Genomic DNA, 72,089 nt, shown 5'->3' on the forward strand with positions numbered 1-72,089 from the left:
AATTCAAATAATTATGTTCAGTTATGCACTCAATACTTGGTCGGGAATCCTTTTGCAGAAATGACTGCTTCAATGCGGCGTGGCATGGAGGCAACCAGCCTGTGGCACTGCTGAGGTGTTATGGAGGCCCAGGATGCTTCGATAGCGGCCTTAAGCTCATCCAGAGTGTTGGGTCTTGCGTCTCTCAACTTTCTCTTCCCAATATCCCACAGATTCTCTATGGGGTTCAGGTCAGGAGAGTTGGCAGGCCAATTGAGCACAGTAATACCATGGTCAGTAAACCATTTACCAGTGGTTTTGGCACTGTGAGCAGGTGCCAGGTCGTGCTGAAAAATGAAATCTTCATCTCCATAAAGCTTTTCAGCAGATGGAAGCATGAAGTGCTCCAAAATCTCCTGCTAGCTAGCTGCATTGACCATGCCCTTGATAAAACACAGAGGACCAACACCAGCAGCTGCATGGCACCCCAGACCATCACTGACTGTGGGTACTTGACACTGGACCTCAGGCATTTTGGCATTTCCCTCTCCCCAGTCTTCCTCCAGACTCTGGCACCTTGATTTCCGAATGACATGCAAAATTTGCTTTCATCCGAAAAAAGTACTTTGGACCACTGAGCAACAGTCCAGTGCTGCTTCTCTGTAGCCCAGGTCAGGCGCTTCTGCCGCTGTTTCTGGTTCAAAAGTGGCTTGACCTGGGGAATGCGGCACCTGTAGCCCATTTCCTGCACATGCCTGTTCACGGTGGCTCTGGATGTTTCTACTCCAGACTCAGTCCACTGCTTCCGCAGGTCCTCCAAGGTCTGGAATCGGTCCTTCTCCACAATCTTCTTCAGGGTCCGGTCACCTCTTCTCGTTGTGCAGCGTTTTCTGCCACACTTTTTCCTTCCCACAGACTTCCCACTGAGGTGCCTTGATACAGCACTCTGGGAACAGCCTATTCGTTCAGAAATTTCTTTCTGTGTCTTACCCTCTTGCTTGAGGGTGTCAATGATGGCCTTCTGGACAGCAGTCAGGTCGGCAGTCTTACCCATGATTGCGGTTTTGAGTAATGAACCAGGCTGGGAGTTTTTAAAAGCCTCAGGAATCTTTTGCAGGTGTTTAGAGTTAATTAGTTGATTCAGATGATTAGGTTAATAGCTTGTTTAGAGAATCTTTTCATGATATGCTAATTTTTTGAGATAGGAATTTTGGGTTTTCATGAGCTGTATGCCAAAATCATCAATATTAAAACAAGAAAAGGCTTGAACTACTTCAGTTGTGTGTAATGAATCTAAAATATATGAAAGTCTAATGTTTATCAGTACATTACAGAAAATAATGAACTTTATCACAATATGCTAATTTTTTGAGAAGGACCTGTATATGCAAGTTATTGTCAAAAAAGTGTTTGGGGACAATGCAAACATTGTTTTTAAAAATGGAATTTATTTTCGAGAGCACTGATTTTTGTGTGTGAAACAATAAAAATGAAATATTCCTTTCAATTTCATACCTGGGGGGTGTCTATAGTATGGCTGTAAAGTGGCACATTTTTCCCGTGTTTAGAACAGTACCACAGCAAAATCCCATTCCTAAAGGAAAAATTGTCATTTAAAACTGATCGCAACTGTAATGAATTGTCGGGTCTCGGCAATATAGATATATGGAAATTAAGGGGAACCCTGCACCATTTTTTTTTTAAATGGTGTAGGGGTCCCCCCCAAAATCCATACCAGACCCTTATCCGAGCACGCAGCCTGGCAGGCCACAGGTATGTGAGAGCACCCCCCCTCCTGAACCGTATCATGCCTCATGCCCTCACCATGGGGAGGGTGCTTTGGGGTAGCCCCCCAAAGCACCTTGTCCACATGTTGATAGGGACAAGGGCCTCATCTCCACAACCCCTGCCCGGTGGTTGTGGGGGTCTGCAGGCAGGGGGCTTATCGGAATCTGAAACCCCCCTTTAACAAGGGGACCCCCAGATTCCAGCCTCCCCTCTGTGTGAAATGGTAACGGGTACAAATGTACCTCTACCATTTCACAAAAAAGTGTCAAAATGTTAAAAACGAGGCACAGCTTGGGGACAAGTCCTTTATTAAAAAATAAAAAATAAAAATGTCATATGATGTCAATTCATCTTCTTCTACGCGCCGCGACGGACCAAAAAGGGAAAAAAAATCTGCCTCGAATCCACCTCCATGGGAGGCTCCCACCGTGTGATGCTTCATCATCTTTTACAGTTCTTATATAACTAAGGGTGGGCCACCCGGTGATGTACCTGGGTGACCCCTCCCCCTCTGATGCCCGGGGACTTTCCCACGGCTTCCCCGTGGTGTCAGAGGAGGTAGGGTCACCGTTTAGAGAACAAACAGCATCATGAAGGTCAAGGGACACATCATACAGGTCAGGGATAAAGTTGTGAAAAAAATATTTTATAGTTTGTGAAGAATACCTAAATTTATACTTAGTTATTATTGTTTAGTTAGTTATTATTTCAAATTTTTTGATTTCCATTCTTTCAAATTTTTGGATATTCTTTTATATTTTCGAATTTCCAAATGTAAGAAATTACGAATTCCGATCATAATGAATGACCCGAAAAACGAAAAAAGATAAAGAAATAAAAGCGAACACATTTTTCGACAGTGCACATGTCTACTACTAATTGGCCTGGGCAGGTAGGGAATAAAAGCGCCCAGTATTAAAGTGGATAAAGGAAGCGCTGACATGAATGTAGAATGGCGACCCTGCTACAAGGGGTGAAATCTTATCTTTGCCGTGACAACTAATATTACTGAGAGGCTCTTATTTTACCTACCTATTGTTGCAGGGTAGGTATTAGGATATTACCTTAATTATGCCTTATGTTAGCTCTAGTGATGGCATCACTGGGTCTCTGTACTAAGCAATGCAGGCAGCTCATGATTGGAGGGAGGGACTGGCGGGATGTTGTACTTAGCTTTCTAAACACATCACACCACCCTAAGTAGTCCTTTCAAGAGCCCACAGTCTTGATGCAAGCAATGGGCATGGGCGTCCGCAGAACTTTTTTCAGGGGGGGGCATCATTTTAGGATCACCCATGCACCTTCCCTTTTCAACAATGTCATTATCACATGCATATCACATCATGGTCAGAGACTGCAGATGTAGTACAGTTCCTAAGATAAGTAATGGATAATGACCAACGGGCCCTTTTACCAGACCCAGCGAAACTACAGCAGTGATCCCTCCGCTTGGACAATCAATCACTTTGGGTCCCCTGGGGGCAACTCTGGTCAGTAGTGTAGCATGTCTGTACCTTGGTCTCTCTGGCTTCCGCCCGGCACACTCCTCATTCTTTGTCCTGTAGCACTCTCTCCCTCAGATTTTTTCCAGGCTTCAGTCTCTCAATCTGTCTCTTGATCGAGCTGTAACCTCCTCCCTATGGAAAATGGGGCTGCCAACCTTTGAGACTACATGTCCGATGATGCTCTCCTCTCCTGGTCTCCTTTGATTGGCCCAATTTTTTTTTTTTTTTATGGTCAATAGGGAAGGAACGGAGCGGGCAGGAAGCCCCGATAGCGATGCAACTGTGCTAAATTTAAGATCTGATCCCCAATTCCAGGGGGGGGGCACTTGACCCCCCTTGCCCCTACCTGCGGACGCCCATGGCAGTGGGCTGGCTCTTGGGAGGAGTTATATAAATATTTAAAAAATTCCTTGATGGGTGGGTGGCAGTTTGGAAGAGTGGGTGTTCCTAGACAGACTCTCATTTGAAGCACCTAAGATAATACCCACGTGGAATGCTGAGCCCATGTGGAATGCTGAGTGGTTGAAAGAACTGAAATCCATCAGATGAATTGTGGTTGGGCTAGATGACACTTGACCTCCTCCAGCCAAGAAATGAAGAAGACTCTGTCTGACCCTCTGTAGCTTCTAATGCATATTGTGAGAAGCTCACAGTGTGTGGTGAAATGCAGGACTAGGGATGAGCCCAGTGTTTGATTTGAACCCATGTTCGAATCAAACATCGTCCGTTCGTCTGTTCGGCGAAAACAGAACTTTGTGGGCCGTTCGCATCAAATTCGTGTGTTACGAACGGGCCACAATGCACTGCGACAGACGCAGTGCATTGCTGGCTGATGATTGGCCAAGCATGCACTGTGACCCCGAGGAGAGCCATAATTGGCCACAGTTTGGATGCCTGTGGCCAATTATAGCTCAGGGGGTATAGTACACGCCCCACACTATATAAGGCTGCCAGCTCAGCGGCCATGTGTAGTGTGTTGCGGCGTTCATAGAGAGAAGGATAGGCAGGGCAGTGTCAGCTGTGCTTTACTTCTTTAGATAGCTCTGTTACAGTGAGTGTAGTGTTCAGGGAGAGAGCAGGATAGGCAGGGACAGTGTCAGCTTTGCTTTGCTTCCTAACCTAGCGCTGTTACAGTGGGTGTAGTGTGCCTCCTGCACAGCATACACCTGAATCTACCCCCCCCCCCCCTCATTGCTGGTGTTGTGTAGTTCATTTGTGCAACACAGGCATCTGCCTAATATTCATTCAGTGTAGTGTGCCTCCTGCACAGCATACACCTGAATCTACCCCCCCCCCCCTCATTGCTGGTGTTGTGTAGTTCATTTGTGCAACACAGGCATCTGCCTAGCATTAACATAACATATTTTGGATGCAGGGTTCCCCTTAATATCCATACAAGAACGAAAGGGGCTGGTAATGGGCTGGGGTAGGGGGGTGATGGGGTAGACATGCCATTATTCTCAAAGATTTTCCTCCATATTGCCAGGACAAGACATAACTTAATAATTACTTAATTAACCACTTCCCGACCGGCGCACGATGATGTATGTCGACAGAATGGCACGGGCAGGCATAAGGGCGTACATGTACGTCCCTGCCTTCCCGCGGGTCGGGGGCCTGATCGGGCCCCCGCCCGGTGCCTGCGGCGGTCGGTATTCGTTCGGGAGCGATCCCGGACGAGGGGGCGGCCATTCATTCATGGCCACCCCCTCGCGATCGCTCCCGACGAATAGGAATCGTTCGTGACATCACTTCCTCTCCTGTAATGTAAACACAGGAGAGGAAGTGATGTAATCTCTCCTCCGTGTCGGTATTGTTCGTTCCGACACCGAGGAGAGAGGATCGGTGAGTTGCACCAACACGTCACTACACAGTAGAACATGCCAGGCACACTCACACCCCCCCGATCACCCCCCCCCCCCCAATTACCCCTGCCCCCCAGTCACAGTGACACCAATGTCATTTTTTTTTTTTTTTGCATTGGTGTCATTTGTGACTGTAATAACTGTTAGGGCAGTTAGGGTTAGCCCCCTTTAGTTCTAATGTACCCCCCTAACCCCCCCAATAAAGGTTTAACCCCGTGATCACCCCCCGTCGCCAGTGTCACTAAGGCTGGGTTCACATTGCAGCGGTTTATGAGAACGAATGTGATTCGCACCGCACTGCAGTGCAAATCACATCCGATCTCTGTGCGATTCGAGTTCAGCCATACAGATAGTATGGCTGAATTCGCATCGCACCCGCCGCAAATTCGCACGGGACCCTTTTTTTGGCCCGCAGCAGAATCGCATCGCATGGGTGTTCACACCATGCGATCCGAGTTTGCAGATCGCACTGCGATATGCGAACTGATCTGGGGTGTCATTAACATTTCACTGACACTCCCAGCAGTTCGCATAGGGCAGTGTAAACTGCCGCCGGGAGGCATGCGATGCGGGAACCCGCCGCGGATTCGTGGCGTTCCTGCATCGCTCCAGTGTGAACCCAGCCTAATAAGCGATCATTTTTCTGATCGCTGTATAAGTGTCACAGGTGACGCTAGTTAGGCAGGTAGGTATTTAGGTTCGCCGCAGCTTTTTATAGCGCCAGGGACCCCCATATACTACCGTATAAAGCCCCCTGATTGCCCCCTAGTTAACCCTTTCACCAGTGATCACCATATAACTGTTACAGGTGACGCTGGTTGGTTAGTTATTTTTTTATAGTTTCAGGGCACCCGCCATTTATTACCTAGTCTCACTAGTGTACCCCTAAATTTAGGGGTGTCTACTTTCCAAAATGGGGTCATTTGGGGGGGTTTGTGCCATCTTGGCATTTTATGGCCTTCAAAACTGTAACGCCCTTAGAAAGCCTGAAGGAGGTGATTGGATTTCGGGGCCCCGTACGCGGCTAGGCTCCCAAAAAGTCCCACATATGTGGTATCCCCGTACTCAGGAGAAGCAGCAGAATTTATTTTGGGATGTCATTTCACATATGCCCATGGCATGCGTGAGCAATATATCATTTAGTGACAACTTTGTGAAAAAAAAAAAAAAAAAGTTTGTAATTTTCCCGCAACTTGTGGCAAAATATAAAATATTCCATGGACTCAACATGCCTCTCAGCAAATAGCTTGGGGTGTCTACTTTCTAAAATGGGGTCATTTGTGGGGGTTTTGTGCCATCTTGGCATTTTATGGCCTTCAAAACTGTAATAGGTAGTGAGAAGTGAACTCAAAAATTTACGCCCTTAGAAAGCCTGAAGGCGGTGCTTGGTTTTCGGGGCCCCGTACGTGGGTAGGCTCCCAAAAAGTCCCACATATGTGGTATCCCCGTACTCAGGAGAAGCAGCAGAATTTAGTTTGGGGTGTCATTTCACATATGCCCATAGCATGTGTGAGCAATATATCATTTAGTGACAACTTTGTGTAAAAAAAAAAAAAAAATTTTTTTTTGTCATTATTCAATCGCTTGAGACAAAAAAATAAAATATTCAATGGGCTCAACATGCCACTTATCAATTTCCTTAGGGGGTCTACTTTCCAAAATGGGGTCATTTGGGGGGGTTTTGTACTGCCCTGCCATTTTAGCACCTCAAGAAATGAGATAGGCAGTCGTAAATGAAAAGCTGCGTAAATTCCAGAAAACGTACCTTAGTTTGTAGATGTGACAACTTTTGCGCAAACCAATAAATATACAGTTATTTACTTTTTTTTTACCAAAGACATGTGGCTGAATACATTTTGGCCTAAATGTATGACTAAAATTGAGTTTATTGGATTTTTCTAATAACAAAAATTAGAAAATATCATTTTTTTTCAAAATTTGCGGTCTTTTTACGTTTATATCGCAAAAAATAAAAATCGCAGAGGCAATCAAATACCATCAAAAGAAAGCTCTATTTGTGGGAAGAAAAGGACGCAAATTTTGTTTGGGTACAACATTGCATGACCGCGCAATTACCAGTTAAAGCAGCGCAGTGCCAAATTGTAAAAAGACCTCTGGTCATTGACCAGCAAAATGGTCCGGTCTGAAAGTGGTTAATGCTTTAATAGCCGCAAGCAGTTTTAAATGGCTTTTTTTCCTTTACAAATGTCATTTTGTGCAGGGACTGTTCTAAACATGGGAAACACATGCCACTTCACAGGCATACTTTAGACACCCCCCAAGTACGAAATTTAAAGTAATATTTCACTTTTTTTTCACTTTATGCATCATTAAAATGACTGCTCCAGAAAAAACTTCAATTTTTAAAACTTTTTTTTTGCATTGATACATGTCCTCTGGGGCAGGTCCCAGGTCCCCGGTCCCCAAACCCCTTTTTAGGACAATAACTTGCATATTGGCCGTTATAATTAACACTTTCGTTTTCGAACGTTCGAGTGCATTGTAATTAATAGGGTTCTAATGTTCGTGCAAACTTACGGTCAGTTCGCAGGTTCTGGTGCGAACCGAACCGGGGGGTGTTCGGCTCATCCCTATGCAGGACCCTATAAAGCTGTGCAAGACTAAAGACAAGGCTGGAGTACAGCTTGAAATCTGCAGATTGGACGCTCTGAGATCCTCCCATTCTAGAAGAACAACAAGTCCCAGCATATCCTGCAGCAATATTTTATTCAATAGTAGATTTGTTATGGCTGTAGTATGATGGAGAAGGAGAAAAGGCAGACAGCGATATCAGGTGTTCTCTGATGTCCATCAGTGCAGATCAGAAGATAATCTTCTTCTCACAGACATACGAGAAGTTCGGGGAACAGTGACCATCATTCCACTCATTACTCGATGGCCTTAACACAGCACAGTCTTCCCCTCCTCCGTAACCATGACCCATCCAATTATCAGGCTGACCCTCCTCCCAGAACCTGAAGGACAGAAGAGACAATAGTGATTAGGCAGAAAGTGAACAGAACTGGGACTTAAGAAATGCTTTAAAATTAGATTTTCAAATTGTGAGCCCAACAACTGTGATGGACTGCAAGAGAGCTGACCACATGCTACAATTTAATCGTACAATCCACTGAAGGTTAGATCTGTTGTGGCCAACCGCATGTGAGGAGTTATATTCCTCATCTCTAATTGGCCCTAATTGGCCATGTAAGGAATAGGGATGAGCCAATGGTTTGGCCTGGACCTAGGCTGTTAGAGTGTTTCGAAGAATGCCCAAACTTTTGGTGGGAGGTGAGCATCATCTATAGAAGTGGTATTTCTACCACTTCTATATATACCAGCTTCCTGCTGTCAGTGATTCCTAAAGAAGCAGGAAGTACTGACACCTGCTGTGTCCCTAGCAACCACCTCTGGCACATTACTTACATGGGCGGGAATTCCTGGGTACGTAAGAAAAGGAACTAGGATAGCAGCAACATCACTGCCCAAATATGGTCACTGGCCATATTTGGACAAAGGTGTCACTTCTTTCCCGACACCTAACTTATATAGCTGATGACAGCATGGAGAGCTGTTATTTGGTGAGCAGTACCATCAGGAATGGCCATATGCACTGGGTCAAGTTTTTAATTACGGTAATTTGGCAGTTGTTGGCCATCATGATTGATTATGGATTTACAATGACGGAATCTTTTTTTTTTTTTTGTATTTTGTTTTTTTGGAGGGGGTTTGTAAAAAAAAAAGACTTATTGGATGTCTTTAATTCTACTGTATGTACCCATTCACATGGATGGAGGCAGTATGGGTAGGCCCCGATATTTTTAACGGTGGCCTCTAGACTCTGATAAGCCCCACTAACCCATAGATCATGCATACATTAAGGCTTTCTGTATGAAAGAGTGTTGTAAAGCGCTAGGTTAATTTAAGTCTCAACAATGCACTTCTGCACAAGGATTCATGGATTAGCCACCTTTTCAGATCATTTTTCCAGATCTTAAATTTAGGAATGTGCGAGAAGGATTCTTAAATTTGAGGTTTCAGTGTCTTACTTTGGAGTGACCTCATAAGGAGTTCCATCCACCCATTTCCAGGTCCCATCCAAATCCGTTAGACCGAGCCACACAAATCTCTTGTTTGCAATCCCACGCAGAAAATTCTTAAGAAAGACAAAAGATAGAAGTTGTGTGAAGATTAATTAATATGCATACACACTTTTCTGCCAATTTGGTCACATGACAGTTAATCTACCAGTATATTTTTTTGGATCGGATAGGAATCTGAGGTACCAGGAGGAAACCAACCCAAAGAAACTCTGCTGCCCCTTTGTCATTGACTTATTTCGGCTACAGCTTTAATACCTGTGTAGCGGCAATAAACCTTGGCAAGGCGGCCTTAACTTTTGGGCTTACCGGTTACCTCCGCTTGGCTGGTTCTTCTACGTCTAGGGGTTCCCAGAGTTAGTACCCAACACTTTGGACGCTGACACCATGAAAGTCCTTTAGAAAAGGTTTTTATTTGCAGGGGTAACATCCAACAACACAGTCTCGTATGGGAACAGAGGGCAAGGGTGAAGAAACTCAGGCACCTTGAACCGCTAATATCAGAAAGTCTCTAGTACCACCCAGAGAGTAGCCACTCGCAGCTGGGCACTTCAAGGCTGAACAAATCTCTAGCCAGAGATTATGGCAGTCAGCACTTTGATCCAGAACTTGTAAAATCTTTGACCTTGAGTGACTGGTAACAGAAGTGAACAGGAACCTTTTTCCTCAGTACCTGAAACGTTCTCTGTTTCCTTGGCAGTACTGGAAAAAGCGTGAATTCATCAGTGTCCTTCACAACTCAGCAACCAAGCACTTCTCAGGATGCCAGCTTGTTGGGCCTCCTCCGAAGAGTCCTCCCCCGGTCACTTACATGAGCTGCGGTGCCCCTCCAAGCCGAGAGCACGCCCAGACGCCTTGAATCCTCCCTCAGTTACTGCGTCTCGGACCAGCCGGTTCCTAGACTCGGGAACAGATGGATCCCTACCCCAGACCAGGCGGGTCCACTGGGGCTAGCCAACCGAAGCATGTTGCGGAGTGACAAATGCTCCTGTGACCGGAACCCCTCGTGGGGCTACCCCAGTCCAGAATCAAGAACAGACCGCTAAGGCCTCACGAATGAACCTAGAACACGTGACTTCCACACCTTAAATACCCTTCCCCAAACTCCTCAGCGGGGCCCGGCGCACCCACTGATTGGCTCCGGGAAAGCTGATACCTAAAACGTCCAACCAAGCCTGGTTCTGAGCCTGTCATGTGCACCTAACTGTATACATGACCAGGAAGAACTCTAACACAGCCCAGCCAAACTGATGTCAAAGTTAAACCTACACATTTAACCCTCAGAACCCCTCTACTGTTCTGAGGCAAAAACTGAAAAAATTAGTACATGACAGACACTTTGTCCAAAGTGTCATCGCTACACCTGCATCTGAGAGTTCCTGTGCTCCAGCATCCACAACATCTCTATGGTATCCAGACTGTCATCTGACCATCCACAGTGTCCATACCTACCACAGGCACCTGCGCCACTCCTCATCCTGCTACACCCTGTCATTAACTCCAGGTTTTGGACAGGAGATGTAAGGGAAGCCCTCTCATCATTATAGCCTCTACCATGTACATTACAATGGCTGAATTGCACAGAGTTACATTGTAGGTCTAAAGGGCTAATTAGACAAATGTGACTTCCTAATAGGAATATGCATAAGATCTTTATGATATTTGGTGTCTAACAAATTGTAATTTCATGCTGATAAATTATATGTTGGTTGTCGGATTGTGAAATCTTGTCACATGTAAATATACATTTATTTAAGATACAGTAGTTGCCATTGAGGTTGCAAGAAAATATGTCTGCCCCCACAGCTCTGAGCTCTTACCATAGAGGCTATGAAAGAGTATGAAGAGTTATTTATGAGGGTCAACGACTCTGAAACATCAGATTGGACTTACTCTCCAAAAAATCAGATTCTGCAAAGAACCAAAGACCAGGTGGACTTTACTTAAAGTGGATGTAAACCCTCTCCTATACCCAGTGAAGTGAACAGGCTCAGATGATACACAGAGATGAAACAAATCCTCCTACGTAAGTTCTACATGTTTATCTGCTGTCTTTCCAGTTCTATATTCTTTAGAAAGTGCAGATTGTGTTACAAATCTTTCTTCCTGTTTCAGCAGAGGGAGGGGAATCTGGGCATACACTGTGTGTGAGCTGATTGGAGGAAAGGCACCCCCCCCCCCTCCACATAGGCAGAGGAACAATGAAACTTGCAAATCTGCAGTCTGAATAGACAATCGCTAATATATCTCGAAGCTCCCTCCATGACACAAATTTCAAGCTGCTTTTATCGCGTGTGTCGGAGAACTTGTCAGAAGTTCTCATGCTGATAACAGAGGAACAGAGCAGCAAAAAGACATGGCACTGAGGGCTTTGGAGAGAGATAAGTAAACACTACAGATATATGTGCCCAGGTCAGATTTCATGAATGGGGTTTACAACCATTTTAACCACTTTAGGACCGTTCCATTTACATATACTGTGGCAGGGCGGCCCCTAAGCGCCAAATCACGTACCTGTACGTGATTCCTAGGATGGACTCTGGGGGCGCACGCGTGTGCCGCTGGAGCCACGATCCCACTCTAATTGGACACAGCAGGAGCCACCTGCGATCGTTGAGGGGAGGCAGAGTGGCGGTCTGCCTATGTAAACAAGGCAGACCACCATTCTGTCAGAGAGGAAGAGAGAGATCTTGTGTTCCTGCTAATCAGGGACACAGATGCCTTTGTTCATCCAGTCAGTCCACCCCCCCCCCCCCACACAGTTAGAAATCACTCCCTAGGAGCACACTTAACCCTTTGATCGCCCCAATGTTAACCCCTTCCCTACCAGTGTCATTTATACAGTGACAGTGCATTTTTTAAGAGTTGGTGTCACTGGTCCCAAAAAAGTATCAGATTTGTCCACCACAATGGCGCAGTTCTGCTAAAAATTGCTGACCGCTGCCATTAATAGTAAAAACAAAACAAAATAAATAAAAAGTCCATAAATATATCCCATAGTTTGTGGATGCTGTAACTTTGCAAACCAATCAATATACTCTTTTTGATATTTTTCTTTACCAAAAATATGTAGCAGAATACAAATTCTCCTAAATTGATGAAGAAATTCGATTTTTTACTTTTTTTATTGGATGTGTTTTATAAGAGAAAGTAAAAAAATATATTTTATTTTTTTTTCAAAATTGTCGATCTTTTTTTTGTTTATAGTACAAAGTTTTTATTTATAGTTTGTGGATGCTGTAACTTTGGTGCAAACCAATCGATATATGCGTTTTGATATTTTTTTTTGTTTATAGTACAAAAAATAAAAACCACAGAGGTGATCAAATACCACCAAAAGAAAGCTCTATTTGTGGGGAAAAAAAGGATATCAATTTTAACTGTGTCGGATATCCATGCAATGGTCAGTTAAATCAACGCAGTGCCGTATCGCAAAAATGGCCTGGTCAGGAAGTTTAAAACCTTCCAGAGCTGAAGTGGTTAAGTATTTTTCCACTTTTAAACCTTTTATTTTACTGTTGTTTATGTCTATTTTTTTTAACATATTTTCTGTAAATATTTTAATAAATTATAAATATATATTTTACATTATTACCATTTAAATGTTGTACATTTTTCTGCACCTCTTTTCATTAAAGCAATGTTTAAAAATCAACTAAGGAGAAAAAAAGCCCTCGCTCATCAAAACAATCCCCATATTTCTATGCAAAATAATCAAAGCAAAATAAATAAAGTGATAAATAAACAATCAGGTAATAAAGGAAGCAGATAATACCTGAAAATGCACTCACAAAACTGTAAAAAAAATGTTTAAAAATCATGAAGCTGGACCACTGAATGCTCTAATTAGAAAGGAAATAACGTTGTCTCTGTGAAGAATCTATAGCAGTGTAAACTCTGTTAGGCCGCGTACACACGGGCGGACTGTTCGCTCAACTTTGTCCGCTGAACAGTGTTTCAGCGGACAGTCCGCCCGTGTGTGGGCTTTCAGCGGACAGTTTCAGCGGACAGTTTGACGGACAAAGTCTTTCGGAAATTCCGAAAAACTGTCCGCTGAAACTTTGTTTGAGCGAACAGTCCGCCCGTGTGTAGGCCACTTTCGAAATGAGCAAACTGTTCCCGCTCGGAGGAAAGTCTGCTCATTACGAGCGCGTCTCCAGGTAGGCGGGGCCCGCGACGGAGACGTCGCGGGCTCCGCCGCCTGGAATGGACTTAAAGGGAACCCCAACGCCGAAAAAAATCGGCGTGGGGGTCCCCCCAAAGTCCACAACAGACCCTTGTCCGAGCACGCTACCCGGCCGGCCAGGAAAGGGGGGCGAGCGAGCGCGCCCCCCCCTTCTGAGCCGTACCAGGCCGCGTGCCCTCAACATGGGGGGTGCCTTGGGGAAGGGGGGGGCGCGCGGCCCCCCCACCCCAAAGCACCTTGTCCCCATGTTGATGAGGACAAGGGCCTCTTCCCGACAACCCTGGCCGTTGGTTGTCGGGGTCTGCGGGCGGGGGGCTTATCGGAATCCGGGAGCCCCCTTTAATAAGGGGGCCCCCGGATACCGGCCCCCCACCCTATGTGAATGAGTATGGGGTACAATGTACCCCTACCCATTCACCTGTAAAATAAAAGTACCCAAAAAAAAACACAACACACGAGAAAAAATATTTTATTGCACAGCTCCGGGGGTCTTCCGTCTTCGGGGGTCTTCTCGCCGGACTCCTCCGCTATCTTCGTGTAGCTCTTTTGCTAGCGGAGGAGTCCGGCTTTCTTCCTCCCCGCCGCCGGCCTCTTCTCCCGACTTCGGGGGTCTTGTCCCCCTCTTCGGTTCTTCTGCCGGGCCACCGCGCCTTCTTGTAGCTCTTTTGCAGGCGGTGGCCCGGTCTTCTGTCGCCGCTGTCGCCGTCGCCGCCTTCCGTTCTTCTTCTTGTTCTTCTTGTTCTTCTTGTTCTTCTCCAGGAGATGTTGACACGATGCTCTCTCCGGCCACAATGCCAGAGCCGCCCTGCGCTGCCACTTATATAGTGACAATGGGGCGGTGTCACATGGTATATGTCACATGGGTTGGTCACATGGGTTGATGTCACATGGGGACTATGACATCGTAAGGGGGCGGGGTCACCATGTGACCAACCCATGTGACATATACCATGTGACACCGCCCCATTGTCACTATATAAGTGGCAGCGCAGGGCGGCTCTGGCATTGTGGCCGGAGAGAGCGTCGTGTCAACATCTCCTGGAGAAGAACAAGAAGAACAAGAAGAAGAAGAAGAACGGAAGGCGGCGACGGCGACAGCGGCGACAGAAGACCGGGCCACCGCCTGCAAAAGAGCTACAAGAAGGCGCGGTGGCCCGGCAGAAGAACCGAAGAGGGGGACAAGACCCCCGAAGTCGGGAGAAGAGGCCGGCGGCGGGGAGGAAGAAAGCCGGACTCCTCCGCTAGCAAAAGAGCTACACGAAGATAGCGGAGGAGTCCGGCGAGAAGACCCCCGAAGACGGAAGACCCCCGGAGCTGTGCAATAAAATATTTTTTCTCGTGTGTTGTGTTTTTTTTTGGGTACTTTTATTTTACAGGTGAATGGGTAGGGGTACATTGTACCCCATACTCATTCACATAGGGTGGGGGGCCGGTATCCGGGGGCCCCCTTATTAAAGGGGGCTCCCGGATTCCGATAAGCCCAACGCCCGCAGACCCCGACAACCAACGGCCAGGGTTGTCGGGAAGAGGCCCTTGTCCTCATCAACATGGGGACAAGGTGCTTTGGGGTGGGGGGCCGCGCGGCCCCCCCTTCCCCAAGGCACCCCCCATGTTGAGGGCACGCGGCCTGGTACGGCTCAGGAGGGGGGGGCGCGCTCGCTCGCCCCCCTTTCCTGGCCGGCCGGGTAGCGTGCTCGGACAAGGGTCTGTTGTGGACTTTGGGGGAACCCCCACGCCGATTTTTTTTCGGCGTTGGGTGTCCCTTTAAGTCCATTCCAGGCGGCGGTGCCCGCGACGTCTCCTTCGCGGGCCCCGCCTACCTGTACACGCGCTCGAAATGGGCGGACTTGCCTCCGCCTTACGTGGGCGAGTCCGTTCATTTCAAAAGTTGAGCGAACTGTTTGGCAAACAGTTCGCTGAAACAGTCCGCTCAAAAAGTGCCGTGTGTGGGCAAGTCCGCTCATGCAAATTTTGAGCGGACTGTTGCGGCAACTGTTTGACGAACAAAGTTTCAGCGAACAGTCCCCGCGTGTGTACGCGGCCTTACATTCCTGTCTGGATGAGGCAGCAAGTGATAAATACTTCTTTTCTTTTAGATGTCAGAGTTGCGCCAACAGATTATTTAAAAGGTGCAGGTTTCTGTTAAAGCACATAGCGGTGTGTGAGCAAAGGTTTAATTATTCAGTTAACCTGCCCCAGTCATAATCACCGTCAGTCTGCCAGTGCTTAACCACTTCCCGACCAGCGCACGACGATGTACGTCGACAGAATGGCACGGGCAGGCATATTGGCGTACAGGTACGTCCAATATTCAATGCCGCCCTGCCATCGGGAGCGCGCCACCAGCGTCGTGCTCCCGCGCTGGTCGGGACCCCCGTGAGTCCGGTCGTGGGACCCGCGGACTCGATCGCCGCGGGCATCCCTGCGATCGTCTCACGGAGCGGCCGAATGGAGGAAATGCTGTGTAAACAACATTTCTCCATTCTGCCTAGCAAATAGTGACGCTGATCTCTGCTCTATGTGATTGGAGCAGAGATCAGTGTTCACTAAATGAAAGCCCAACCCCCGCACAGTTAGTAACACACCCCTAGGAACACTTAACCCCTACACTGCCACCCACTGGTTAACCCCTTCACTGCCAGTGTCATTTACACAGGAATCACTGCATTTGTATAGCAGTGATTACTGTATAAATGACAATGGTCCCAAAAATGTGTCAAAAATGTCCGATGGGTCCCCCACAATGTCGCAGTCACAATAAAAATCGCTGATCGCCGCCATTACTAGTAAAAAAAAAAAAATAATAAAAAATTATTAATAAAAATGCTATAAAACTATCCCTATTTTGTAAACGCTATAACTTTTGCGCAAAGCAGTCAATAATCGCTTATTGCGATTTTTTTTTACCAAAAATATGTAGAAGAATACGTATCGGCCTAAACTGAGGGAAAAAATTTTTTTTTATATATTTTTGGGGGATATTTATTATAACAAAAAGTGAAAAATAATGTGTTTTTTTCAAAATTGTCGCTCTATTTTTGTTTATAGCGCAAAAAATAAAAACCGCAGGGGTGATCAAATACCACCAAAAGAAAGCTCTATTTGTGGGAAAAAAAGGACGTCAATTTTGTTTGGGAGCCACGTCGCACGGCCGCGCAATTGTCATTTAAAGCGACGCAGTGCCGAATCGCAAAAAGTGGTCTGGTCTTTGACCAGCAAAATGGTCCGGTCTGCAAGTGGTTAAATTGTTGTCTTGCAAACTGGAAAATCTCTTGACAGGGTGAGGCTGTGAGCATAATAATCAAATACTGCTGGCAGTGATGTGATCTGACAGTGGAACTATCACAGTTGGACGTGTCTATCTGTTCAGCATTCATACCATCTCTCCCTCGCTATTAATGACTATCAGGTGGGCCTCCCTCTCCTCACAGTCTTTCTTGGAGACGTTCCATGGTCGTGAGTTTGAAGAGAAGTAGTAACAGCTGATTCCATACCGCATCCATCCCTTACTGCATAATGGATCAGAAGAGTCTGAGGGAGCAAGAAAGAGGATTATGATGAGGGTCATGCTAGATTGTCATGGTTATTATCGGACCATTCAGCCAAGATGGTAAAATCATAATAAAAGGAAATCACAGATAAAAGACATCACATCCCCGAGTCATACCCCGGAGTCTTATATGTCTCAGAAATTCCATCAATGAGATCTCCCTGTCGGAATTCTTGGCTCTGTTCCTGCACACCGGAAGTTTTGTGTCTCCACCCAACTTTATGTGTCACAACTTTTCTTACATTCTCCATGATATAAAATACATACAAATTCCATCAGAAATACTAGGGGACCATTAAAATGGGCACAGCAGGAAGACTTCGGAACTCAGAGCAGGAATAGTGGGACTCCCCTATAATGATTATTGCAGGTCTACATACTAATAAACTCAACACAGTGATGGTGGGAATTTCTCATAATGCACAAAGCAGGTTTACACATCTGGGAATTAACTGCAGCAGTGGTGGGTACTCCCTTTATAATGGGCAAATCAGTTGCTCAGACCCAGGAACTCAGAAAAGGGTATAGCAGAGCGTCAAAGAGAGCCGGGAAAAGTCCTGTTCGGGGTTTATACGTCTCCCAGGCTCCTTTAATACGCATTCAGGGATTTCTGATCCATGGTCCAGTTTGGATCTTGGTCCTCTTCCCCCGGGCCAATTTAAACTCCCCTGAGGCAGACAGCCAATGCTCTTGGCCTGGGAACCTCAGAGATCTTCTGTCTAGTAGAGCAAAAAGGTTGGTAAAAGCTATTAGCATGTGGAAGATGACAAGCTGTAGGCTTTCTCGGCCTGGTAGTTAGGACCTGTATAATTGTATAATTAGTGCCGAGACATGGCTAGGCCTTTGTTTGGATATTTTTGTTCCTGTTTGTTTTTTTTGGAACACTGTACAGCACTTGTATATATCACAAATAAACACTGCACTGTTTGTCACTACCTCACTGGATTTGGTATCTGTGCCTAAAAGACTGCCCATCCCAGGGAGCTTTGTACCCGATACCTGTACCCCAGGTTATAAGGGATAGTGGAAACCCCTTACAATGGACAGAGCAGGAGTACAGGCCTGGCAATCCTGGCATACATGGCCTGGGATGGTGGGAACTCCTCTGTCTGGGCACAGCAGGCATGCATATCCTGGAACTCAGTACAGGGATGTGGGATCCCTCACAATGGGAACAGCTGATGTGCAGACACGTAAACTCATATTGGGCACTGCTTGTGTTTAGAGCTGGTAAGTAAGCGCGGGTTTGGTGGAAACTCCATATAATTAGAGCATCAACTGTACAGACCCAGGAACGGGGTTGGTGGGAGCCCTCCCTAGTGGCAGCATCAGGTATTGCAAGTGGAGAACTCCAGTGCAGGGATTTAAATAAGAGATTGAAGAAATGTTAGGGGGGGTTTATTCTGAAGCTTGTGTTTTTGAGCCACATGTGGCCTTCTCCTACATTCTTTGTGGCATAAATTTACTCCTAGAATTTAAAGAAATTGAGACTATCCTTATTGCACTCTGTTGAAATAAAGCTACATTTTATTATGTATGGATGTAGTCCGTGGCAGCCTGCTGTGTTTTGTTTAAATTCCCTGAGGAGCATTGACCTGTAGGACATCAACTGTCGCTCTCTTATTTAAGGAGTCCTGTGTAAAGTTGGTCTTATACAGTTAGATTGACATTTGAATGTATGTATATAATTACATTAGAATGGTCTTTCTTGCCATCACTTCTAATCTAATTTTGTTTAAAAAAAAAAAAATGTATCCATATCTGCTACAACAAATACCATATTCCGTTTTAAATTTTTCCATCATGCTTATTCAAATTTTCTACAACACACATCAGTTTTATCCCACTAACCATTAAGTGGGACAATGAATGTCCAAAAAAACGAACCCTTTCAAGCACGATTTGACCAGTGTTTTGTCAAACAGGAAACTCCAGGTGAGCTTTTTATCAGTGGATTGACCTAGCTTTGACCAAACATGTTCTAGAAGACTTTTAATCAGAAAGCACCAGGTGATTTGTTTTCATCAGTAGATTGGACTAAACATGAAGGCAACCCTAGGTGAGCTTTCAGCAGGGGATTGGACTTAGCTTTAACTAAACATGGAGGTGATGTTCGGGAAGGTCCTTCATCTGGTCAAACCCAGATTAATTTTTATCAGTGGCTTGGACCTAGCTTTGACCAAACATGGAGGCAATGTTCTGGAATGGCCCTCAATCAGCTTAACCTAGATTTGCTTTAATCAGTGGATTGGACCTATCTTTGATTAAACAAGGAGGCAATGTTCTGGAAGGTCTTCTTCTCTCTCTTTTTTTTTTTCTATACTCTCCTTGAGGTTGAGAGACCTGGAGCCCAGGCCTAGAGGTTAATTTACCCGTGTCTGAAGACTGCGTGATCCTCTTTTATGTAGGCATCCAAAAACCTGAGACCGCTGCTGGGTGCTGTAGGCATCTTGGACCGTGATGTCAGCAGCCCCATGAGAATCATTCTAGTGACACTCTAAAGTATTCTCCTTTGCTTCTCCCCCAGCAACTATATAAAAGGCTCTAAGGGAAGTGGGGAAAGGGATGATTGAATTATGCCCACACAGACAGTATATGGACACTCCTAGAAGAGGAGAGGGCTTTGATGATGTGCAAGAAGGGAGGGGGGGATGTGCTAGTTAATGTACTAGTTGATTTTTCTGGCAAGTACAAAGGTACATTTTAAGTGAGTAAAAGTATTTATGGAAAAAAAAAGGAAGGAAGCTTTTAAAAGTCCCACTTTTTTTTTTTTTCTGTGCTTTTACCTGCTATATATATATATATATATATATATATATATATATATATATATATATATATATATATATATATATATATGTGTGTGTGTGTGTATATGTGTATGTGTATATATATATATATATGTGTGTGTGTGTGTGTGTGTGTGTGTGTGTGTATATATATATATATATATATATATATATATATATATATATATATATATATGTGTGTGTGTGTGTGTGTGTGTATATATATATATGTGTGTGTGTATATATATATATATTTGTTTTTTTTTTGTTTGTTTTTTTATTGATAAAACGGTCTCTTTAATTTAAGAACCCAGAAATGTAGCTGGAACTCTCACTTAGAGGAGGCTCAGCTTCCTTTTACACTGGAGTTACAGAACAACCCCCCTGATGCAGGGCTCCACATATCATTTTGAGGTGAAATATTTTAGGAAATGTCCCTTTTTGTGGTGTACAACATACAATTATAACTATAATATAAATTATCAGTGCTTTTATATGTATCTGGAATTACATAGGTATAGCTCTCAGTAGATCATTTGTAGGCCCTTGAAGAATTTTTGGATGAAATAATTTAGGATAAACTTACTTTTCATGTTCTGGAGATCTTCTGCCACTTTCCCCAACAACTCCATAATCCTCTGATTGTCCCTGGAATAATAATCTGAAATACACAGAAGAGGAAAGGGCTTACTTCCTTTATACCAGAGGTCTCTAAACTATGGCCCGCCGCAAGATTTTATCTGGCCCGTAGCTAGGGTTTGCGGTCCCTCACGTGCCTACAGTCTTCATTTCTCCCCAACATCCACCCATCCTGATCCCTAGCACGGGTTCTCTCGGCTGCACTGGACTGCAGTTGCTAAGACTGCTGGTGTCCTAACAACCAATCATATGCTAGTATTCACAGCAGGACCACACTTCTTCCATGTAGACCCGCTCCCCCTGCCACTACAGCCACACTCCTGGCCCTCTAGGCTCCCAGCCACACTGTAAGCATGTGAGATAAGGGTGGACTCCCATGTACGGGAGACTGATGGTCATCTTGATGTATAGAAGGACTCCAGTGGGGACCCTTATGTAAGAGGGAATTCTGATGGAAAAGGGACTATAATGGAAACTCTTTTTTAATTTATTTTTTATGCTTGCGGCGTGTGAAACACACCCAAAAACTCCACCTGTTGCCAAAAAGAGTGCAATGGGTGTTACACTGCTCCTCTCTAGGAAGGACCTTACCCTGATCCCCCGGGGTCTCCAGGCGGGGACTGAGGTACTTCACTGGGTCCATCTGGCCAAAACCAGACAGACCCCCTTTCTCTGGAAGGTCTGCCGACCCAGACCCACCCAAGTACTCCAAAGGGAGACCCCATGAGAAAGGGCAAACCAAGCCAGAAGGCCATGTCTACCCTCTCCCAAGACTTTCAGGATAGGCCCGAGGACCCACACCCTACTCATCACACTGTGATAAATGGCAACATCAAACAAACAATACAAAAAGTGACAAACACGGGGGTAAAATAAATAGGAAAGTGGGGAGAAGGAAGTGGGAGAAGTGAAAGAGAGGCCATTGTGAAGTACAAGGACTGGCCTTTCAGCCAGGAATAAAAAAATTCCTCTGGTCCTAGCCAAAAGGCTCGGCTGAACTCTGGTGTATGGGGAAAATCTGATACTCTGATGGGGACTCTAATATAAGGGATGATGTAAAGGGGACTCTGATGGGACTCCAATTTATTGGGGGACACTTATGGAGACCCTGATGTATGGAGAGAATGTGATGTAAGGCTGGACTTTGGAGATTGTAAACCACGTTTCGGAGTACCATGTTGAGGAGATGGGGCTTTTTCAGGCATGGTATATCCTAAACAGGTGTGCTTGGTTTCATTTTGAATCGAAATTCTGACACTTTTTTTTGTTATTTGGAAATTTGAATGTATCTGACCTTTTCTGATACAAAGGAAGGGATTACGCAACAAGAACAAGATGTTTCTGCAAACTTCACACCTCCCATACTTTGTAAGCCTGCTTTTGGACCTTGCTAGAACTGAACCCAGATGTCTTTGGCTTATCACTAACAGGGGCGAGTGTAGTTTAACCGCTTGCCTGCCAGTGCACGACAATATACATCGGCACAATGGCACAGCTTCGCAAATGGGTGTACATGTACGTCCCCTTTAAGACACGGCATTGTGGGCAGGCGTGCACTGACAACGGGACGCAAGCCCACCCACTGCGTGCTTTTGTGACCATGCCCGTGGGACCGGTGGACCCGATGTCCACCAGTGTTCCGTGATCATGTCATGGAGCGGCAGAACGGAGAGATGCCTAAATAAATAAGGCATTTCCCTGTTCTGCCTTGTGACATGACAGAGATCTACTGCTCCTGTCATCGGGAGAATTAATTGCTGTCATGTTCTACGTAGCCCACCCCCCCCCCCCCACACAGTTAGAATCACTCTCTAGGACACACTTAACCCCTTGATCGCCCCCCCCCGTGTTTAACCCCTTCCCTGCCAGTGTCATTTACACAATAATCAGTGCAATTTTATAGCACTGATCGCTGTATAAATTATTAATGGTCCCAAAATAGTGTTAAAGTGTCCAATGTGTCCGGCATAATGTTGCAGTCGTGATAAAAATCTCAGATCGCCGCCATTACTAATAATAAAAATTCCATAAAACTATCCCCTATTTTGTAGACGCTATAACTTTTTTGTGCAAACCAATCAATATACGCTTATTGCAATTTTACCAAAAATATGTAGAAGAAAACATACTGGCCTAAATTGAGGAAAACATGTGTTGTTGTTTTTTTTTTTTTTTTTTTTTTTTTTATATATATATTTTTGGGGGGATATTTATTATAACAAAAAGTAAAAAATATTGCATTTTTTTCAAAATTGTCGCTCTTTTTTTGTTTTATAGCGCAAAAATAAAAACTGCAGATGTGATTAAATACCATCAATAGAGAAAGCTCTATTTGTGGAGAAAAAAAAAGACGTAAATTTCGTTTGGGTATATCGTCGAACGACTGCGCAATTGTCACTTAAAGTGACGCAGTGCCGAATCGCAAAATGTGCTCTGGTCAGGAAGGGGGTAAATTCTTCCGGGGCTGAAGTGGTTAAGAATATGCCGCTATCCATTAAGGAGAATCCCCAATACATGGAGGCAATGACCAGAGATCCCAATCTTCTACATGCTTCAGAAAAAACTCCCCCATTCTTTGTGGGTCCATGAATAGGCACTGGATACAGAAGGTGATTAGAATATATAGATAACAGCTATCAAAACGTTGCTAATATACATTGAGCAGTACATAATTACCCATGATTAGATCTGTTAAATTATGCTTCATGTCAGAATCTGAGAAAGAGAGGAAAACCGATATCAATTAGCATATTCAGGTTTATCATTATACCCCCCCCCCGTACTCCACATACATTCATTCAAGACACACCCACTACCCCCCTGTAGGCGGGTGCCTAATTATGGAGAACCTACTTTGTCAAGTTCTCCCTAATGTTGTATTTCTGCACTGTTTTTACTGAGCAGGTATGGTTAGTGGACTTTATCTATTAAGCTGCCTAGAAGTCAGGAGGGGGTTAAGATGCCCGCTCTCAAGTGTTGTGCCATGGCTCTGCCCCCTTATGGAGCTCTGTAAATAGTATACAAGAGGAGGCAACCTATCAGAATCTTTTTGATGGGGAATTGCAAGGAGGACTGCAGACACATGTACTGTATGTCTGCTATAACTTTTGCCCCCCCCCCTTTGGTGGGTAACCAGTTGGAGTACCATAGACGGGCTCATGGTCTTTACTCAAAGAACTTTGCTCTATGTGAAGGTATGAACTGGGGCAGCCTGAAGTTGGGATGAACTAGAGTTGTGTATGGAAGAATCTGTGAGCCCTTGTACACACGGTCGGACATTCTGACAACCAAATCCGTTGGATTTTGTCCGACGGATTTTGTCTGAAACTGTTGCATACACACGGTCGGACAAAGTTGTCGGAAAATCCGATTGTACATAACGTGAGGACGTTATTTCGTTACGACGGGACTACGTTCAGGCTAGTAGCCAATAGCTTTGGTCTAGGAATTTGATTTGAGCATGCGTGGCACTTTGTCCGATCGGAGTAGGCTACACATGATCGGAGTATGTCCGATAGGAGCATTTTGTTGGAAAATTTTACGGACAAGTTGGAAAACTTGGTCCGTCGGATATTGCGATGGAAACAGTCCGATGGAGACCACACACAGTCACAATATTCGACAAAACGGTCCGATAGGACACATTCCGTTGGAATCTCCGACCGTGTGTAGGCTGAGACTGATGTTTATATTGCTCTGTAACTGCACAAGTTTCCAGCAAATGTTCTAAAGTTCTAAGAAAGTGTATGACCTGATGCTCATTCAAAACAAGTGCATGCATGGCATATCAAAATAACAGGGCTTAGGATGGGGATGTAGAGAATTTGGTGTGAACACATTACAACGATTTTGCCTGCAGTGGAGTGGAGAAGGTGATATTGCAGCTGTCAAGGGTAACTGGAGTAATGTTGGGTGATAAAGTAGCCAGTCAGAAGGAAGTGGTGGTGACCTGGCTTGGGTGACAGAAGTTCCTTGTGGTGAGGGAGTTTGTGAGTTTAACCCCCTACCTAGCGAATAATGCCCCACATCCAGGGAATGATATTGCCATACAGGGTACTTCGTGTACCCAGCCTGGAGGTCAGAGAAAACGCAGAGGAAAGGAGGGCCCTTGGGAGTAGAGAAGCTTGGGAACATGTGAAGAGATGATCTTTGTATGTGTTGGGGAGAAGCCTCAAAGTGGGAGTGAGGTGACATGTCAGGCTGTGCTCATGAGTGGGTTACAGGCTCCCCGTTACCCACTCAGAAATTCAGCATCCATTGGGAGAAGTCAGCTACAGTTAAAGTGAAGTGTGGGTCACTAAGAAGTGTGACGTACACAAAGGGTTTACTGTGCAAGCCGGACATGCTTGATTCTAAATTAGAGTGCAGCCATAAGACTGTTTTCCAGTAACCAAGGCCTGTTCTTTAGTAAATGCCAGGAGCGCATTAAGCCCTGCCCACAACTCTACCCACCCTAATCGGGGGTCACACTCTTCTACTAAAGAGAAGGGTCAAGCAGTCTGAACTCTGATTTTAGGGACTTATGCCACGTACACACGATCAGAATTCTCGTCTGAAAAGCCTTGGATGGTTTTTCCGATGGAATTCCGCTCAAGCTTGTGTCAAGAACGTGATGACGTACAACACTACGACAAGCCAAAAAAATGAAGTTCAATGCTTCCGAGCATGCATTAGAATTTTGCACGTCGGAACTGCCACAGATGATCGGAATATCCGATAGAAACTTTTTCCATCTGAAAATTTGAGAATATGCTTTCAATCTTTTGCTGGCTTAAATTCCGATAGAGCTTACACACGGTCACATTTTGCGATGAAAAGCTCTCATCGGTCTTTTGCTGGCCGAATTTCTAATTGTGTGTACATGACATCAGTCATGTGACCATAGTGTGATTTTGGAGAAGCGAACATGATTGTTACCATTTATGATCACCATGGAACATAGTGGACTGGGCAGTGGAAATCTTATCTGATAATAGCTCAGTTTTAAAGCCTAACGTCAGTTTAATAAAATACACTGCTGAGGACAAAAACAGACCCGTCAAGTTGGGGACTCATGATGTCAGGATCCACCTACTGCTGATGAAAGGAGAGGACCTGTGATGTAATGGGCCCATGATGTCAGGATACTCCCACTGCTGAGGAGAGAAGACGGACCATGACATCTGGGCCCACTCAGTGCTGAGGGCAAAAGAGGGCCCCTGATGTCCTGTGGCCAGACAGGAAACCTGACCTGCCAGGTTTGGATGGTGTGGTGGCTTCAGTATGTGCAACTCTGTCTCCACCCATGTGTAAGTGTTTGCCTATTGCACTGCAGTATTGTAATAAACCTGTTTTGGCGGTGTAACACTATGCCTCCTCCTCCTCCGGAATTATGTATGTAGGATCTCCTTCCACTACATCCTCCTCCACAGAATTATGTATGGAGGATCTCCTTCCACTACATCCTCCTCCACAGAATTATGTATGTAGGATCTCTTTCCACTACCTCCTCCTCCACAGAATTATGTATGCAGGATCTCCTTCCACTACCTCCTCCTCCACAGAATTATGTATGGAGGATCTCCTTCTACTACCTCCTCCTCCACATAATTATGTATGCAGGATCTCCTTCCACTACCTCCTCCTCCACAGAATTATGTATGGAGGATCTCCTTCTACTACCTCCTCCTCCACAGAATTATGTATGAAGGATCTCCTTCCACTACCTCCTCCTCCACAGAATTATGTATGCAGGATCTCCTTCCACTACCTCCTCCTCCACAGAATTATGTATGCAGGATCTCCTTCCACTACCTCCTCCTCCACAGAATTATGTATGGAGGATCTCCTTCCACTACATCCTCCTCCACAGAATTATGTATGTAGGATCTCCTTCCACAACCTCCTCCTCCACAGAATTATGTATGCAGGATCTCCTTCCACTACCTCCTCCTCCACAGAATTATGTATGCAGGATCTCCTTCCATTACCTCCTCCTCTACAGAATTATGTATGCAGGATCTCCTTCCACTACCTCCTCCTCCACAGGATTATGTATGTAGGATCTCCTTCCACTATCTCCTCCTCCACAGAATTATGTATGTAGGATCTCCTTCCACTATCTCCTCCTCCACAGAATTATGTATGGAGGATCTCCTTCTACTACCTCCTCCTCTACAGAATTATGTATGCAGGATCTCCTTCCACTACCTCCTCCTCCACAGAATTATGTATGGATGATCTCCTTCCACTACCTCCTCCTCCACAGAATTATGTATGCAGGATCTCCTTCCACTACCTCCTCCTCCACAGAATTATGTATGGATGATCTCCTTCCACTACCTCCTCCTCCACAGAATTATGTATGCAGGATCTCCTTCCACTACCTCCTCCTCTACAGAATTATGTATGCAGGATCTCCTTCCACTACCTCCTCCTCCACAGAATTATGTATGGAGGATCTCCTTCCACTACCTCCTCCTCCACAGAATTATGTATGCAGGATGTCCTTCCACTACCTCCTCCTCCACAGAATTATGTATGCAGTATCTCCTTCCACTACCTCCTCCTCCACAGAATTATGTATGCAGGATCTCCTTCCACTACCTTCTCCTCCACAGAATTATGTATGCAGGATCTCCTTCCACTACCTCCTCCTCCATAGAATTATGTATGGAGGATCTCCTTCTACTACCTCCTCCTCCGCAGAATTACGTATGCAGGATCTCCTTCCGCTACCTCCTCCTCCACAGAATTATGTATGCAGGGTCATGTCTTCTGCTATTTCGACTAACATTTTTTGCATATACTGGAAGTAACTTCTGAAGCCACTCAATAGCAACCCCACATTCCTAAACACTTACCATTCTTCATCTGTAGCATTTCCGTTTGGAAACTTTTATCTAATGAGAAAATAGATAATCATGTCAGAAAAGATCCCTTGACTGTCAGAGAGCTCAGAAAAGCAAATGCAGCTACAACAAAGTCTAAAGGCATTATTAACAGATTGAACTGAAGTCTGAATATTGTGGATCTTCACAATTTGTTTTAGTAAACTATAAAAGATGAACTTGCATTGAGTAAATGGATACCCAACATGTCAAGCTTTAAAACTGTGTACATGGGGTAATGTGGCTGCTTTTTAATGATTTTCTATAATCTTTATGAATTTTTTTTATTTCTTTTTTTTGTATTTTATTACTATCACAAGGGGGCTAACTAGACCCTTATGTAATAGTATGGGCAGGTTTTCTTTTTGGAAACATCATGGGTCTATTAGACCCTATTGTCTCCCTTCTTCTCATAGACCAGGGAGGTGGGGGGCCGGTCTGGGAAGATAGAGACAAACTTGGTTGGGGTGTAATACCACTTGTGGAAGATTTTGTGAATTGATTCCCAGTGTGAAATGCATTTGGAGAGTTTAAATGGAAGCTGTAGAGTAATATGCCATTCGCAAAGAGGTATGGAGAACTGTAGTGTCTGTTCCCAGTAAGACATAGATGATGACTTGGATTCTGTCACCTGTGTCAAGAGTAAGCGGTATAGGTGCGAGATCCCTTTCTGGGTAGCACCAGGGGAGTTTTAGAATTTTATGACATCTTCAAGAAGGTTATTGTCCTTATTCTTGAGGCTCTGGAGTATGGAGCTTATACGGAGATACTTGAAAAATTCATTACGGTGAATGTGGAATTTTTGTTGGAGCTTTTGAAAAGGGAAGATATGAGTTACTGTAAAGGTCTCCAATTTGTTTAACTAGATGCTGACCGCCGGCCGCCAAATGACGGCCAGGCGGCGCACCTATTGTGGCGGGAGGCCGTCATATGACATAATAAACAGTGCGCGCACATCCCTGTTTCTTCGGTGGCGGCGTGTCACGGAGACACCGCTCGCCACCGAAGGGGGCGAACAGCCATTGGTTACGGCCCATCAGGGTACCCGAGTACCTGTCACGGCCCATCAGGGTACCCGAGTACCTGTCACGGCCCATCAGGGTACCCGAGTACCTGCCACGGCCCATCAGGGTACCCGAGTACCTGCCACGGCCCATCAGGGTACCCGAGTACCTGCCACGGCCCATCAGGGTACCCGAGTACCTGCCACGGCCCATCAGGGTACCCGAGTACCTGCCACGGCCCATCAGGGTACCCGAGTACCTGCCACGGCCCATCAGGGTACCCGAGTACCTGCCACGGCCCATCAGGGTACCCGAGTACCTGTCACGGCCCATCAGGGTACCCGAGTACCTGTCACGGCCCATCAGGGTACCCGAGTACCTGTCACAGTCCATCAGAGTACCCGAGTACCTGTCACAGTCCATCATGGTACCCAAGTATCTGTCACGGTTCAACAGTTTACCCAAGTACCTGTCACAGTCCATCAAAGCACCCGAGTACCTGTCACAGCCCATCAAAGTACCCGAGTACCTGTCACAGTTCATCTGAGTACCCGAGTACCTGTCAGGCCTCGTACACACGCGGGGACTGTTCACTCAACTTTGTCCGCTGAACAGTGTTTCGGCGGACAGTCCGCTCGTGTGTGGGCTTCAGCGGACAGTTTCAGCGGACAGTCTGACGAACAAAGTTTTTCGGAAATTCCATAAAACTGTCTGCTGAAACTTGGTTTGAGCGGACAGTCCGCCCGTGTGTAGGCTTGTTCGTCAAACTAAGTTCCGCGCATGCTCAGAAAGGATTTACACGGCGAAGGTTGCATTGCAGTGTATAGGACGTCGTATTTCTAGTCCCGTCGTACGTGCCGTTCACGTCATCGCGCAAGTTTCAGCGGACTGTTCGTTCGTCGTGTGTGCCCAAGTCCGTCCATGCCTATTTTGAGCGGACTGTCCGCTCAAACTGTTTGACGAACAAAGTTGGGCGAACAGTCCCCGCGTGTGTACACGGCCTTACAGTTCATCTGAGTACCCGAGTACCTGTCACATTTCATCAGAGTACCTGTCACCAGGCCATCAGAGTACCCGAGTACCTGTCACCAGGCCATCAGAGTACCCGAGTACCTGTCACCAGGCCATCAGAGTACCCGAATACCTGTCACCAGGCCATCAGAGTACCCGAGTACCTGTCACCAGGCCATCAGAGTACCCGAGTACCTGTCACCAGGCCATCAGAGTACCCGAGTACCTGTCACCAGGCCATCAGAGTACTCGAGTACCTATCTCCAGCCCATCAGAGTACCCCAGTACCTATTTGCAGCCCATGTCTCATGGAATATATGTTGGGATGTTTGCTTTCCAAAATGGGGTCATTTTGTGGGTAATTTCACTGTCCTGGTCCAGGACCTTCAAAAGTGTGATGGGTAGGAAGGAAATGAGATGTGTCATTTATGCTCCTAGAACGCCTGAACGTACTACTTCAATGTTCGGCCTCTCTATGTGGCCAGGCTGTGTAAAAGTCCTACATATGTGGTATCGCCATACTCGGGAGGAGTAGCAGAATGTATATTGTGTAAAAAAAAAAAAAAAATGCGTTTCATTTTTTTTCCACATATTCCAAAAACTTCTGGAAAAAAATTAACCATTCAAAAGACTCATTATGCTTCACAGATTATACGTTGGGGTGTTTGCTTTCCAAAATGGGGTCATTTTATGGGAAATTCCATTGTCCTGGTACTCCAGGGCCTTCAAAAGTGTAATAGGTGGTTGAGAAATGAGATGCGTCATTTTTGCTCGTAGAAAGTCTGAAGGTACTACATCAATGTTGGGCCTCTGTATGTGGCCAGGCTGTGTAAAAGTCTCACACATGTGGTATCGCCGTACTTGGGAAGAGTAGCAGAATGTATTTTGGGGTGTAATTTGTTGTATGCATATGTTGTGTGTGAGAAATAACCTGATAATATGACAATTTTGTAAAAAAAAATAATAATAAAAAAAAAATAATTGTGGGAAAAAAATGATAACTTAAAAAAAACTCATCATGCTACTTACTTAATACCTTGGAATGTCTACTTTCTAAAAAGGGGTCATTTGGGGGGTATTTGTACTTTCCTGACTTGTTAGTGTCTCAAGAAATGAGATACACCTGATGTACTGAAGGCCTGATCAGATGTGATCAATTTTCAGTGATTGGCACCATAGTTTGTAGACTCTATAACTTTCACAAAGACCAAATAATATATACTAATGTGGGTTATTTTTACCAAACATATGTAGCAGTATAAATTTTGGACAAAATGTATGAAGAAAAATTACTAATTAGCAAAAATGTATGACAGAAACAAAGAAAAAGGCATTTTTTTTCACAAAATTTACGTTTTATTTTATTTATAGCACAAAAAATAAAAAACTCACTAGTGATTTAATACCACTAAAAGAAAGCTCTATTTGTGTGGAAAAAAGGACGCAAGTCTCATATGGGTACAGTGTTGCATGGCAGAGTAATTGTCATTCAAACTGTGAGAGCGCTGAAAGCTGAAAATTGGTCTGGTCAGGAGGGGGGTGTAACTGCACTGTATTGAGGTGCTTAACCACTTGCCGACCGCCGCACGACGATATACGTCGGCAGAATGGCACGGGCAGGCATATGGGCGTATATATAAGTCCCTGCCTGCCCGCGGGTGGGGGGCCCGATCGGGCCCCCCCCCGGTGCCTGCGGCGGTCGGCATTTCTTCGAGAGCGATCCGGGATGAGGGGGCGGCCATTCATTCATGGCCACCCCCTCGCGATCGCTCTCGACGAATGGAAATCCCCGGTGACATCACTTCCTCTCCTGTAATGTAAACACAGGAGAGGAAGTGATGTATTCTCTCCTCCGTGTCGGTATTTTCCGTTCCGACACGGAGGAGAGCGGATCGGTGAGTTGCACCAACACTCTACACACACAGTAGAACATGCCAGGCACACTCACACCCCCCCTTTACCCCCCGATCACCCCCCCAATTACCCCTGCCCCCCAGTCACAGTGACACCAATGTCATTTTTTTTTTTTTTTTTTTTTTTTTTTGCATTGGTGTCATTTGTGACTGTAATAACTGTTAGGGCAGTTAGAGTTAGCCCCCTTTAGTTCTAATGTACCCCCCTAACCCCCCCAATAAAGGTTTAACCCCGTGATCACCCCCCGTCGCCAGTGTCACTAAGGCTGGGTTCACATTGCAGCGGTTTATGAGAACGAATGTGATTCGCACCGCACTGCAGTGCAAATCACATCCGATCTCTGTGCGATTCGAGTTCAGCCATTCGCCGCACCCGCCGCACCCGCCACACCCGCCGCACCCGCCGCAAATTCGCACGGGACCCTTTTTTTGGCCCGCAGCAGAATCGGATCGCATGGGTGTTCACACCATGCGATCCGAGTTTGCAGATCGCACTGCGATATGCGAACTGATCTGGGGGTGTCAGTAACATTTCACTGACACTCCCAGCAGTTCGCATAGGGCAGTGTGAACTGCCGCCGGGAGGCATGCGATGCGGGAACCCGCCGCGGATTCGCGGCGTTTCCGCATCGCTCCAGTGTGAACCCAGCCTAATAAGCGATCATTTTTCTGATCGCCGTATTAGTGTCACAGGTGACGCTAGTTAGGCAGGTAGGTATTTAGGTTCGCCGCAGCTTTTTATAGCGCCAGGGACCCCCATATACTACCGCATAAAGCCCCCTGATTGCCCCCTAGTTAACCCTTTCACCAGTGATCACCATATAACTGTTACAGGTGACGCTGGTTGGTTAGTTATTTTTTTATAGTTTCAGGGCACCCGCCATTTATTACCTAATAAAGGTTTAACCCCCTGATCACCCGGCGGGTGTCATTTGTGACTAATAACTGTTAGGGCAGTTAGGGTTAGCCCCCTTTAGTTCTAAGGTACCCCCCTAACCCCCCCAATAAAGGTTTAACCCCGTGATCACCCCCCGTCGCCAGTGTCACTAAGGCTGGGTTCAGATTGCAGCGGTTTGAGAACGGATGTGATTCGCACCGCACTGCAGTGCAAATCACATCCGATCTCTGTGCGATTCGAGTTCAGCCATTCGCCGCACCCGCCGCACCCGCCACACCCGCCGCACCCGCCGCAAATTCGCACGGGACCCTTTTTTTGGCCCGCAGCAGAATCGGATCGCATGGGTGTTCACACCATGCGATCCGAGTTTGCAGATCGCACTGCGATATGCGAACTGATCTGGGGGTGTCAGTAACATTTCACTGACACTCCCAGCAGTTCGCATAGGGCAGTGTGAACTGCCGCCGGGAGGCATGCGATGCGGGAACCCGCCGCGCATTCGTGGCGTTCCCGCATCGCTCCAGTGTGAACCCAGCCTAATAAGCGATCGTTTTTCTGATCGCTGTATTAGTGTCACAGGTGACGCTAGTTAGGCAGGTAGGTATTTAGGTTCGCCGCAGCTTTTTATAGCGCCAGGGACCCCCATATACTACCGCATAAAGCCCCCTGATTGCCCCCTAGTTAACCCTTTCACCAGTGATCACCATATAACTGTTACAGGTGACGCTGGTTGGTTAGTTATTTTTTTATAGTTTCAGGGCACCCGCCATTTATTACCTAGTCTCACTAGTGTACCCCTAAATTTAGGGGTGTCTACTTTCCAAAATGGGGTCATTTGGGGGGGGTTTGTGCCATCTTGGCATTTTATGGCCTTCAAAACTGTAACGCCCTTAGAAAGCCTGAAGGCGGTGCTTGGTTTTCGGGGCCCCGTACGCGGCTAGGCTCCCAAAAAGTCCCACATATGTGGTATCCCCGTACTCAGGAGAAGCAGCAGAATTTATTTTGGGGTGTCATTTCACATATGCCCATGGCATGTGTGAGCAATATATCATTTAGTGACAACTTTGTGAAAAAAAAAAAAAAAAAAAAAAAGTTTGTAATTTTCCCGCAACTTGTGGCAAAATATAAAATATTCCATGAACTCAACATGCCTCTCAGCAAATAGCTTGGGGTGTCTACTTTCTAAAATGGGGTCATTTGTGGGGGTTTTGTGCCATCTTGGCATTTTATGGCCTTCAAAACTGTAATAGGTAGTGAGAAGTGAACTCAAAAATTTACGCCCTTAGAAAGCCTGAAGGCGGTGCTTGGTTTTCGGGGCCCCGTACGCGGCTAGGCTCCCAAAAAGTCCCACATATGTGGTATCCCCGTACTCAGGAGAAGCAGCAGAATTTATTTTGGGGTGTCATTTCACATACGCCCATAGCATGTGTGAGCAATATATCATTTAGTGACAACTTTGTGTAAAAAAAAAAAAAAAAATTTTTTTTTGTCATTATTCAATCGCTTGAGGCAAAAAAATAAAATATTCAATGGGCTCAACATGCCTCTTATCAATTTCCTTAGGGGGTCTACTTTCCAAAATGGGGTCATTTGGGGGGGTTTTGTACTGCCCTGCCATTTTAGCACCTCAAGAAATGAGATAGGCAGTCGTAAACTAAAAGCTGCGTAAATTCCAGAAAACGTACCTTAGTTTGTAGATGTGACAACTTTTGCGCAAACCAATAAATATACAATTATTGACTTTTTTTTTACCAAAGACATGTGGCTGAATACATTTTGGCCTAAATGTATGACTAAAATTGAGTTTATTGGATTTTTCTAATAACAAAAATTAGAAAATATCATTTTTTTTCAAAATTTGCGGTCTTTTTACGTTTATATCGCAAAAAATAAAAATCGCAGAGGCAATCAAATACCATCAAAAGAAAGCTCTATTTGTGGGAAGAAAAGGACGCAAATTTTGTTTGGGTACAACATTGCATGACCGCGCAATTACCAGTTAAAGCAGCGCAGTGCCAAAGTGTAAAAAGACCTCTGGTCATTTACCAGCAAAATGGTCCGGTCTGAAAGTGGTTAATAATGCTCTGAATCCAAGTACCGTATATACTCGAGTATAAGCCGAGATTTTCAGCCTCTTTTTTGAGGCTGAAAGTGCCCCCCTCGGCTTATACTCGAGTCATCGCCGTCTGCCTGCTCGATCAGCGTGTCGAGCAGACAGACGGCGGACATTCTACTATTCAAAAGCCACGCCTCCGTCTGTGATAGGCGGAACACTCAATTTCCCAGCAGTCAGTGTTCCGCCTATCATGGACATCCACTCATCCTCGTACTACGGACGAGGATGAGAGGATGTCCGTGATAGGCGGAACACAGACTGCTGGGAAATTGAGTGTTCCGCCTATCACAGACGGAGGCGCGGCTTTTGAACAGAGGAATGGCCGAAGAGGCGCCGATGAATAGCGGCGATCCTGGAAGGACGGAGGCTCGGCTCGGCACGGGACGGAGGAGGCACGGGACGGAGGAGGCACGAGACGACGGAGGCACGGGACGGAGGCTCGGGACACAGGTAGGCTGGACACACAAGGCTGCACGGACACACATACAGGGATGGATGGACACACACACAGGGATGGATGGACACACACACAGGGATGGATGGATGGATGGACACACACACAGGGATGGATGGATGGACACACACACAGGGATGGATGGATGGACACACACACAGGGATGGATGGACACACACACACAGGGATGGATGGACACACACACACAGGGATGGATGGACACACACACACAGGGATGGATGGACACACACACAGGGATGGATGGACACACACACAGGGATGGATGGACACACACACAGGGATGGACGGACACTAGACATGTGCAGAGTAAAATATTTCGTTTCGGAATTTCGTTTTCGTCTGAAAACTTAATTTATTTAGTTACTCCCGAAATTCGTTTTTATTTATTTCGTTTTTTGTTCAAAAATTGCATTCGTCCGAAAATCCACATGAATTACGGTCGAATCTGTCTTGGAAGGCTTATGGTGTCTGTCGAATGTATAAAGAAGATTCGACGGAGCTAACTATATAGCATACTTTAGAACTCTATTAAAGTCTATGGGACTCCAACGTTCAAAATCTAAAGTGCTAATTTTAAAGGCTAATTTGCAAGTTACTGTCCTAAAAAGTGTTTGGGGACCCGGGTCCTGCCCCAGGGGACATGTATCAATGCAAAAAAAAGTTTTAAAAACGGCCGTTTTTTCGGGAGCAGTGATTTTAATAATGATTAAAGTGAAACAATAAAAGTGTAATATTCCTTTAAATTTCGTAGGGGGGGGGTTGTCTATAGTATGCCTGTGAAGGGGCGCATGTTTCCCGTGCTTAGAATTGTCCCTGCACAAAGTGTCATTTATGCAGGAAAAAAAGTCCTTTAAAATCACTCGCAGCTATTATGAATTGTCGGCTCCCGTAATACAGAGAACACTCATTGAAAGTCATTGATAAATAAATAAATAAATAAAAAAAAAAAGCGTGGGGGTCCCCCAAATTCAATTACCAGGCCCTTCAGGTCTGGTATGGATATTAAGGAGAACCCTGCCTCAAATTTAAGAAAAAATTTGACGTGGGGTTCCCCCTAAATATCCATAACCAGACCCTTCAGGTCTGGTATGGATATTAAGGGGAACCCCGCGTCAAATTAAAAAAAAAATTGACGTGGGGTTCCCCCTAAAAATCCATACCAGACCCTTTATCCGAGCACGCAACCTGGCAGGCCGCAGGAAAAGAGGGGGGGACGAGAGAGCGGCCCCCCTCCCTCCTGAACCGTACCAGGCCACATGCCCTCAACATTGGGAGGATGCTTTGGGGGTCCGTGACCCCTCAAAGCACCTTGTCCCCATGTTGATGAGGACAAGGGCCTCATCCCCACAACCCTGGCCGGTGGTTGTGGAGGTCTGCGGGCGGGGGGCTTATCAGAATCTGGAAGCCCCCTTTAACAAGGGGACCCCCAGATCCCGGCCCCCCCCCTGTTTGAAATGGTAAGGGGGTACAAAAGTACCCCTACCATTTCACAAAGAAAGTGTAAAAAATGGTTAAATAAAACACACACTTTTGAAAAATTCCTTTATTAAAAATAAAAAAATAAAAAAAAGATTCCAGCGGCGGTAATCCACTCTTGCTATCCAGCGACGGACGGTCATCTCTCCAGCGATGTCTAATGTCATCCAGCGCAGCGCAGCATCCTTCTTCTGTCTCCTCCACGGAGACACTGCAGGCATTCCGGCGGATGACGTTTCTTATATACGGAGGGCGGGGCCACCCATCACCTGACCCCGCCCCCCTCTGACGCAAGGTGAAACCCGGGGTTCCCCGTGATGTATGGGTGACCCCGCCCCCCTCTGATGTAACGGAAACCTGCCTGTGTTACATCAGAGGGGTGCGGGTCACCCCTACGTCACAGGGAACCCCGGGTTTCCCCTTGCGTCAGAGGGGGGCGGGGTCAGGTGACGGGTGGCCCCGCCCTCCGTATATAAGAAACGTCATCCGCCGGAATCCTTGCAGTGTCTCCTCCACGGAGACAGAAGGACGGAGGATTCGCTGCGCTGGATGACATGAGACATCGCTGGAGAGATGATCGTCCGTCGCTGGATAGCAAGAGTGGATTACCGCCGCTGGAATCTTTTTTTTATTTTTTTATTTTTAATAAAGGAATTTTTCAAAAGTGTGTGTTTTATTTAACCATTTTTTACACTTTCTTTGTGAAATGGTAGGGGTACTTTTGTACCCCCTTACCATTTCAAACAGGGGGGGGCCGGGATCTGGGGGTCCCCTTGTTAAAGGGGGCTTCCAGATTCTGATAAGCCCCCCGCCCGCAGACCTCCACAACCACCGGCCAGGGTTGTGGGGATGAGGCCCTTGTCCTCATCAACATGGGGACAAGGTGCTTTGAGGGGTCACGGACCCCCAAAGCATCCTCCCAATGTTGAGGGCATGTGGCCTGGTACGGTTCAGGAGGGAGGGGGGGCCGCTCTCTCGTCCCCCCTCTTTTCCTGCGGCCTGCCAGGTTGCGTGCTCGGATAAAGGGTCTGGTATGGATTTTTAGGGGGAACCCCACGTCAATTTTTTTTTAAATTTGATGCGGGGTTCCCCTTAATATCCATACCAGACCTGAAGGGTCTGGTTATGGATATTTAGGGGGAACCCCACGTCAAATTTTTTCTTAAATTTGAGGCAGGGTTCCCCTTAATATCCATACCAGACCTGAAGGGCCTGGTAATTGAATTTGGGGGACCCCCACGCTTTTTTTTTATTTATTTATTTATTTATCAATGACTTTCAATGAGTGTTCTCTGTATTACGGGAGCCGACAATTCATAATAGCTGCGAGTGATTTTAAAGGACTTTTTTTCCTGCATAAATGACACTTTGTGCAGGGACAGTTCTAAGCACCAGAAACATGCGCCCCTTCACAGGCATACTATAGACAACCCCCCCCCCCCTACGAAATTTAAAGGAATATTACACTTTTATTGTTTCACTTTAATCATTATTAAAATAACTGCTCCCGAAAAAACTGCCGTTTTTAAAACTTTTTTTTGCATTGATACATGTCCCCTGGGGCAGGACCCGGGTCCCCAAACACTTTTTAGGACAGTAACTTGCAGAATCTTTTCTCTCTGTCAAATCTTTTTTCTCTGTCGAATATTTTCTCTATATAATCTTGGACTAATAGAGGTAAGGTTAAGCACATTCGACCACAGGTTCTATAGACACAGATTGTTGTCAGAGTCATGTCGAATCTCCTATTCTATATCGAACTGTTGTAACAATGAAAACGAAAATAAAGCATTTATTTATGTTGGATCTTTCGTTTTTCGGATTTTGTGCTTTCGTTATCGTTTGTCAAAACGAAAACGAAAATAGCTGAAATTCGAACGAAAATGCATTCGGACGAAAACGAATGCACATGTCTAACGGACACACACACAGGGATGAACGGACACACAGGGATGGACAGGCATGTCTCACCCTCGGCTTATACACGAGTCAATACGTTTTCCAGTTTTTTTGGGGTAAATTGGGGGCCTCGGCTTATATTCGGGTCGGCCTATACTCGAGTATATACGGTACTAACTTTCAGGTCTGGGGACAAGAGAGCTATTACCTCTAGTGGAAGATATTTGTCGAAAGATATTAGTTTGTACACCTACTGCAGGTTGTGCCAATGAGGACCAGATACGTGTGGTGGATACAGTCGTACTTCATTGGAGGGTTGGGGAGAAAGTAGCTTTAGTTGAAGAGCAAAGAATTAAGCTTTCAATCTGAATCCAGGCTGGAGGGTCTGAGAACATCCACCAGTGTCTGGATCAGTCTAATATAACCTCCTGTTTTTTGTTCCATATGAACAAGTTTATGATTGATTGTAATTTCCTCAGATGTTGGGGCAGTAGCGGGAGAGGTAAAATCCTGAAGAAATAGAGTATGTGGGGCAAAAGAAACATTTTTTCCAGGGCAATCCTACCAGCCCAGGAGACTTTAACTTGTTTCATACCTTGAGATATGATCTTTAGCTTTTCCATTAGTCTGTTGTAGTTAGTAGTAAGGATGTAGCTGGGGGTTTGGGAGAATATTTGTGGGAACACTCCATTACTCTGATGTTCTGAAGCACTGTAGCAATGGCTTGTTTATGAGACTTATTCCCCTGTACATCAGATTTGATCTAATGAAGGCCTTATGTGTATACCACAGTAATGCATCATCCGATACAGATACTGAATTCACCTCAAAACATTTTTGAATTTCAGAATCTATCATCTCCCAATAAGAAGAATGGGAGAGAAGGGAGGTGTTTAGTCTCCAAGTTGTTTGTGGTCATTTAGATGGAGAGGTATAAAGTTCTAGCGAGACTGGATCATTATCAGACCAATCAGTGTGGTGCTTACACATTGAAGTAGATGTTTGTTGACAAGGAAGAGAGTGAGTCTGGAATAAGATTTTTGTGTGGAGGCGTAGAATGTGTAATCTGAAAACATCTCCAGGGGACATAGAGATCTTCAAGTTGTACATAAGAGGTTAGGGCAGTGAAGCATCTTCTACAGATATTAGATGAGTCAAGGGAGTGGTCTAAAGCCTTGTACACATGATTGGATTTTCCGCAGACAAAACCTCTGACTTTTGTCTTGCATACAAATGGTACACAATTGTTGGCCAGCAAACATGAACGTAGTGACGTACTAGATGTAATGAGAGCCGAAAAAGAAGAAGTTCAATTGTCAGATGCCACCCCATGTTGTCCTTCTGCTAATTTTGTAGCAGTAGAAGTCTGAGTGTTGGTTCGCGCTTTTCAGTTCACGCTTTTCAGTTTGTTTCTGAACGGCCATTCGTCAACCAGCCATGTTGCTGAATCGGAGGACATAATGTGTTATTTATTATTGGCCTTGGAGTTATTGCTTTGACCCAAGTCCAGTCCAGGAACATGAGGAGGAGGATTTCTTGGACCAAAAATTGATTGCATTATTAATCATGACCAATTATGTCATATGCCTTTACTACGAGAGCTCCAAGATGGTTTTAGGAATTATCTCCTGATAACAGACCCCTGCTTTCACCAACTCTTGGCATTTGTTGACCCCCTATATTAAGAAGCAGGACACATGCATGAGGCTTTTATTTAATTTTTTGGTTGAATAATAATGATTTGATTTGTTATATTTTTGGATGCATAGAATGCACTTTTTGGTTACGTTCTATTGGCAGATAGCATGTCTAATTTTATTTTCTTTTTTTTTAATGCACAATAAAAAAAGTGGAGAGTAATACTTGGCTATGTATTTTACTTTAAATGACAGTTTGGGAGTAGGCAGTTACATTTTAAAAAATAAAATATAAAATTACCAAGGGACACCAACATAGTTGTATCTTTGATCTTAAAAATGACGGGATAATGGTGTTGTGGTAACTTGCAATAAAAAAAAAAAAAAAACATAATAATATTATTCTTGATATCACTAGAAAAAAAAAAGCCTTTGAAAATGTGTTTGCAATAACTCCATCAGTATCACCAGCAAAGCAGCTTCATTATTATCCCATTAAAGAAGAAGAGAATGTGCGCTGCATTTAGAGATTTCATAATTTGCCCCATTGCAAATGTTAATTCTCCATAACGAATGCTAGTTTACAAGACCAACCGATTCCAGCTTGTCCTTCCGTGCATGCATGTTTGTACTTTGGACTTTTGTCCGGACTTGTGTATACATGTTCTGAAAATCCAAGAGACATTTTGTCTGCGAAATGTTGGCCAACAATTGTCTGATGGAGCTTACAAATGTTCGGATTTTCTGCGAACAGCCTCTCATCACACATTTCCTGTCAGTACGAGGTACAGTATCGTGTGTACGAGGCTTAAGACTGTGGTAAAGTTCCCACATATAATTATTTGGTTCTTGGGGTAAGGGCTGAGGGTTTTTTTTTTTCAGGAAGTGGAAAAATTGCTTTTGGTGCTCATTGGGGGCATAAATATTGACAAGGACCAGGGGGTGATTGTTCAAGATAGCTGAGAGAATTAAACTGAACGCAACTGAAATGGGATAAAATCACGTACAGCCATCATTACTCCCCTCTTTTTGACCTCCGAGGAGGCAAAAAAGCAATGGGGGAAAGATTTGTGACGGCAGACAGGGGCCTTTTCAGCGGCAAAGTGTGTCTTTTGTATACATATTATGTCTGCTTTATGGGATAAAGCATCTTTCCACATAAGTCTGCATTTAAATGGGCTGTTCAGCCCTTTAACATTGTGCATGACAATTTTAAGTGGAATGTGAGTTAAAATAGAGATGCTGCGATATGTCCAGGTAAAGATAACAAACTAATCCTCCATCCAAAAATCCCACAGAGATAGGATTAACAAAATAAGCGACATTGTAAAGAACAACCTAATATCTACAAACCTCACTTAAAAAGCGTTTCAATGTAAGCAGAGCAAAAGAAAAGACGTATGGTGTGCATAGTACACTTATAACCTGGGTAGTGGAGAAACAAGGTATGGCTGTCTATTCAGGAGATAGAGTAGCTAGATATAAGTCAGGAGGACTCCTAAGGGGTTCGTTGCCATTAAAAGATATGTATTTCCAGCTGTGGACCAGGAGCTCTGGATTCTGGGTGGAGATGGACCCACAGAGCATTGTTGCTGAAGGAGTGCTACGGGGATGCCCTAGTTGTGAAGGAGTTTGTATCCTTCTTTTGGCTTATTGTCAGAAACAATGAAAGACAGAAGTACAGTTAAATCACGCTTGTTTAATAATAAAAGTAAAAAGAACAAACGTAGTCAAAACATAGCCAAAGTTCAGTAACCGGAATGTATCATCAGCCAAGCCAGGAGCCAAGGATCAAATTAGTGGAATTGCAAGCAGGATCTGTAGCCTGAAGGGATGTCAGCAAAGCCAGTCTTTAAACAGGAATGCAGGACATAGATTCTTATGTGAGCAAGGTGAAGGCCGAGCTCCTCTGGAATGGACGGCTTAAGTAGGCAGGACTGACGAGCAGGATCAACAACAGTTGATTAACTGAAGAGAGAGATGGGAGCTGGAAATTAGCCGACAGCTGAGCGGTCAGCTCAGAGGAGGAAGGGCTGAGCCCAGCCCTGACACATATGCATTGGCACAATTTGATTTTAGTAGGTGACCATGAGTTTTGTTACCCCCACTGGTAGACCAAGTTGCGGTCTCTGAGACCTTTAGTTATCGGAGAGAATTCCACATCTGTGCAGTGGTGCCAGAGATGTCAGCAAAAAGAGTGACTTAAGTTGGGATCAGGAAGAGTGCGTGCGGATCTGGAGAGCTTCATGATTTGGTCTATTATTTGAAAAAAAATGGATGCAGGCAGATGTTTTGGTTTAAAGAGCTTATGTGTTCGTTCAATTTACAAATCAAATGGGAATAGAGATGGAATACGTTTGAGAAAAATTTGCTGGATAAATGGAACCAGGTCAGAATTTTTCCCCCTGAATTTAATATTATTCCGCTGGAGCAGTCTTCCAGGTCTGCAACTTTAGCTTTTAGAAAATGGAGTAGGCTAGGAATAAATAAATTCATTATAAGAATGAGTGACTTCCTCCATCTATCTTTCAATTCAGGCTTTGTGCTCTTGGACACGATCAATTCTGGAATGAACATGGGACACTGACAAGTGGAATTCTGCCTGAATGTTTTTGTGGAGTGTTAAAATCATTGATTTCAAAATGTGTTCAGAGAATGGGTTGCTAGAGGCTGGGATGGAAGCTAGGGAGCCCAGATATTCCCCCTCCTGATTAGTAAAAGTCATAATCTCCCATGTGCTTTTTACTCATCTGAGCTTTTAGTGGAGAGTGAGCAGGGGAGTCTGAAGCTCTTTTGTGCCTGTCAGCAAAGAGAGGAGATGAGCAGATCTGTCCCCCGAGTGGTGAGCTCTCCATAGGGGCTTGAGGAGAGGATTCAGGTGGGAGGGGAGCCTGCAGTGAGCGTGCAGTGCTCCTGGAGTCAGCGTCATCTTGGGAATCCATTGCCACTCCGTGTAAGAACTCGTTCAGTTTACCGGGGGCTTAGATTTCTTCCTGGACTTATCCCCAATGGTCTCCAGTGGTTCTCGATATCGGCAGGTGTAATGGGGAGTATTTTTGGCAGGCTCCTCTGCTTTGCGATGGCTTTGAATCTGCTGTCTGTACAGAGCAGTGCCGTTATGCAGCCATTCCACTCTGCAGCCAGACCATGCCTCCAGCACTTATGTTTATGCCTCTATTTTCACTTGGGTGGCAGGGTGTGGGTCTTTGGCTAACTCTAAATTCTAGGGGGATGTGTGGCCATCAGGCTCCGTCCGTCCGTCCGTCCTTCCTTCCTCGATTGATGATGGATCAGCATTGCTTGACAGCATGATTTTACTATTTACACCATGGGACTTTTTCTTAAATAAAATTAAAGTTTGTGTATTTAGTAACCAACAGTACAAGGAAACCCTTAGTCAATAAAGTAGGAAGCAGTGGCATATATGGAGACCTTCCTATTTTAAAGACGGCAGATCCTCACTACCATGGCCCAGAATTGTGTGGACGAGGCCCTTGTTCCCATCAATATAGAGCCATAATGCCTTACCAAGGGAGCCCCTATGACAAGGGACATGCCAAATGATGAGGGAATAAGGACTGGTATAGTTTATGAAGGCCATACACTTGCTGCCTCTCTCTTTTCCTTTTTGTCTGGATGACGCCATTGATCCTATATGACCATGACAATATGGAGCCAATGATGTCCTCATGGATCCCACTTAGCTTACAAATAGAAACAGGAGGAGGATTGGAACTATCATTTAGCAGCACATTTTCTTTTGAAATAACTGTCAGGCTAGGTGCAGATAACAAGTAACAGTTCAGGTGTGCTGATTATACAAAGAGTTCAAAGCACATACCATGAGTTGGTCTAAGCAGAGCAGGTCAGCTGGGACTAGTAGTACACCGCTGCAGACGAAGGTAGATGATTGCTGGACCTTGTAGTTCACTGCTGTAGGTGAGGATAGATGATTGCTGGACCTTGTGGTTCACTGCTGTAGATGAGGATAGATGATTGCTGGACCTTGTGGTTCACTGCTGTAGATGAGGATAGATGATTGCTGGACCTTGTGGTTCACTGCTGCAGATGAGGGTACTAGTAGAATCAGGCAAAGCGTAGTCTAGGCAAGCTGGGTCATACACAGGTAGATCAGAATCCAAACGGTACAGAATCAGAAGCAAGTACGGAGGGTCAAACAAGCCGGGTCAAACACGAAAGTCACAGAGCAAATATCAGCTGGATCAAACACGAGTGAACTCTAACACGAGCACTGACTGAATGCTGATACAGGTGATTTAAACGTGAGCAGGCCAATCACTGTTGTATCCCAGACACAGGCTGTGTCAGGTGAGTTGTGCTGGGTCCTAAAGGGATTCTAGTACTGACAATAACACTTTAATACCTCCTACAAGTGCCTCATTTCACAGGCAGGTTTAGAGGGCATTCCCCAGTCATGTTATTTAAAGGACTTGTGCATTTGTAATGTTTCACTTCAAGTCTTAATAAAAAATCCACTCCCCTATCAACTTCCTTTTTTTTTAGATCTTGCATTGGTACATTTTCCCCTTGGCAGTACCCATCTAACAATGTCCTTTGTTTGCCTATGACTTGCCTATTAGCCTTGACAATGGCCAGAACAAACGTTTAATAATCACCTCAAAATGACTTCAGTAGGGTGTGCTTTAACATTGGCACTTTGAGGATATTTTGCTGCGTTCTCTGAATGTGAGCCAATTTCAAGTACATTCACTCATCACTAATACTCAAACACACATGCAAAAGGTAGAATACAATTTTACATCTGTAAGCATGGGTGGTCGTGTGATGTCAGTGGTTGCTGAGAACGCAGTGGGTACCTGCCACAACCACATACTTGGCATCACCCAGTCTATTCATCTACATGGCCACAGATGCTAAGCTCATGGTGGGGGGCCTGCACCTGCTGCTCCCCTAGCAACTATTGATAGCAGGAAGCTGCCATGTTTTTCCACAATGAACAAACTAAACCGTTTGGCTTACAGCTAGTAGACCTGTATAGGGTCCTACGAATTAGTGGCGGCCATGTATTTCTTTCTACATCCCATGCACGCCCCTTCCTCTTACATTCCCTGCACCAAATTCCCTTTTCACTACTCATCTCCTGAACCCTACATCTCCTGTGTGTATGAAAGAAAGTGAGTAGGTAGTAGAAACTCTACATACTCTACACTTTCTAGTAAAATACATATTACTTTAGTATTCTACTATACTCACAGGGGCGTTTCTGAATGAATAGCAAAGTCTTTGTGTAATATGTGAATCAGTATCCCTTCTCCTAAAGGGTGTGTAGCGGAGATATGTATGTCTTCATCCAAGGCCGCATTTGCTACGTATTTTCAGGAGTAGAAATTGAAGAATCCTTTGTTCGTTCAATAGTTGGTTTATTGTTCAGAAAGATAAGCAAAGACAAGACTGACATCTGGTAACATATGGCATGATGATACCCTCAGAAGGAGGAAAGGGACATCTGATCTGCATTCTCAAAAGTGTAGAGTTCTTTCTCTTCCCACCGATCCTCCCCTCTCCATAATCCAACTCCATTCTGATACTGTTTCATGATGTTATGTCAGCATATCCTAATAACACCCATATTTACATATATACCTAATATGGTTCAGTCTATAGATAAGTAGCATAACTCCACCCATTGTCCTAACATAGTAACTCAAAAATAGAAATACCTACTCAGCAAAACCACTCCTCTCTGTGTTGTTCTGCGATCTTCAGAAACCATTACTTATTACCGTACATATAACTTGCATATAGTTTCAGAAACTTTTATCACTTAAAATATTAATTACCTCAAAAACTTCTAACAATGTATTTCCCCCTAACATCTCTTACACCCCTTTCCCTTACATCCCTCACACCCTCTGCACACCCTTACATTTTCTTCCTGAATACACTCATCAGTGTCCAGAGGTGAACAGAGAAGGAACAAATAAGTAGACGTTATCACAATTTGTACATTTTCAGGCTTGGTGCTGCCTCCTCTAGCCCGACCCCTGAATGCAGTTATGGTAAATACATCCCTTCACTGCCAATGCTCAAATAGTACAGTTTTCCTTTCTCTTTTAGTTTCATGTAATAACTCAAATGATAATTATAATAGAGATACTTACAGTAACTGAAGAGGCAACTCATGATGATGACCACAGTAATGAAGGCCAATATTAGGAGGACCCCAAGGATCAATATCACCCGGTGCTTTGTACTCCTGTCAGACAGACTCTCTACAGACAGAAAGGATAGTAAATAATCCTGCGTGTATCAGCCGGTATAATGATCCTCCAGAATTCTTATCTCACATAAAGACATTTTATATTTATCTGTGTTATACAGTATATCTCTATCGCATCATGTTATTTCTTATAAATCAATATATTATGTCACGCAGCATACAGTATATCATATTGTGGTGTGAAATTTATACTGAAGCATGGCAACTAATGAGATGTTGGCTTTTATTACCTCTATACAGAGATAGTAAGAGGTGATATCTGATTGGTTAATTTGGTTTCTAAATCTAGTATAGCAGTATTAGTAGACATGTGTCCTATAAATAGAGACTTGGGTCCTCACTCCTCAGCTGTCTATAATGGATGAAGAGGATACCCAAAAACTTCTATAATAACTTACCTTTTGCTGTTGATGTATTCCTCATCCTCCATATATCACGATCACATGTGCTGGTATATTCATTGTCCTCACAAAGTTGATCTATAGAGGAACAGGGACCTTCATATGAAAACCTAATATTCTAGGGAGGATATTCAGGCAATGCAATGCAGATATAATGGAGCTCTGTGAGAGCGATGTATACACTCCACTTAATATTCCTTCCATCAGACTGGAGACATCGTCTCATCCTAGGCCATGGGGGCTCAACCTGTGGATGTCCAGCTGTTGTGGGATTGCAAGTTTCATCATGCCTCTTCCCTTGGGAGTCATGCTTGTACCTGTCAGCCTTGCAATGCCCCATGGGACTTGTACTTTGGTGACAGCTGGAGGGTCTCGGGTTGAGCACCCATTCCTTAGGCAAAGTCCCTGACTGGAGCTCAAGGATGACTGTACATGATAAAAGTTGAAACTGATATGCTCAGGTCTCACACAATTCTGGACAGACATTCAGTCTTTGATTAATCATATTGCTGGTACGAGAGAAATATTACTACCACGGTTGGCCTTGGGTTTAGAAGATTGGCCCAGATATTCTCATCCTTTCCTGACACACATCCTCATTGCTGCTCGTCTAACCATAGTCTGTAAATGGAAAAGCAGAACCCTTCCAACCCTTCAACAAGGCTATAGCCACTGTCAACCAGCACATGCACCTGGAACACATGTAAATGGAAAAGCAGTACCCTTCAAGATATAGCCACTGTGAACCAACGCATGCACCTGGAACACATGTTCACCAAAGCCAATCTAACCATGACAAAATTCCTCCTAGACTGGTCCCCCTGGCTTGCTGTTGCTAGGGCAGAAAAAATTGTCCCCTAACCAAACTTTATGTCTCTACCCCTTTGTACTAGGATCCCCTAACATGACATGACATAATATAAGTTGTTATACCAAACCCAGCAAGGTCGACTGCACTTGTAACTTAAATTCAGTAAGTCTCCTATATTGCAGCTACAAACCTACTATTAGCCCCCCCAGCCCCCCCCCCCCCACCCTTCACTAGACTCCTGCCTTCAGAGGCAGCTCTAGGCTTTGTGAGGCCTTAGGCAAAACTTAGACATGAGGCCCCCTCGCACCCATAATGGGGAAAAATAATTCATATGATACAGTTAATTTTCTAATTTTTATTAGGAGGGTACAGTACGGGAGGCAGGAGAGTAAGTGGACCGTACAGGGGGCAGAAGGGCAGAGTACAGGGGGGCAGGAGGGCACAGTACGGGGGGCAGTAATGAATAATTGTGATATGTTCTCCTCAAGCAGAGCTGCACATGGAAGCTGCTCTCACACATCCTACCTATTCTGGCAAGCTTTCACAGAAAGAGAGAAAAAAAGGGGGATGGAGGAAGAAGTAAAGAAGGATAGAAATAAAGAAAGAAAGAGAGGGATGGAGGGAGAAAGAAGGAAAGGATAGAGGGGTGTGGCCAGCGTGCACCGTATGGCAGCATTGGAACCAAGCTCCCGAGCATTTAGGGCTTCCAGTGAGGATCCGGGGACCTAAACCGCAACCGACATACCTCAGCACCTGACTGACACCTACAGGAACACCGCCGATATGTCCAGGAAGAGGCAGAACGATTGGCGCCTGCAGAAGCTAACCAAATTCTTCCTTCTGCCCACGCGAGGAGGCCGGCAAGATGACTCTGCCACCTCGTCCCCTGCCTCCTCCTCTCTCAGAACGGGCTCCTATACAGACCTGCCAGATGACCAGCCTGGGAGTGAAGGATTCCAAAATGAGGGCTCTTCACCAAACCCACCCTCATCACCCAGCCAGCTGTGTGCTAGTCCTGCTAAAACTAGAATGCGCTTGGATGACAGTTCACAAGAATCAGATGATGCAATCTCCCCACCACTCCTCTATAGCCTCATTTCCTACATCTAATCAGCCAGTGATGGACACATTGCTGAAGGATATGCTCCAATAACCGCAGAATACTCTGCATGCTGATTTTGACACTCTGACCCATAAGTTCTCCTCTGAAATAAACTCACTAGATGAGAGAGTGAATTACAGAGCAGTGGTCATCAAACCTGTCCTCAGGGCCCACTAACAGGCCAGGATTGCAAGATAAATGAAATGCATCAGAGGTGATATCGATTGCTGCTCAGTGATTGCAGTATTCTAGTCTGCATCTCCCCAAGGTAATACATAAAACCTGGCCTGTTAGTGGGCCCTAAGGACAGGGTTGATGACCACTGACATAGAGGATTCCATGGGAGAAATCACTACTACAATAAATAAATGACTACTACAATAAATATCCTGAAATTCAACATAGATGGTACGACACGCAACTGGTTACAATTGAAGTACCCATATGTGTGGAATGATATAGGCATAGGTTACCTAAATGATACTCTAATGCCCCGTACACACGACCAGACTTTTCAACATCAAAAGTCTGACGGAATGATTCCGGCAGACCATTCGAACGTGTGTGGGCTGCAGCGGACTTTTGATTTGCAAAAGTCTGACAGACTTTAGAAATGGAACATGTTTCAAATTTTTCCGACAGAACTCTGCCGGACCCAGAAATCCACTCGTGTGTGTGCTAGTCTGACGGACTAAAACCGACGCTAGGGCAGCTATTGGCTACTGGCTATGAACTTCCTTATTCTAGTCCAGTCATACGTCATCAAGTTCGAATCCGTCAGACTTTGGTGTGATTGTGTGTGGCCAAGTCCGTTCATTCGGAAAGTCCGTCAGAACTCTGTCAGAACTCTGTCAGAACTCCGTCGAAAGTCTGCCGGACTTAAGTCCTGTCGTGTGTACGCGGCATAAGTCCACCAAAGGATTGTACAAAGAAAACTATATACCCTTGAGATCAAAAATGGTGTGGGACCTAGATAACCTAGCCAAATATGAATTTTCATGGGCAGGCCATCTAGCAGCATTCAAAATGAAAATACTTCCACAGGTATTATACTTCTTCCAAACTCTGCCTATTAATATCCCCCTCTCCTACTCTTCCTCCTTACAAAAACACCTAAACTCTCAGTATTCTCATCAAAAACAGGTTAGCAGGAGGCTCCATACTAGTGGAAATCAAAGACTACTATCAATCTACAACCCTAGCACAGTGGAGAAGCTGGCTCTCATCAACTTATAGTACCCACTGGTGTGAACTGGAACAAACAATGGTGCCAGGGCTCAACCTAAAAAAAAAATGGCTATATAGTACAGGCCCAAGAGGCAATATCCCACAACATCTACCACTTACACTCAAAGCCGCCACACTTACCTGGTGGAAATTCATAACCTCCCGGTGAAAACAGACTCTTACAACTTCCCTGAAAATACCCATAACAGCACTAAAGCTGATGATACCCAGCTTATGTCTTCCAGCATTGCTGAAAATCCCCCATAGAGAGGTAAGTGACCTTTTATAATAGAGGTCAATTTAAATCCTTCCCTTAAATGCAACAAGACTCTGGTTGATGAACCCCACAGACCTGTTCCAATACTTGCAAATTAGCCACTGTCTAGCTAAGCAGCCACATCTAACAAAGGAAATTCCAACCCCAGCACGGCTATACCTCAAGGCCCCAACAAAAAAGTCATATCTCTTTTTTATAATCGTGTAGAGGAAAAAAAAGGACATTTGAGAAGTCCCTACCCTTTACTTAAGTTGGAAAAGGACATTGTAACGCAATTCACTACATCCCAATGGCAACGTGCATTTAAGTCAATATACCATACAGCACACAGTGCCTCCCTCTGGGAACTGACACAAACAATTTACCAGCAATGGTACCTCACACCACAACAAATCTCTTCATTCCATTCACACCTCCTGCATCTATGCTGGAGAGGATGCAGAGAAGGATCCCTCCTCCATATCCCATAGAGCTGTCCCAAGCTAAGCAACTTTTGGGGAGAGACCTTTATCTCAGAAATTGCTCACTTTACCATTCCCATGACCTCGGGCCTAGCCCTACTTAATCTCCCTATAGAAACTGTCCCTCCAGATGTGCGCACAGTAATTACCCATATCCTTTTGTCAATAAGACTGTCGATCACCAGACTATGGAAATACACCACTCCACCGTCCACAGAGGCCATGGTCCAATTAACTCACACTCACTATGTATATGAAGCAATACTGTCCCCATCCAGGACAGCTTACATCCACACCCATAGAGCATGGTCTCCTTGGATGGACTGGTACTCGCACCACTTCCCCATTCCCCAATACATTACTTCTAAGTGATACCCGTTCGTTGGTACTATTCCTCCTCTTGACTCTTCCAACTTTAACTGTTCTCTCATCCCTTACTCTCCCTTCCTATTTGGTTCAGTGCTATCTGTTTGCACTTCAGAGCACTCACAAAGCATTTACTTCAAGTATGGTTTTAGATTATTGCAGGTTACACAGGTTGTTTCCTTTGATATATGCCGACTACATTGTGGACATACCTTTGGATTGCTCTGTATATCCATGCTTTACTGTTATATGTTATGTACTTCTTTGAAAATTTGGCAATAAAAATGTATTGAAATGGTGAAAAAAAGAAAGAAAGATAGAAAGGAAGAGAGGGGGATGGAGGGAGAAAAAGAGAAGGAAAGAAAGAAAGAAAGGGGGAGGGAGAAAGAGAGGGTTATGGAGGGAGAAAGAAGGAAAGAAAGGATGGAAAAAGAGGGGGTGGAGGGAGAAAAAAAGAAGGAATAAAAAAAGGATAGAAAGAAAGAGGGGGTGGAGGGAGAAAGAAAGAAGGATAGAAAGAAAGAGGGGGATGGAAGAAGGAGGGAAGGAAGGGCACCCCTACATGTGTACTCACTGGGAGGCAGGTGGGAATGGATGGATCAGATTCCATCTTTCCTTTCCATTTGCTGGGCTCGAGCTTGAATCTTCCCGCCCACACATCCCCTTCCCTTAGGCTGAACAGAGAAAACCTCAGAGGAGTGTGAGCGGGGCAGACACAGAAGAAGAGGGCTGGAGAAGGAGGAGCAAAAGCTCTCTCTCCTCTCCTGTCTGGTTGTGTGGGCAGCAGAAGGAGGGGTGAAGTGTCAGAGCTGGCTCTGAGTTAAGCGGCTCTCCCGGCTGTAAACTGGAGCTGTACGAGAGCTCCAATCACCCGGTAACTTGGTCCCACTCAAAGCCTGTAGCAGAGTGAGCAGACTCAGGACTAGTCTGTGCTGATGGCAAGGGATCTCTGCTACTAGAAGAGGCAGCTCTCTAAACCAGGCGGCCGCGAGAACGCGGTGAGTGCGAGGCCTTTGGCGGTCCGATCTGCCTGCCTTTCCTCTTTCTTTCTTTTTCCTCCTTTCTTTTTCTCTTTCACTTGATACCTGGATGAGTGATCCATACTGCTTGTTCATTATAGATTCATCACTTTGTGAAACCTATTCTGCATTGTATATCATCTATACAAATTTCCTTGGTTCGCATAGATGTTGCAATTGATTGTTATCGCACACATTATTGTATGTGCTCTCTGTTGAAAACCTAATAAAAATTTAAGAACATTTTTTACGATTTTTAAAAATCTAAGATTAAAAAAAAAAAAAAAGTTGGAGCTTTTCTGAAGAATGATACTGCTACTGTATATTCTGATGCCAGGAATTTATTCATGAAGACTTGTAGAGTAAAGGAGAGTTCCACTTTATTATTTAACCAATAATACATAATATGATACTGTATATGGACCCACATAACAATCTATATTTACACATTTAAAGAATTAATCCAAATTAAATAAAAAATCTTGTTCCATTTTGTATATAAGTTTGCAATGCTAATAATAACACATCTTCTGCTCTCAAGTATGGCACCAATGCTGTGGTAAGACCCTCTGTATTTGAGGCATCTCAAGTACATGGTCTCTCATTCCTCTGGTGTCCACCAGGCTGGAGTATCTATAGGCACTACATGCAAAAAAACAAAAGAGGGCGCACCAGCCTCTTGTATAAACCAAGACGACATTTATTTCCATATTAAAAGTATGTAATATACTCACAAATGGTTATTCACAAAAGGTTCATCACAGATCCTAAGAGGAAATTGCACACGCCTCCAGATGGACTGGGAAGATGTCAAGAAGAATTTCATGTGTTTCAAGGGTGCCCCCTCTTCTTGACTGAATGTCTGCTGTACCCCAATTCTTTTATACTGTCTATGCTTCAGAGATCTACCCTCTTGGTGAGGTACTTCAGACATTGTCTCATAGGGCTAGACTTTCAGCCACCAATCAAAAGTATATAGGGAATGTCCACCACAATAAAATATACTTTCTATCAAATCTTTGTTTAAAAAAAAAAAAACACATGAAACAAACTGTGTAAAGGGGGGTAGTCAACCTTTTGGAGGTTGAGCTCTATCTGAACAAGATGGAGGAAAGCAACAATCCCCAGGGTGTACTAGGCGGTGTCCTTAAACAAAAGCAAACAAAAAATATCAAGCTCCCAATAAAAATACATATATGTAGTTTTCTGTACCTTCCAAATGCAGTGTCCTCTCCCCACCTTCACATCACCGTCCCACAATAGTGTCCTCAGCCCCCTTCACATAAACCCCCAAAGTAGTGTCCTCTGCCCCCTTCACATTACCTCCCACTGTAGTGTCCCCTGCCCCCCACAGTAGTGCTCTGTACCCTCCCAATGTCCATCACATCACCCCACCCAGTTTAGTGTCCTCTGCCCCCTTAACATCACCGCCCAAAGTAATGTCCTCTGGCCCCCTTCAAATCATCGCCCATAGTAATGTCCTCTGGCCCCCTTCACATCACCACCCATAGTAATGTTCTCTGGCCCCCTTAACATCACCGCCCATAGTAATGTCCTCTGGCCCCCTTCACATCACCGCCCATAGTAATGTCTTCTGGCCCCCTTCACATCACCGCCCATAGTAATGTCTTCTGGCCCCCTTCACATCACCGCCCATAGTAATGTCTTCTGGCCCCCTTCACATCACCGCCCATAGTAATGTCTTCTGGCCCCCTTCACATCACCGCCCATAGTAATGTCTTCTGGCCCCCTTCAAATCACCGCCCATAGTAATGTCCTCTGGCCCCCTTCACATCACCGCCCACAGTAATGTCGTCTGGCCCCCTTCACATCACCACCCATAGTAATGTCCTCTGGCCCCCTTAACATCACCACCCATAGTAATGTCCTCTGGCCCCCTTTACATCACCGCCCATAGTAATGTCCTCTAGCCCCTTCACATCACCGCCCATAGTAATGTCCTCTGCCCCCCTTCACATCACCGTCCACAGTAGTGTCCTTTGCCCCCCTTCACATCACCGCCCACAGTAATGTCCTCTGCCCCCCTTCACATCACTGTCCACAGTAGTGTCCTTTGCCCCCCCTTCACATCACCGTCCACAGTAGTGTCCTTTGCCCCCCTTCACATCACCGTCCACAGTAGTGTCCTTTGCCCCCCTTCACATCACCGTCCACAGTAGTGTCCTTTGCCCCCCTTCACATCACCGTCCACAGTAGTGTCCTCTGCCCCCCTTCACATCACCGCCCACAGTAATGTCCTCTGCCCCCCTTCACATCACCGTCCACAGTAGTGTCCTTTGCCCCCCTTCACATCACCGTCCACAGTAGTGTCCTTTGCCCCCCTTTACATCACCCCCCATAGTAGTGTCCTCTGGCCCCCACAGTAGTGTTCTGTACCCTCCCAATGCAGTGTCCAACACATCACCCCCCCCCACACACACACTGTAGTGTCCTCTGGCCCCCGTCACATCACCGTCCACAGTAGTGTCAGGGAAAATCACAGCCCATCTGTGTCATGTGATATCTGGTCAATCACAGCTAATCACAATTGTACATATTGGCACATGAGTGGATGCCAGCCATAAAAATAATTATCTCTGTTTTAAGCAATCAAAATTGGCAAATAACAATAAAAAAAATCTTGATCACTTTCCTAGAGTAGTACAGTACTCTGCTTGCAAAGAAAAAAGAAAAGAAAAGAAAGTTTTTTTTCTTTTTTTTTTTTTTTAACCACTTGCCACCAAATCATGTACCTGGTACGTAACTTGACTTCAAGTGGTCGTATCAGAATCATATGTATATCGTGTGGCGATCGCAGCCGTGTCGTTAGGACACGGCGTGACCCCATGTCTGTAAAGAGCCACGTCCGATGCTCTTTAACCATGTGATCGGCTGTGTCCAATCACCGAGATGTTGGTGATTGGCGCTCCTCGCCTCACACTGACAGAGTGTGTGGCGAGGAGAGCCGATCAGCGGCATCTCCTCCCAGGGGATAACAAAACATGTAATCGGGGGCACTGATTACATTATAGCGCCACCAGTGTCATCAATCAGTGCCAGAAAACAGTGCCCATCATTGACCACTAGTGGCAGCAATCAGTGCCCACAAGTGCCACCAATCAGTTCCCATTAGTGATGCCAGTCAGTGGTGGCTACAAGTGTTTCTAAAACTCTTTACTCTAATTAAACAGACTTAACAAAATTATTTCATGGGAATATTTAAGAATATTATGTGTTATTTTTGCCGGATCTCTCCCCCCTCCACCCCCTAAATATAAATCAATGATCACATCTACCACCTACCCCTTTCCATCTCCAGTTTCTGAGCTCCTCTCATTGTATGATGCGGTCAAACCCGATTCCGATCTGCGTCTTCAACATATGTTGTTATTTTTATAACCTTCTTAGAAGAAGGTGTTGCCCTGTTTTTCTTCTTTGCTTTTATTTAATTTCGCAAACTTTCAAAAAAAAATGCCAAAAATAAACAAAGGGGAAGTGTGTGAATTCCTGCAATATTCTGTATAATATTACTGCAGAAAAACGTGTTCCGCTCGTGAACATGATATGTTATCTCAGCGGGTTCTGGACTCTGATTGGTTTATAATAAATGATCGCGCATTACACCTCATCAAAAATAACAGTCAAGAAATAGAGAGTGTTGCGCTGTCCCTTTAAAACATAAATATTTATAAAACATTCATATAATGAAAATAATAATATGAGCCAAGTGAAAAAATGTCATCCAAAAGGTGAATTAGGAGCTCCCACACCGTGTGATGTAAATACCGTCCAATAAAAAATGGTGCCAGGGCTTCTTTCTTCCACCTAATCCACACGCAAAGCCCCTTACCAGATCCCCGGACCTTGTGATCGCTCTCAATTGGGGGGAATTACTAAATCTGGAGAGTGAAAAATCAGGTGCAGTCCTGCATAGAAACCAATCAGCTTCCATGTTTGATTGTCAAAGATTAAAGGAGTTGTAACCCCTCGTGTTTTTTTTTTTCACTTTTCAGCAGTGACCGCCAGCCCCCCGTTTTACTTACCTGAGCCCCGTAAATGTCCTCAGCGGGGACGCGCTCTCCCTCTCGGGCATGGCTCCCGGCTCCTGATTGGATAGATTGATAGCAGCGCAGCCATTGGCTCCCGCTGCTGCCAATCAAATCCAATGACGTGGCCCCCCGGGGGGCGGGGCCAAGTCAGGCATGCGTGTCTATGGACACAAATGATGGACTCGGAAGCGCGCCCGCAAGGTAACCTCCCCCACTGGTAGAGCGCTTCTCCTAGAGCAGTGATGGCGAACCTTGGCACCCCGGATGTTTTTGAACTACATTTCCTATGATGCTCGTGCACTCTGAAGTGTAGTGGAGCATCATGGGAAATGTAGTTTCAAAACATCTGGGGTGCCAAGATTTGCCATCACTGTCCTAGGGGGTTAACTGTAATGCGGAGAAGAGCCACCGGGGAACCTCAGAAGAGGAGGATCGGGGGCCACTCTGTCCAAAACGAGGTGCACAGTGGAGGTAAGTATATGTTTGTTATTTAAAAAGAAAAAACATGGGGCATGGCTTGGCACCGGACTCTGATGGACGCCTGATCTCAGCGCTCCGGTCCTCGGGGGTTCAATCGACCGCTAATCAGAGCCATCCGACCCCGCTGACATGGGGAAACCTAAGGGGAATCCATCCCCAACCCGTTCCAGGTCGCCCAGGGGGTCCGAAACGCAAGCGTCCCGCGGGATTCCCGAACTCTTCCGGACGCAATCATGCGAGCCCCCGGCTTCATCTCGGGCCTACTCAGCCTCTGCACGATCCTCCAGCCTCAGCCCCTCGGGAAGGCCCCAAACACCACCATCTGCCCGCGATTCACATGCGGAACAGCCCCTGAACATTACTGACCTCCGATCAGTGGCAGAAGATATCAAAGCCACGCTAGCCACAGCGATCACGGAGCTCAGGAGGGATATACAGGCCATGTCGGTACGCATGGAGGATATTGAGGAGTCCACAGCCCGCAATGAACATGACATCCACCAGCTGCAAACTTCTTCCCAGATGCAAAGCACCCAGATCAGAGACATGCACAGATACATGGAGGATTTGGACAATCGCGGGAGAAGGCACAACTTGCGGGTAAGAGGCATGCCAGAAACGATCGATTACACCCAAGCTACCCAGGCTGTTACTGCCGTATTCAATGATGTGTTGGGAAGGCCCCCAGAAGCCCCCATAGAATTTGAACGCCTGCATAGAGCCCTCAGGCCCAGGGCGAGGGAGGCTGACCCCCCTAGAGACATTGTGTGCTGCCTGGTTAATTTTAAGCTTAAAGAGGATATATTACGCAGAGCCAGAGATCGCCGCAATCTATTGTACCATGGTACAGACATAAAAATCTTTCAGGATTTGTCACCTATCACCCTCCAGAGCAGAAGAGACCTGCGCCCGCTCCTCGATTTGCTGCGCACAAACAATATCCAGTATCGTTGGAAATTCCCCTTCTGCCTCTCGGCATCAGCACACGGGAGAACGGCTTTTTTGAGGGTACCAGAAGATTTATCCACCTTCTGCGATACGCTAAACATACCGTACGTTGAATTGCCGGACTGGTATAGGTCTCTCAGACCTCCCCATCTTAGGAGATCTATCTCAACGGATGCAATTCCAGTTCGTAACGAGTTTCACATTAGGAGGCGTAAATCCAACTCGCCCAGGATTAACCCACCGCCAGGATCCAGGAGCAACCCGAATAGCAGCCCGACGGCTTCTCCTGCTCATAGAAGACCACGACGTGGTGGGCCTGAATAGTGACTTTCTGCTCAGATCCATCTCTGTCTCCCAGGCCCCAATCGCTGATACAGGACGCGCAGTTTCCCTCTTTACTGCGCTCTCAATACCACCCCATAGACGTTACCTACGTACAGACCCTCTACACCAAAGAAGATAACATCTGATTTGACCAACTCCCACCAAACATAAAAGTCGCGAAAGATTGACTGTCTGCCACCAGAAGATGCAACGGAAGTTCACCTCCACAGACCAGAGGCATTACCGCCACAGTGAACTCGATCACGCAAGTATATTGTACCTCTACCCTAAGGACAATGTCTGCTTTTGTTGACTTGTAGTCCCCTAGTCAATCTCTTCCCCGCCCTTCCCCTCTTACCCTAACGCTCCCATAACCAACCCCACCCCCCTCCACCTTCCAATACCCGTGATTGACGGGGACTCTTCCTAGAAATCGAATATCTGGGACTTATCCAATAACAGAGCTCTCCGCGCCTAAGGGAAAATCTATGGTTATAGATTGTTTGGTATATGTTTATATGTTTATATATTATGCTTGTTTAACTGTTATATTTGTTTTTCTTATTGATTTGGTGACTCCACTCGGAATCCATGAGAAACCCCTGCTTCCATCTTCATATATCTCAATCATTCCCAATTACCCCTCTATTCATATAGAAGGGCTGAATATATAGACACGGGCGTCAGCAGCCTGTATCCCGCTTACGGACAATACTGAATGATAGTCGGTGTACCCATTAATCTGTAAGCTCCTGGTACTACCTAATTCCTAAGACAAACGAAGGAAATTGCAGATATACATAATTAAGTACAGATTGGATAATGTGACAGAAGAGATAGCCCAGAGTCAGGGGTCTCAAATCTACATCTATCTGGATTCTGACTGCAGTCACTCATCCTTCCACACTCTTTAGCTCTTATGTGGGAAGATGGACATTTCCCTGGAGGGTCTGAGACAGTCTTTAGAGAGACAATATTACACAGTATCTGCTGTCATATACTATCGACTCAGGTTAGCATTTCCCCTTTGTTGGGGAATGTAAATGGGACCAGATCCCTCACACACGTTCTTTTCATTTTATCTCTCTCTACCACTTGTTACCTACAGGTTATTGGGTGCTCTTGTTCTTTCTCATTGTATTACAAGACTTTATATATTTTTATTTCTTTCCATGCTGAAGGTGATATACCAATGTGTTATTGTTTACACCTGCTTTTAGACTCATTCTTTCAACTGCTCAGTCTTGGTCCCCGGCTGTGTCAGACGGACCCCTCATCTTGCAAAGGCTGCCCTCCCAACCACCTCACCCCTTGGGGGTACCCCGTTTCGATCAGATGGGGGGCTGGTCCCACACGCCGAGGATCAACTTCAGGCGAACCCGTTAGATATAATAGGGTAAGACAATCGTTTGAAACCACTTAACAAACAGACGATCTCTATTTTCAACAGGAGAGACTTTTCATGTTTAATGTTGTTCATGCTTCTTACAAACCCAACAACGTAACCCTTACACAGCTTGCCCCCGCCAGTTACTCCCTTACGACAGCGATTTATTGCTCACTAAGGAACCCCCGCTCTCACAAACTTCTAAGCCCTCTCAGGTTGATCCACAGACCCCACTCGCTAGTTCACTATTCCTTGGCTCTACAACTGCTCATAGATCCCTCCATACCCCTGAGGACTGGACGATTCCATTTTCCTTCCCACCCTCAGAGTCCGTTGCCTCCCATTTCCCCACAAAACGGGAACACAAGTTTCCCGTTGATCTTCACCGGATTGAACTTTTCTCTGTGAGAGAGATCCTTTGATTCTCTCTTCCCTCCGGTCCTTCTCCTTTCTCCCGCCCCTTCCTACCCCTTACCCTTCCTTCCTCCCCCCCACCCCTGTTTCAGTGCCCACCACACACCTCCCCCCCTCAACCCCCTCCCTTTCCCTATCCTTTAGCACTCATCTCCTCGGTCTCCGCCACACTTTGACACCTCCCCGAGAGTCTATCTAACCCCACACACGAACCCAGCGGCCTCTCATACGGCCGCCCCACAACGAAAACTCCAAACATTCTTACTCGGGCGGATCCACTCCCCCGACCCAATATGTCCAACTCTAACAACTCTATTGTTCATGCCACGCTTAAGGTGACATCCCTAAACGCGAAAGGCCTTAATGTCCCGGAGAAGCGCAGTCAGGTTCTTGCCCTATTGCAAAAACTAAAAAGCAATATAGTCTTCCTTCAGGAAACTCACTTCCGTTCAGACAAGATACCCAAACTCACAAATCACTGGTTCCCGCACTCATACCACTCTTCCAACCCACTCGCCAAAACGAAAGGAGTTTCGATTCTGATCTCCAAACACTTACAATGGGAACTCACAGATTCGCTTATTGATGAGGGGGGCAGATACATCTTCCTGAAAGGCCGGATTCAAGGCCGACCATTTACTTTAGCTAACATCTACAGTCCGAACTCAGCACAACTCAGCTTCTTCAGACAGATCTCCCAACTGCTGACAGGTTTTTCTGCGGGGATAACCATATTCGGAGGGGACTTTAATGTAGCCCTACACCCACTTTTAGATACCTCTTCAGGGACTACAGCCCTACCGTACAAAACCCTACGACAAATAAAAATACAACTTCAAGACCTGCTCCTTCACGACTCATGGCGCACTCTGCACCCGGACGCAAAGGACTTTACATTCTTTTCAGCCCCCCATAACAAATACTCCCGGATTGACTACCTCTTCCTTTCCCAAACTGACCTCCCCCTTCTTTCAAGTGCGACGATAGAACCGATGCTCCTATCAGACCACCACCCAATAACTATGACGCTGACCCTTCCCAATCACCACATTGTATCAAAAACGTGGCGTTTAGATTCTTCGCTTCTCACCTCAGAGGCAGATATCCTCAACGTTAAACAAACCATTCATGACTTCTTCACAGATAATGACAATGGGGAGACATCCCCTGTGACCCAGTGGGAAGCTCACAAGTGTGTCCTTAGGGGGAAATTGATTGCCATGAAAACCGCGCGTAAGAAAGCACATCAAGCTACAATCACAACGCTGATTCAGAAAATACAAAGATTAGAACGAGTTCATAAACAAACCCAAGCACAACAGACGTTTCAGGATCTTACTCTAACTAGAGACCTTCTACTGACAGAACTAGCCCTAAAAACAAAACGCAAATTTGTTCTACAGCAGAAATTATTCTATGAATTTGGCAATAAGAGTAGTAAATATCTAGCTAGAGCTATCCAACGTAACAGAGCGCGCACTACCATCCACACCATTAAGGACCCCCAAGGCAGATCTCAAGTCTCGGCCCCTGACATAGCATCTCAATTTGTAACATATTACTCCAAATTTTACAACCTCCACACACACCCAAATGACCCTAACGCGCATAGCACAAGACGTCTCCTTATCGAGGACTTCCTGAAAGAACATTGCCCTAAGCCCATAAACAGAGAGGAGGCACGCAAACTAGAAAACCCCATATCAGCGGGTGAACTCAAGAACGCAATCAAACAATTGAAATCTGGAAAGAGCCCTGGCCCAGACGGCTTTACAGCTGCCTACTTTAAAACATTTACAGAAGACATTACTGAACCCTTCCTCAAAGCCTTTAACTCCCTTTCCTCCTCGGTAAACCCCTTTCACAGACTGTTAGAAGCTTACATTACAGTTATCCCGAAAGAAGGGAAAGATATCAAATCAGTCACTAATTACAGACCAATCTCTCTGTTGAATGTCGATATAAAGCTGTTTGCCAAAATCCTTGCCAACCGCCTCCTTCCTCTACTGCCCTCTCTAATAAACAACGATCAAGTAGGCTTCATCCCTGGGAGAGAGGCGAGAGATAATACAATCAAAGCCATTAACCTCCACCATTGGATGTCATCCTATAAACATAAAGGTTTTTTCTTGTCCTTGGATGCGGAGAAGGCGTTCGACAGGCTGGCCTGGGACTACATGGGGGCAGTACTAAAACACATAGGTCTACAGGATCACATGTTTAACTCCATAATGTCCCTGTACACCAACCCATCGGCAAGAGTTCGCATAAATGGTCACCTGTCGGACGCCTTCTCCATAGCCAATGGTACGAGGCAGGGTTGTCCTCTATCCCCCATTCTTTTTGTATTGACTCTGGAACCGTTTTTGAACTGCCTAAGATCCAATGACAGCATTAAAGGCATACAGATAGGAGGCCGCTCTTATAAATTAGCAGCCTTTGCTGATGACATCTTACTTTCCCTCAGCGAACCACATATCTCCATACCTAATTTGCTAACTGAAGTCAAACACTTCCAACACCTCTCGAATTTTAAAATCAATTTTACCAAATCCAATGCCCTCAACGTCACCATCCCCCGGGAAACGGTCACACAATGCGAGGAAAACTTTCCTTTCCTATGGAGGCACGATGCCATTAAATATTTAGGGATCTACCTCACGTCCAATCTTTCCGATCTCTTCACCAAAAACTACCTCCCCATCCTTAAGACCATTACTGAGGACCTTAAAAATTGGAACAAACCACAATTTTCATGGTTTGGCCGCGCAGCAATTATCAAGATGAATATTCTACCTCGCATACTATACCTACTACAGACTGTACCCATCAAACTACCCACTTCTTTTTTCTTATTGTATAGGAGACTCTGCACAAATTTTTTATGGACACTGAAACGTCCAAGAATAGCTTATGATTTGCTCACTCGACCAAAGACAAAAGGGGGCATTGGTCTACCGGACCTTCAAAAATACTATTGGGCCTGTCAACTCACCAGAATTATTGATTGGAATTTGCACAGTAAGCACAAAGACTGGGTTAAGCTAGAGAGCTCAATGTTTGAGCTACCGTTGCAAACGACACCCTGGCTATTGCCTCAACATATCCCTGCTACAATCAAACAGCACCCCCTCGTAGCACCGACACTCCATTGTTTCAGGGAAGCATGTCGAAAGGCGCGGGTCTCATCCGTTCCGGGTCCCCTAACCCCTATCAAACAAAACCCTGCTTTCCCCCCTGGAATGTCTGCCCAATTCTTATTGCATCAAGGGCTACAGTCGGACTTATTAGCACACCAACTGTTCAAAGACGGTTCTATCCTCGATCGCCTAGCACTATCACCTACTATCACTGATACCCCTATCCCTATTTGGATCTACTTCCAAATTCGCCACTTTTTAAAGACGATTAACAGTGATTCCTCGATTACACGACCACTAACTCCTTTTGAAGCCCTATGCTCCCAAACTGACCCACAACATCACTTAATATCATACATTTACACCTTGCTCTTTACGGAAATCTCCCCTAAAGAAAGGAAAGCTTTCCCGACTTAGGAAAGGGAGACGGGATTAACATTCTCTAGTGAACAATGGGAGCACATCTTCACTGTCGCACATAAAGGATCTCTGAATGTATCCATTCAGGAAAACAACTACAAAACCCTAGTACGCTGGTACAGAACCCCAGATATTTTACACAAGTTTAACCCCTCACTTCCCAACAAATGTTGGAGATGCAATGAAGAACCGGGTTCACTACTTCACATTCTATGGTCCTGTCCCTTAATTCAGCCATTTTGGGAGCAAGTACGAGAACTCACTGAAACTATTTCCACTTTCACACTGGATCACACGCCGGCCCAGTGTCTCTTTCACCACTCGGCTCTCTCAACCCCAGGCTACCGTAAGACATTGATCCTACCCCTGCTCAACGCGGCAAAATTATATATCCCGAGGCACTGGGGCTCACCCCGGGTACCAACTCTCCCAGAATGGCTCAGGCAAATCAATAAAATAGCCGAAATGGAGGAGCTGATCCACATTTCTCGGGACTCCCCTGCTAAATTCTCGAAAACGTGGGCTTGTTGGACACACTTTCGTACAACCGATAGATATCACTCATTGATGTCCCCTCCCTGACTCTGGCATTCACACTGATCTCGAGAGATTGACGTGACATTCACGGCACTATCATCCCCCCCTCGCGCTCTTTCTTGCCCCCCTCCCTCCCCTAGACTGACATGGGTCTCCCGACCCCTAAGAAGGGGAAGTGTTCTGGAGTCCACATGTCATTGCTTTGGCTGCGCTTCTCCCCGACATTCAACTCCACCCGCTCCTAATCCGATCCACAGCATCGCCTCTCCATGCCACACCGCTCTGATTCGTGGCGGAGACTGAGGAGATAACCCTTTTCCCCGATTTCCCTGCACAATCCCCCCCCCCCCTCCCCCACACCTATTTTACCCAATCCCTCCTTGCCCCACTCCCCCCGTTTTCAGTGCTCGCTAAGAACCCACATGTATTTCGGCTGCTGATTGTGTTCGCACTTAAGAGGGTACAGTCGGTAGCTTCTCACCCTGCCATTATGGAATTCCCATGCAAACACACCACAACTCTTCTAAGTCACCTGGAACTCCCCTCCCGACAGTAACTCCAAGAGTCAGACCTGGTGCAAACTTCTCTACTTTGGGATTTATATATAGACGCGTTGAAGGTAAAGCTTTACTTCATTCTCCAATTGTTGGAGAAACGCGATACCCTCTAAGGTCTGTTTTGTTTCTATGTGCAATGTTCCCACAATCACCTACCTTTGTTATAAGGATATCTCCGCTATTATGCACTGAATGTTCCTTGACTTTATTCTCTTGTTTTTTCTTTTTTTTGTCCAAATGTTTATATGATGGAAACGTATATTTGTAATTTTGCACTACTTCATTTTCAATAAAAATTTGTTTGAAACAATAAAAAGAAAAAACATAAAGCAGGGGGTAATAAATGCTCTAGGAGGGGAAATTTGTGGGTATTTGAGTTGGGGGGGGGGTAATTTGTGCTAGGTGGGGGAATTTGAGTTGGGGGGGTAATTTGTGCTAGGTGGGGACATTTGGGGTAATTTGATTTGGGGGGTAATTTGTGCTAGGAGGGGAAATTTGAGTTGGGGGAGATAATTTTTGCTAGGTGGGAAAATTTGAGCTGGGGGCGGGGTAATTTGTGCTAGGAGGGGAAATTTGTGGGAATTTGAGGTGGGTGGGGTAATTTGTGCTAGGAGGGGAGGGATTGGACGGAGGGATTTGTGCTAGAAAAGGTAATTATGGTTTGAGGAGGGGAGGGAAAATTTGGGTGGATTTGTGCTAGGGTGATGGGATACAAATTGTTCTAGGTGGGTAAATTTGGGGGATTTGTGTTGGGAGGGGGGAGAGAATTTGTGCTAGGAGGGGAAATTTGTGCTAGGAAAGGGGATTTGGTGGGGGGGGGATTTTTCCTAGGAAGAGAAATTGGGGTAGGGATTTGTGCTATAATTGGGTGTTGGAAGGGGGATTTGTGCTAGAAAAGGTGATATGGTAGAGCAGGGGTGGGGATTTGTCCTATGAGGGGAAAAAACTTATTTGGGGGTGGGGGGGTTGTGCTAGGAGGGGAATTTGGGGTGGATTTGTGCTAGGGTGATGGGGGATTGGAGAAGGGGAACTTGTGCTGTGAGGGAGAGGGAGATTTTTTCTGGGGGCATATGGGCAGAGAGGATTTGAGCTGGGAAAATTATTTTTGCTGGGATGGGGAATTTAAATGGATTCTAAACCCTCGTGTTTTTTCACCTTAATGCATCCTAATTGTGAAGTGGAAGGAAAATTATAAATGGTTTTCAAAAGTTTCTACAAATAAATATGTGAAAAGTGTGGGGGGGTACATTTGTATAGCGCCCCCCTGAGTCAATACTTTGTAGAACCCCCTTTCACTGCAATTACACCTGCAAGTCTTTTTGGGGATTTCTCTACCAGCTTTTCTAGAGAGGGTCATTTCTGCCCATTCTTCTTTGCAAAATATCTCAAGCTCTGTCAGATTGAATGGAGAACGTCTGTGAATAGCAATTTTCTGGTCTTGCCACAGATTCTCAATTGAATTTAGGTCTGAACTGTGAGTGGGCCATTCTAATACATGAATATGCTTTGATCTATACCATTCCATTGTAGCTCTGGCTGTATGTTTAGGGACGTTGTCCTGCTGGAAGGTGAACCTCCATTCCAGTCTCAAGACTTTTGCAGACTCTTACAGGCTTTCTTCTAAGATTGCCCTGTATTTGGCTCCATACATCTTCCCATCAACTCTGACCAGTTTCCCTGTCCCTGCTGAAGAAAAGCATCCCCACCACATGATGCTGCCACCACCATGTTTCACGGTGGGGATGGTGTGTTCAGGATGATGTGCAGTGTTAGTTTTCCCCCACACATAGCATTTTTCTTTTAAGCCAAAAATGTAATATTTTGGTCTCATCTGACCAGAGCACCTTCTTCTACATATTTGCAATGTCCTCCACATGGCTTCTCGCAAACTGTAAACTGACTTCTTATGGCTTTCTTTAAACTCTTCCATAAAGGGCAGATTTGTGGAGAGCACGACTAATAGTTGTCCTGTGGACAGATTCTCCCCCCTGAGCTGTGGATCTCTACAGCTCCTCCAGAGTTACCATGGACCTCTTGGCTCTTCTCTGATGAATGTTCTCCTTGCCCGGCCGCTCAGTTTAGGTGGAGGGCCATGTCTTGGTAGGTTTGCAGTTGTGCCGTACTCTTTCCATTTTCAGATGATGGATTGAACAAAGCTCTGCGAGATGTTCAAAGCTTGGGATATTTTTTTATAACCTAACCTGGATTTAAACATCTCCAAAACTTTATCCCTGACATGTCTGGTGTGTTTCTTGGCCTTCATGATGCTGTTTGTTCACTGAGGTTCTCCAACAAACCTCTGAGGGCTTCACAGAACATCTGTATTTCTACCGAGATTAAATTACACACAGGTGGACTCTATTTACTAATTAGGTGACTTCTGAAGGCAATTGGTTTCGCTAGATTTTAGTTAGGCGTATCAGAGTAAAGGGGGCTGAATACAAATGCCCCCTCACACTTTTCAGATATCTTTTAATTTTTTATTTTTTTCATTTTTCAGGTCATTTGTTATGATCGCAATTCCTAAATTCAAAAATTCCTAAATTCGAAAATTCAAAAATTCAAAAATAAAGAGAAAATCCGAAAATTTTAAAATAAGAAAGAGAAAATCCGAAAATTCTAAAAAATAACTAACTAACTAATTAATAATAACTAACTATTAAATTATAGATATTGAAATCTTCTTTCAAATTTGGCTTTTAGTGAAGGTAATGAATAAGAATTTATCCGAAGTTGCGAATTATCCAAAACATCGAATGCCGCAGCTAAACAAATGTAACAGAACAGATTAATAATATAAACTTTTTATTATTATTATTATTTATTATTATCAATTTGTTACCTTCCATTCTGTTAGATATAGCATTTGTTATTTTGGATAATTTGTAACTACGGATAAATTCATATTTATTACGTTCATTTACAGCAAAATTTGAAAGGAAATTCCAATACCTATAATTTAATAGTTAATAATCGTTAAGTTATTATTAGTCAGTTATTCCGATTTTTGAATATTTGGGTTTTTGGATTGTGGAATTTCAAATTTCCAAATCTCCGAATTTACGAATTTAAGACTATTCGGAAAAATTCACTTAAGGGGTTTTCATTAATTCAGGTATTTCCGAATTAACAAATTTGTCGAAATTCGGTAAAAAGCTAATTTCGGAAAGCAACGAATTGCACATGTCTACTTCCTACCCACATTTTGTTTGTCTGAGGCATTTTTGACCATGAATTTGCATGCATATAGTAATAATAGGAATGTTAGTGCAGACGAGGTCTTTGTTGTATCTGATCCTGAGGATTTAGACTTTAGAGGCGCATTCATCTGTATCATGGTGTGTCAGAAACCATGAATCAGACTGAGACAGAAGTACAGTTAAATCACACTTGTGGAATAATAATAATAAAAAAGGTAAACAGACTAAATGTAGTCAAAACATAGCCAGAGTTCAGGAACCAGAACGGATAGTCAGACAAGCCAAAACGTCAGGGAGCCGGAGATGAGCGTAGTAGAACAGCAAGCAGGATCTGGAGCCAGAAGGAATGTTAGACAAGCAAGTCTTTAACAGGAACACAGGAGAGCGTCTCTAGAGATGTGACCAAGGTGAAGGCAGAGATCTGAACTGGACAACTTAAGTAGGCAGGACTGACGAGCAGGATCATCAACAGGTGAATCACTGGGGAGAGAAAGGAGCTGGCAATTAGCCAACAGCTGAGCAGCCAGACCAGAGAAGAAAGGGCTGAGCCCAGCCCTGACATGGTGACTGAGATCCACACCTGGTGGGATGATTGATCCTGGAGAAGTATGTAGCTTCGGCAATGGTGCTGAGAAGTCTCAGATGTAATATTTGCCCAGAAAAGCAAGACTTAGAACTCCAGGATGGGTTCTGGGACTGGGACAAGGAGTGGGCAAGAGGGACAGCTGCCAGGGGCATGGTGCGGATTTGATGGGTTGTGCTGCAAGTGAGTTGTACGGGGATGTGTACTGGGGGGATGGATTTCTGTCAGGAAGGGGGATTGGGGACGGGGGGGGGGGGTTGTATTAGTAGGGATGATTGGGGGGATTTGTAGTAGGTGGAGGAATTTGAGGGGGGATTAGTGTTTGGAGAGGGGGGATTTAGGAGGAGAGGATTTATGCTCAGAAGGGAAATTTGAAGGTTAGAGGATTTGTGTTAGGAGGAGGATTTATGGAGTAAGAGGTTTGAGCTGGGGGAGGGGGGATATGTTCAGAGGGGAATTTTTTTTTTGTCTCAGTGTTTTTTATTGAATATTTCAAAAATACAAACAAAATACAAACATAAACGTCATAGTATTATACACATTCAATTAATGTATATCTTGAAAGTGGTGGTTCGCATTAGTTAGTAATGACAGTCATTGTAAACAACCAGATAACGTAAGCTTCAAGTGAATTCAACATTGCTGAATAATCTTTTTTTTTTTCCAGTAAAACATTTTTTATTCAAGTGAAATAACATAACAAACAAAGAAATCACATTATGCAATCTCCATAAATAAATATTGTATGACAATTATTAATGTCTATTCCGGTTACATTGACATAAACATGAACTCGAGGTCTGAAACCAGCTAAGACATCATTTGCAAAAAGGAATAGGAAAGACTTGTGTGATACCACATTCATAAACAGTGCAGTATCCTGAGAACTGATATCACAGCCCATCTATAGATTAGGTGATTAATAAGGGGTGGGGGGGAGGTATAGGGGATCACAAAAAGAGGGTAGAAAAGGATAGAATAGAAATAGAAATAGAAAAGGATCAAGACTGCATTCCAAGGAATCCTCACAGAGGGATTCTTACATTCGCTTTCCAATGAAGACCAGGCGGGACCAGACATAGACAAAATTGGACGTTCCGCTAAGGTCGAGAAGCCCCTCAGCCAGTGTACAAGCTATCAAATGCGCCTGAATACTTAAACTGTACCCATGGGGACCAAGTGTTGTGAAATTTTTCAGATGATTCATTGGCTATAGCCAGAGTCTCTTCCATTGCAAACATACGGTTTACCTCCCTCAGCCATTCTCCAACTGTTGGGGTTGAGGTTGACTTCCAAGATCTAGGGATCAGGGATTTAGCGGCAATGAGGAGGTGTTTTGATATGGACCGTTTGTATCTACCAAGGGGAAAATCGGAGATATGTAGCAAGCAACATGCCGGTGTAAGTTGCAGTTTTGTGTTCGTAATGCGTAAGATTAAGTCACAAATTTTTCCCCAAAATACAGAGATCCGGGGGCAATTCCACCAGATGTGTAGTATGTCTCCTTTAGCCTCACCACACCTCCAGCAGAGGTCTGTGGAAGCAGGGTACCATCTCTTTACTTTCTCTGGAGTGGCATACCATTGTGACAGTAGCTTGTAAGAGTTTTCCTGTAGCCTAGTGCTAATAGAGCACTTATGTGCCAGGATACATGCGTTTTGCCACTGCAGATCAGTAAAATGGGTCTGGAGCGACGTTTCCCATTGGTCCCTAAAACGGACTGGGTCGGTGTTGCCGTACTGCTGGAGACATGCGTACATAAGTGATGTTGTTCTCTCCACAGGTTTGCCCTCAGAGCAAATGGCTTCAAAGGGGGTAGGATCCCTCAGCATCTCCTTCTGTCTTTTTGGGGGCGAGTAAGTAGTGGCATGCTTGTCTATAATTCCAAAAAGGGAGTCCCCAAGGTTCGAGGTCACCCAGCAGACTATTATGTGAAAGGATCTGTCCGGTCCGTGTCAGGTGTAGGGCCAGAAGGGGTGATGTAGCTCTCAAGGAAAATGTTTTCGTACCCATTCCTGGAGGGAAATCCGGGTTATTCAACAGGGGGGTTAAGGGACCCGGTGAGGTAGCAATCCGGTAATCTGAGGTGGTCTTGTGAAAGACCTGTAAAGTAGCTTTAATGAGTGGGTGCCGCAGCAATTCTGGGGGGCATTTAGCCCAGGGTATCCATGGGGAGAATTTTAAAGGGGTTTGGGAGACCGTCTCCTCTAGAGCCACCCAATCCTTATTTTCAGTGTGACAGTGCCAATCTATGACTCTGGCCAAATGCGCGGCGTAGTAAAGCTTGAAATTTGGGAAACCTAAGCCACCTACTGCTTTCGGCCTCATCAACAAATGGAGGCCAATGCTTGGCTTTTTGCCGGCCCAAACAAATCTCCAGAGCACAGATTGTAACTGTTTAAAGAAGCTGGCCCGTATCGAGACTGGTAGTGTGTGAAAAAGATAGAGCAGTCTAGGAAGTACAACCATCTTTATTATGGCCGCCCTCCCAAACCAAGAGAAAAACTTAAGGGACCATTTAGCTAGGTCTGATTGGATCCGCTGCAGCATGGGTTTAAAATTTTGGGAGAAGACACTGCTAAGCTGGGGAGGGAGCAGAATTCCTAAATATTTGAGCGCGCTTATCACCCATTTAAAGGAATTGTTTGTTTGTACCTGTGCCTGAGCCTCTAGCGGGAGTGACATATTCATGGCTTCTGACTTGGTCTAATTAATCTTAAGGTTAGAGACGTAGCCGTAGATAGAAAATGCCTTCAATAAGTTGGGAATGGACATGTGGGGATGTGTCAGGAAAAACAATAAATCGTCAGCGCATGCCGCTGTTTTATAAATTTTAGAGCCGACTTGGAAGCCTGTAATAGCAGGGGTTTGGTTTACAACGCGTATGAAAGGTTCCAGGGAGAGTATAAATAGAAGGGGCGATAAGGGGCAGCCCTGCCGAGTTCCCTTTTTAATAAGTACTGGCTCTGATAGGGTTCCGTTAATTTTTAATTGCGCCGTGGGGTTCCTGTACAGGGAGGAGATCGAGGACAGCATGCAAGGTTTCAAACCTATGTATGCGCAGGTTGCCAACAGATAGTCCCACGCGACCCTGTCGAAGGCCTTTTCCGCGTCAGTTGACAGGAGAAGGCCCTCGAGACCCAATTTGTGGCAATGGTGGATCAGGTTCAGGGCTTTGGTCACATTGTCTCTGGATTCCCTCCCCGGCATAAACCCAGCCTGTTCTGGTCCAATTATGTGGGATAGAAAGGGGCGTTAGCGATTCGCTATTATCTTGGCCAGAATTTTCAAATCCAAATTGAGAAGGGAAATGGGCCTGTAACTAGCACAATCAGACGGGTCCTTGCCCAGTTTAGGGAGCACCGTAATATGTGCCCCCAAGAACGTGGAAGGAATTTGGCGAGGTTCCATAAGAAAATTAAGTGTTGGGGGCGTGGCTTGGCTGGGTCCGGAGATGGCCGCTTGAGTGAGGAGCTCCCGCACTCTGAGGACCTAATTCTGCTTCTTTTGGGGAACCGCTGCACCTTACCACCATGGGTAAGTCGAATAGAAGCACCTCAATCTCCCGGACACCGAAGGAGACCGGAACGCAGCTCGGCCGCAATATCCCCGAGCTGTTCCGCTCCCTCCGCTCTGACAACCACGAGGCTGCGCAGGCCTCAGGCCCTTACTCTCCGAGTCACGGCTCGGACTCACTGTCGGAGGAAAGAGAATCCCAAAGCAGGCACCCGACACCCGCGGTGAGCCTCTTTGACCTGCAGAAGGTAGCTGCCGACATTACTAGTAACATCACCAGTACTCTCTCGGCAGCCATTCTCGACCTTAAAACAGACATTCAGGCGGTGGCTACCCGACTAGATGACGTGGAACAGACCACACAACTACACACCGCTGCTTTAAAACAAGTGCAACGCACATATGATTCCCAACTTGCCTACCTATTTGACCTTCATCGCCAGGTCGAGGACCTTGATAACCGGGGACGTAGGCACAATGTGAGAGTCAGGGGGGTACCCGAGAGCCTGGAGGCCGGTTCCCTGCCACAAACAATATGTGCCATCTTTAACGATCTGCTGGATCGCCCGGCGGACTCGCCGATCGAGATGGAGAGACTCCATAGGGCCTTGCGACCCCCACCGCGTGATGGGGAGCCCCCCAGAGACGTGGTATGCTGTATTGTAAACTTTCCACTAAAAGAGGAAATACTACGGAAGGCTAGGGAAAGAGGCCGGATACTACATAATGGTACTGAAGTAAAACTTTTTCAGGACCTTTCCCCAACTACTCTTCAGAATAGGAGAGCTCTTCGCCCTCTGCTGGACCAACTGAGATCGCGCAACATTCCATACCGGTGGAAGTTCCCATTCGGCCTCTCGGCGACCGCCAGGGGTCGCACCGCTATTCTACGTTCACCGGACGACTTGG

General features: G+C 45.2%; 1 protein-coding gene across 1 annotated transcript; it reads right to left on the reverse strand.

The window, feature by feature from the left end:
- Positions 1 to 7,845: 7,845 nt before the first annotated feature.
- On the reverse strand, positions 7,846 to 55,058 carry LOC143964197 (C-type lectin domain family 10 member A-like). The gene is made up of 9 exons (XM_077473901.1): positions 54,929 to 55,058; positions 46,360 to 46,440; positions 45,843 to 45,953; positions 27,244 to 27,282; positions 23,078 to 23,116; positions 20,349 to 20,423; positions 16,803 to 16,954; positions 9,187 to 9,293; positions 7,846 to 8,112 (listed from the first exon to the last, which is right to left on the reverse strand). The coding sequence occupies exons 1-9, from the start codon at positions 54,960 to 54,962 to the stop codon at positions 7,959 to 7,961; spliced, it is 792 nt and encodes a 263-aa protein (XP_077330027.1). The 5' UTR covers positions 54,963 to 55,058; the 3' UTR covers positions 7,846 to 7,958.
- Positions 55,059 to 72,089: the final 17,031 nt, after the last annotated feature.

The sequence above is a fragment of the Lithobates pipiens genome, unplaced genomic scaffold (assembly GCF_037356315.1).
Source record: "Lithobates pipiens isolate NorthernLeopardFrog02 unplaced genomic scaffold, aLitPip1_a1.2 Scaffold_8, whole genome shotgun sequence".
NCBI classification, from domain to species: domain Eukaryota; kingdom Metazoa; phylum Chordata; class Amphibia; order Anura; family Ranidae; genus Lithobates; species Lithobates pipiens.

Bases quoted from the DNA above. Each gene is read 5' to 3' on its own strand.
- LOC143964197 (XM_077473901.1), bottom strand. From the start codon at position 54,962: ATGAGAGGAGCTCAGAAACTGGAGATGGAAAGGG. The intron at 46,441-54,928 runs GTAGGTGGTAGA...GTTCCTCTATAG, and splicing joins GAAACTGGAGATGGAAAGGG to ATCAACTTTGTGAGGACAAT. The intron at 9,294-16,802 runs GTATGAATGCTG...GTCTTTCTTAAG, and splicing joins TTAATAGCGAGGGAGAGATG to AATTTTCTGCGTGGGATTGC.